Below are 72,089 nucleotides of genomic sequence, written 5' to 3' on the forward strand. Positions count from 1 at the left end.
AATAACCCTCTTTTATCACGTGATGATGGTCTCCAAGATAGGCTCCTCCGTCGAGCCTAGCGCACACCTCGGTGAATCAAAGTTATCGGTGGCTCACCTAACAACTCTTCTTTAAAGAAAATCAATGTTGGATGGCCTAGAAATGCTCCAGAACTTTGCAAAAATCTCTTCCAAACCCTAGCAGCGCTCCTTCTCCAAGATAGGTAAAAGCGATCCACAATAACTCTTCACAGTGGTCTTTTATACTTGTAAATCGGGGCTTCACATGGCCGTGTGGATTCTCCATTTCAGCACCATGAAGAGTAGCCTACTATAATAATCCTATAAATAGTACTACTTGATTTCTTTTTCTTCCTTTGAGACCACACAGCTGGGTGCACACCCATGTAGTAGGTCATGTCATTTCTTATCTTTCAAACGTATTGAGAAAGCTTTTGAAATCTCTACACAAGCTGGAACATAAGTGTGTGATTGTCTTTGTCCCTTTCCAATTCATGAATGCACTTGAACACTCTTCGAAGTTGGCACACACTCTCATGCATATGATCACGGCTTATGTCTTGATCTTAGTTCCATGCAAGAAAATTCCCAAAGTCTGGGTTCATGACCTATTTTTGCATTCTTTCTCATCAACATGCCGCCACAACCCTAAATGCACAAAAGAACACAAAAACATAAGAATAAGGTGATGCACCCTCCACAGGTGTACAGATCATAACAAGTAATAAAGTGGTACCCCACGATAGGTAGGGTTGTTGAACCACAAGGACTGGACTCCTAGAACTAGTTGATCTTCTAATCTCTAGTCGATCAAAGGAAGGTTAGATCAAAGACTAACTAAACAAATAAAGAGAGAGAGAAATGAAGAAAATAGGTAGACTGGGGTTGAGTTTTTAGCAACAAGGAGAGCAATGCCCTAGGACAATCCCATGTGTTTTAGTGTACTGAATTGCTTCTAATATCTATCAAGTACATTTTAAGGTTCTTGTGGGTGCTCAACAGCAATATCACATCTATGGCTCTCAAATACGTCAAGTTTTGCAAATATAACTACGGGTCTCATACACGTCAAGTTTTCCAACTACACTAGGTAATCTCAACAATGGTAATTAACACACATCAAGTTTTACAGATACAACTATGGTAATCAAGCACGCCAAGTTAGACGATACATGAATTAACACAAGAACACAATTATACTCTATAGATATTAAAAGCAAGTAAAACCAATGTATAGTACGCAACATGGTTCAACATCCTGGGGCACTGAGGAATGGTTAACCCCTCATGAATTCATATAATTGAGAGAAAGTAATTAGTACAATAAAGAGAGAAATCATGACTCCCCCTTTTTACAAGATCTTCTCAATTGTATCTTCGAAGCTTCATAAATGAGCAAACTCTACTTCTCAAGTGTATCCAACTCAACCTTGATCTCCCTAGAAGGTGTGGTGAAGACTGCTCATGAAGTCCGTCAATCACCAAAAAATGCAGATAAAAACCCTGGCCCAGCTCTCTCTTCTCAAAACTAGATTTGGGAGATAAAAAGTTTTCGGGCTTAACACAGCCTAAGAACGGGTGTGCTTAAGCCATGCTTTTCTTCAGACTTTGAGGAGAATCGGCTAAGTGTCACCTAGTGAAGTTCACTGTGAGAGTATGGCAATGCTTTGCCCGAGCTCTGCTAAAGCATGCTTATGAAAAGAGCCCGCAGTAAGTACTTCCGCTGAAAGAGATAAAGGCTTCAATCTAGAGATAATCATAGGGAGGAAAAACGCCCGTGCTTCACCCATGTTCTCCTTGGAGCACACCCATGCTTGCCTTGCTACACAGGCTTCTTGAAGACATCACGATTGTATACTTTTATAACCTTTGTCATGAACTTAACAATTCCTAGACAGATACTACGCCCAGGCATCCTTTCTCCCCTTAATTTCTTGACTTCTTTTATTCCTTCTTTACTTGTTTTCTTTGCTCTTGCTTTTAAGTTTGTTCACAAACTTCACTATTTTCTTTTTTGGCTAACTTTTGGGATATAAATTAGTATTGGTTTTCTCTATCTTCCCTATGGATCGATACTCTGCTTTTAAGCACTTTATTACATGATTGGCACATACACTTGTGTCCCTATCACTAAGATCCTAAGATAGTATGGCATATCTTACAACACATCAACTGCATATCATCCATAAACAAGTGGCGAAGCCAAAGTATCCAATAGATAATTGAAGAGAATCCTTGAGAAAACTATTATGCATCATCGCAAGGATTGGGTTGATCATCTAGATGATGCACTTTGGGCATATTGGATAGCATACAAAACACCCATAGGAAGTAGCCCCTACCACCTCATGTATGGAAAGGCATGTCACCTCCCGCTGGAGTTAAAGCACAAGGCGTATTGGGCTACCAAATTCCTTAACTTTGATTTTAATTTGGTCAGAAAAAGAGAAAGTTACAGCTGAATGAGCTTGATAAATGGAGAACACTTGGATATGAGAACTCAAGGTTGTATAAGGACAAGGTAAAAGTGTATAATGACCAAAGAGTGAGGCAAGATAAGAAATTTGAGGAGGGAGACCAATTATTGCCTTACAATGCATGACTTTGGCTATTTCCAAGTAAACTCAAATCCTGATGGTCTGGGCTGTACACAATTACTAGCATCACAAGGAGCAATCAAAATTCATCATCTAGAGATAGGGCAATTCAAGGTCAATAGACATTGACTCAAGCCATACATCAGTCGGACATCATAGTTTCAAATTTCTATGAGTTGTAAGAATTTTTGTTTTTAGCTACCATGAGGTGAGATCACAAAAGTCAAGCTTGTGACATTAAACAAGAGCTTTTTAGGAGGCAACCCAAGTCTTGAAGTTTTTGTATTTTTCAATCTTTGATTTGGTTTAGTTTACTTAGTTTGTTTCTAGTTAGTTTATGTGTTTTATTATTGTTGTGAGCATGTAGATTGATAAACACCTAAATGCGAGTATTTTATACATATTTATGTTTTACTATTTATGTATAAACTGATGATTTGATGTCATTTTTGTGGTTTAATTGGTCTTATTTGTGTTATAGGTCTCAAGGATGCTCAGGTGAGCTCGACAGCGCAAATGAGAAAGAAAGCAACACCAAAAATGATATTTTAGAGCCCTGGCACTGTAACAGCAATGTAGCAATTACTATAGCATGAAGGAGTTAGGAAATGACAAAGTCTCTGGTTTAGTTGATGAGTTTCTTGACGGCCGTGAAGGCGCCCGTAAAACGGCTAAAGAACGCATAGTTTACTGTAGCAGTTATCGCAGCATTTTACTATAGCACTTTACAGAATTTTTTGAAAATCCCCAGGCTCTTATGGGTTCTTCACGCCCGTGAACAAGGCTGTGAAGCTAACCCGAGAAGGTCTTTAAAGGGGGTTTTAGTGCTTTTTGAGTGGTATCTTTTTCTTGGGCCTTTTGGGCCGTCGCCCCACCCTTTTTGGCGGTGATTTTCAACGATCCACTACGCAAAAATTCACCAAGAAAGAGGCAAACATCGGAGGAAAAGATTGGTGGAAGATCCAAGGTATCAAACCATCGTTTGAGGAAAGATCTTGGCGAACCTTCAAGATCTTCACCATCTGAGGGGATCTAAAGATAAAGGGAGTAGTTCTTGTTTTTTTTCTTGTTTATTAGTTCCTTAGAATTGTATGAGTGTTCCTCTTTCATGAGGAACAAATTTATTTATGGTTTGGACATGATGAACTCTAGGGTTGCTTGTTTGTATTTTGGATGATCATTTTTGTTGATGTATTGTTGGATGTATTGTTGGATGTTGTATTTCTTTTATGGAATCTTATAGTTTGTGATTCAAGCTTTGTGTTCATTGATATGTTGGATTGCATGAGAACTCTGTGGTTAAACTTCTAGGTTGTACTTGGTTGCTTGACCATCTTCCTTGTACTAGACACTGATAAGTGCTTGTATACTAAGAATAAGAAGTATTCTTTTCTTACGATGAGCATTACTTTTATCAGGTTTTATCGCTAATACGTGTGTTTTTGTGTTCTTTTGTGCATATAGGGTTGTGGAACCAAATGTAGAGGAAGGAAGCCAAAGTAGATTACAATTGCACTTTGATGATGGAATCTTAGAGTGAACAAATGTGAAGACACAAGTGGTGCTCGAAGATACATGAATGTGTGCTAACCTCCATGCGCTCAAGCAATTATATGGTTTGGAGGGGCACAAAGGTAGTCACATTTGCGTATTCTGACTTGTGCAGTGCTAGCAACATATTCATCAATGTTATTCCTTATTAAAGAAGCAACGCGATCTACGGTATATATGTGTGCTCGTTATAAAGCCAGTATGGATTCTAGATTCCAGCCCTATATAAAGCCGCAATTCAGCTCGATTTTGGAATCCGCTTTTCCATCTTTTCTCTATCTTTTGAGAGGCTTGCGGCTAGGGTTTAGAGAGGCTTTGCCAAGGCTTTTGGAGTGGTTCTACGGCTTTGACCCTGCGTTTCTCTTGGAAGATAGTTATTGGGGGAGCTTTCTTTGGCACCGATCTGGCGAGGTGTGCCCTAGGCTTGACAAGAGGACCTTTGGAGAGGACGAGGCTACTCCACAAGACCATCCACATGAATACTGAGGGGGTTTTTCTTATGGATTACATGTTTTTAATTTTGATTTCATTATTGATTGTATCTTGCTCCATGGAGAGCTAAACCCCATAGTGGGTACTTGGACTTGTAAACCCTAGGATACTATTGTTTCATTGACCTTTTATTATGTTTTCCTTAATTGATGTCTTTAATTGAGTTCCAATCTTGAATGCTTGTTGAATGATTTCTCCCTTAGAGTGACAATAGGGTTGAGAGTCTACATTGGTAATTCTTGTGAGTGAGTGATACACCATGAGAGTTAGACAAAGCAAGATTGGAGAGGGCCGAGAGGGTGAGTCGAGAGGTAGCAGAGCGTCCCCTTTCCCCTCTGGTGTGATTTATCCTACCTCCATTTTCTAGAGTTCTTTGCGGTCACAATAGAGTGAAGTGCTAAGAGAGGAACTCCGCTGGGGCTTAGTTGCGCGAGCAACAGAGTGAAACGTTGAAGTAATCCTTAGTATCTTGGGCTTAATTGTGACCAGGGCTCTTTCACATGGACCAAAGGTTTAGATCTATATATAGGAATAGGGTTTATCATTTGGAATCCCTAGAACTTCCTGTAACTTTGCATAGTATGAGGTGTTGAGACTGAGCGATTTCTCCACCGGTACATAGTGTAGAGTTAGTCACGGTTGACCCTAGGTTTGAAACCGTATTTTTTAGGATTTCCATGACTTATTAAACATCAGTTAGGAGACATAATAGTTGGTCAAATTGTTATTTGCATGATAGAGAACCAATGATGGTGATGAGGAAATCTTGTAAGAATATGATAGTGTAGAACTATGATAGATGCTACTCTTCTCACAACCTTGCATTTTTCAAGAGTTTTATTTCATTCTCGACATTTCATCACACGTAGGACCCCATAAATCTAGGTTAGGAAGGGCAACAACCTTTTTGAGTCTCTTAGTTGCTAACACATTGTAGTGGTTCTGATCCTTGACATGTTAGGTTTCTTCTATAATGGGCTTTGAAGGGCTTTTGTCTAGCAGGTTAAAACCTTATAATAGCGAAGTAACTTGGGGATCCAACTCCTTATAATGGTGTCCGTGATAAGTGCTTGAGTAGACATATTTCTCTATATGTTTTACATGCATGAAGCATCATTTTTACCATGGTTTATGTCTCATAAAGTGTAATTGTGCTCCTTTGTGCAAATAGGTTGTGAAGGCTTTGAAAGAAGAAAAAAGCAAAGATAGGTTATGAAGGCACCTTTTGGGAGTTTTTGTGCAGCATAAGGATCAAAACACAATAGGAGCTCATGCACATGGGGGTGTGTGCCAACTTCCAAGAGAATTCAAGCTTAATTGTGACTTGGAAGGGCACAAAGGCAGTCACACTTCCATGTCCCGACTTGTGTGAAGAATTCAAGAATCTTCCTAATGATGGTTAGATTATGAAAAGCCTCATAACCTACCACGCGGATGTGTGCCCATCTATGTGGCCTCAAGAGAAGAGTGTGGAGCCTTGGTATGAAGAGCATTGTAGCAAAGTAATGTAACAAAATATTGTAGCAAAACAATGTTCACACGACCGTGTGAAATTTCCATGCATGGGCGGTTATGGTTTTGAGAGGAGATCTTTGCCGATTTTTTTTTGTTTTTTTGGGGAGGGAGGGGATGGGGGGTGTTTTTCACTAACTTTGATAGATCTCTTCTTCGTCATAGCATCAAGGGAGCCTTCGGCGACTTAGCTTTGGAGAGGGATCTTTCAAAACGTTGAGCGACCCATCAAGGCCACCATCACGAATTCAAAGGGGTTTGATTTCATGGTTTTTATTGATTTACATTGCATTAATTATTTTATAATTTGCCCATGGAGAGCTAAACCCTAGTAGGTATTTGGGCATATGAACCTTAAGATCTTATCTTTGTATTGATTTACTTTTGTGTTTTCTATTAAATCCGAGTTTAATTGAGTTTCAATCTTGTTTTCTCATTGCTTGAATGTCATATTAATCATTGTGATTGATTTGTTTGCATGATTTGTTTGTCTTGATGAGAGAGAGGTCTCCATTAGGGCTAGAACTCCAAGATTGAAGATGGTTGAAAGGGTGAGTCAGGAGATAGTGGAGTGTCCCCTGTCTCTTTTGATTAGTACACTCTATCTACATATTCCCTAAGCTTTATGCAACCATATTTGGTGTGATGCGTGAGATTGAGAGATTTCTCCGTGGGGACCTTGTAGGGGGTTAGGGATCTTTCACCTAGAAATAGGGTTAGGTCTATCCTTAGGAATTGAGTGTACTCTTAGGTATCCCTAGAGTCAATTGAGGTCATATGTGGTGTGAGGTGTTAAGATTGAGTGACTTCTCCACTGGGACCTTATAGGGGACTAATATTAGTAGCCTGGAGGCAGGGACCAATTATTCTTGGATTATCTCGACTCGTGTAACTCGGTTTAAAAACACATAGTAAGTCTTACACTTCATGTTGGATCCTAGGGGGAGCATTTCCTGGGTACGCCATCTTTATTGATTGAGACTTCCCTCATTTCTACTTTTCCTTTCTTGCTTGAGATATTCATATTCTTGTGATTAAGTTCATTTCACCACAATCTTGATTCTGACTAGATAACTGAGAAGTAATTACTACTAATACTTCCGTTCCCTGTGGATTCGACTACCTGACTCATTGGGTACTTTATTACTTTGACACCCGTACACTTGCGGTACATGCATGCAAGAGCTGTTTCAGTCAACTAAGCTAAAAGCTATGAAAGCATGAGCGAGTTCATGTGAACTTGTAATCTACTAAGTAAGTTGGATTTTTTGGTGGCTAACCAGCATATTTACTCTTCCGAAAGGAGATGTATAGTTCATGTTAGGAAAAAAAGCTACAAATCCCTTCTTGTTTGTGTGAGAAGTGATTAAAATGGGTCAGGAACTCAAAAATCAGTAGAAAAAGGTTTATCGGGAGTCCACTAGGGGGTTTCCTACCATTTCAAGGCCGAGTACCACTATAAGCATTGTGAATTACTTTAATACGTAGTCCTCAGGTTGTTTCCCAATTGACTTTGACTACCATGGCTCGAAGTAGAGGGGGTGATGTGGTCTCCGCAAGTGCACGGGTCGCACACAAGTAGTAAAGTGATACGACGTGAAGGATAGGGTTGTCGAACCACAGGGACTGGACTTAAACTACTAATTTATCTTCTGATGTTTAGTTAAACAATGATTGTAATAAGATTGAATTAAAAGCTAATAACAAAGGATAGAACAATGGTAGTTATAGGGGGATTAGGATTGTGTTTTCAACAACAAAAGAGCAATGCCCCAGGATGATTCCTATGAGTTATAGCATGTTCATTTGATCCTAAAGCCTACCAGGTACATTCTAAGGTTCTTGTGTGTGCTAAAGAGCAATGTTGCATCTATGGTTCTCAAATACACCAAGGTTCTACTAAGATAACTAAATTACCGAAGCATTTGTGAAAATCAAACACATCAAGTTATGCAAACACATTATTAAACACAAGAAACCAATAGAACCCCGTAAACATTGAAATCAAGTAATCAAAGCATACAAAAAAACATAGTTCACATCCCAGGGCGCTGTGGACGCTTAGTCCCTCATGGATGGGTACAAAAAGAAAGACAAAGATGAAAAACTAGAGAAAGAAGCCATGACTCCCTTCTTCTTAAGATAGTCTTCCTCTCCGAGCTCCGTATGCTAACCTCACTTCTTTTGTGCCTCTAACATGTACTTGATCCCCTCTAGAAGGTGTGGTAAAGTTTGATCTTCGCTCTCTTCAAAGTTCTCCTAGTGGAGATTGGAATCCCTAAACAAAGATAAGAGCAAACCCTAAAAATTGGAGTTAAAAAGGGTTGTCTTCGAGCTTGACAAGGCATAAGCACGATCGTGCTTAAACCATGTTTCCATGGAATGGTGTTGAGTGAATCGGCCAAGTGTTCACCTGGAATTTCCAGTGGGAGAAAGTGCAGTCATGCTTGGAGCGTGCTTCCTTGAGCATGATTGTGCTAGGAGCCTCCAGCGCGTGCTTGCCCTGATGAATAGAAAATAACTTCAGCCTGAGATTTCCAGGGAGAGAGACACGAGCGTGCTTCAACCATGTTCACCTTTGTGATACTCCCCTGTAAGCTTTTTCACTTGATCATCATGAGGCTAGGATATTCAGGTGGACAAAGCAAGACTGTACTCTGCCCATGCTGAGCTTGAACACTTAGATATTTATTCAATTTTCACTTGATTGGTAACTAGATTCACTGCTAATTGCTTCGAGCTTCTCAATTCCTGCATCATTAACAAATATACCTAGAATAACACCGAATATATACAAAGATGTGTCAAAAGGCAAGCAAAAGTATGAATTGAAGGTAAGAAAACATGATATGAATTGCACTCATCAGGGAGTGTACACACACATCACCACATTGCCGATCAATGCTCCAAAATATCTTTAGTTGTTGTTGCTTAGCATCTTGAGTTTTGCATTTACTATTGTATACTTACACCTAAGCAGGAAATTATGTATTTAGCCACTTATCATTCTCTCTTGTTCTCCATGTTTGTTTGCTTAGGGACAAGCAAATGCTTAACTTGAGGGATATTTGATAAGTGTCTAAATACACTATATTTCATTGATATATTATACTCATTTTTATGAGAATTTCATGACTCTAATGACTTATTATGTTGTTTTTGTGTTATATTTGTTTTAGGACATCAAAAAACACTTATAGCTAAGAGAAGTGTTTTTTACATGTTTTGGAGAACAAATCATCCATATTTGAAGCTCACATGTGTCCCTAAGCACTGGATGAGAAGGAGGTGGAGTTTAGATAGAGATCACTATAGTAGTATGACTAAATAGCACCCATGTAGCTTTGTCACAACTTGAGGTTGGCACGCCCCCCACATGCTTCATGTAGAACTTATGTGGTCCTTGTGTGACTGCACGATACCCGTGATACTTCAGCACAATCCCATGTAGCCTGCGTGCAGCCACATGGCCCCCGTACGCTACCCAGGCTGACCCAACTTGGATCTTTTGAGATGGATTAAGATGCCCATGAGGCCCCCATGCCGCTTCACACCTACCCACACACCTATCCCCACACCTGGGTGACTATTTATGCTGACTTTAGGGTTTTTACAAGAGAGTTTGACCATGAATCTCCAAGTACTCCTAGGATACAAATCCATCAAATAAAGTTGATTTAAGGAAGAATCAAGGGGAGAGAAGAAGGTAAAACTCAATGAAAATATCAAGGATCTCAATGATGCGGATTCAACGAGGTCTCATCATCATCGTTAGTGGATGGAATAGTGAGTTTATAATGAACCTTTTCATTGATTACTTGTATCTCTTGCTTACTCTTCCTTTGATTTTAAACTAAACTCCCAAGGCTACCAAGCATCTGTGAACCTTGGGAGAAACTTGTATGGAAGATCCTTTAGTTTCTAATTGATTATTGGCATGTTTTTTTGTTTTGGTTCAATCTATTGTTTTAATGTTCAATCTACAATGGATGGATTCTGTAAGTTTTGATTCTTGAATGATGCTTGTAGAGCCGGATGCTTGCATGTAGTAGGTCACACAATGATTAAAGGAGGATTCATTGTATTGGCAAGTCAGACACTCCAGGTGTCAATATTAGGGTATTAGGGTTAGCCCTATCCTAGAGAGTATTAGGGCTTTCCTAGCCAAAATTCCTTTCATCTAATGACATTGTAAGGATATCTTTCAGATGGAGAAACCCATAAGGAATTAGGGCTACTTGTGGATGTTCCGGGGTAGTCGACATTAGAGTCTAGCGGTCCAAAACCTAAGTCAATATCATACTTTATTTCTAAAATTCATCCATGCTTGTTTTTGTCCTTAGGGGATTCTTGCCCGAAGCCTTTCCTTCTCATTGGTATTTGTTATATTTATTTTTTATGATGTGTGCTTAGTTTATTTCTCTATTTTATTACTTTGCAATCAACAATCATCTATGTTTGGTAGATTAGATAGTGTAGTCGAAGAGGAAGTAATAGTAGCTCTTGAAACCCTAGGTAATATAACCCTCTTGCGTTTTCATGAGAGGATTATTACTTGATGATCTATGCACTTGTGGCTCTGGAAGATATGTGTTCATTTTCATAGCGGCACAGTGACATATCCCTTGAGTGTATCCACAAGTGCACGGGTCGTTCAAGTAATAAAGTTTACCCAACGGATTGGGTAGTCGAATCCACAGGGAATAGGAGTATTAGTAATAACTGTAACCTCGCTATTTAGCCTAATAAATGGAATGAGTGTGTGAATGATCAGTTTCACAAACAAGCAACCGAGGAAAGAGAAGTAGGCAAACAGAGATGTAGAGGGGAATCAGTTAAGATAGATGGAGTACCCGGACAATGCTCCCCAAGGATTCTTAAGTTAAAGTGCAAGATAAAAATTACGCTTCCCTAGTTGAGATTAATTGAGTCATGAAAATCCAAAAGCACACCGTCCCCAAACTTAAGGTCAATCTATGACTAGTCCCCTTCGAGGTCCCGGCGGAGAGAAAGCTCTCAATGGCTCATACCACATATGACTGCTTGAAGTCATAAGGATTCCAAATGATAAACCCTATTCCTAAAAGTAGATCAAACCCTTTGGTCTCGGCGAAAGATCCCTAATCCCAACGGAGGTCCCGGTGGAGAAAATGCTCTCGACACCTCACACCGCATACGATTACTAAGAGCTCTTGGAACACTGAGGTAGAGTAAATCAAACCAGAGGGGAAAAGAGATATTTTGCTACCTCTCAACTCACCCTCTTAACCCTTTTCAACCTTGGCAAATCTAATCCTAGTGGTGATAGTCACTCATCACTAAGATGATTAGATGTAGCTCTCAACCCTACTGTCATTTTAAAGGAAAGCAATCATAAAGCACACAAGATTAAAATTCAGATGAATACTCAATTAAAGAAAAAGAAATAAAAGTCAATAAAACAACAAACCCTAGGGTTTACATGTCCAAGTACCCACTAGAGTTTAGCTCTACATGGAGTAATACAATATGGAATCAATCATTGAATGAAAACACATGAAAATCATAAAGAGGCCCCCCTTTAGGTCCGTGCTGATGGTCTTTAAGAGATGCTTCATCTTTTACAAGAGTTCCTCCAACGAAGCTAGGGCACACCTGATGAGATCCACAAGTGCACCGGTTGTCAAGTAATACCTCTCATGTGAGCATAAGAGGGTCGTATTCCCAAGTGCCCGAGAATCTATTCTTACTTCCTCTTTGCAATGTTGTTTAACCTACAAGTCAGAATATGATAGAGAGAAAAGAAAGAGACAAAGTAAATGCAAATAGAAGGTGAACAATGAAGGCAAAATACAGGGAATAATCAGGATAAGGAAGTGGTCATGGATGAGGATTCCCTTAGGGGCTACTAAAGTGCGTAAGATGCTAGAACTAACATGCAAGTGGCTAGTTGGACTGAGAAAACCCTAGTTTAGGCCGACCCGATGGTAACGGCAATTGACCCCTAATCCAGTATGAGTACTGGATACGGAATCTCTTCCGCCCAAATCCTCCTACAATTACAATGGGAATGGTGGTTTTCTCAAGATAGGGTTGAAACACAAGCTAGTACTCAACCCTAGAAATGGAGGGGTACAAATACTCGATGGTCACGGTGTACTTATATGTATATCCCTTCCAAGCTTGGTGAGTCTAATACCTAGGGCAATGGTCATGCAACCTAGTACTACCTAAGAATTGATACACAGATTTCTCATGTATACCAAGGTATTAAAATACACCAAACATGGATTTCAACCAATCTAAAATGCAATAAATAGATCAAACATCCAAATAACACAAGTTCACCCCCAAGGTTGACCTACATCCGGTGACCTTGGTGGTTTAGTTGTTCATAGTCACAAAATACACAAAGAAAGTCATGGAAACAACTAAATAAACCATAAAACAACTCCCTCAAAAGATGGAGGCTAGAGAAGCTTCCAAAGATGCCACTCAAAGAGGTGGCTTCCCGTCGTCTTCAACCTCTCAAAACCAAGCCTTAAGAGTAGATCTTGCTCCAAATCGCGCTCTCCTCGCCAAATCCGATGTGGAAATGCCCTCAAAACCCTTCTTCTTCCTCAGATCTGCAATGTGTGGTGATGAGCTTCAAGAAGGGGCCTCCTCCCTCAAAGAAATTTCATAATGATGCTGATAAAGAGTAGCTTCGCAATGGCTTACGGGTGGTCTCACGGTCAATATACTGGCCGTGAGGATGCTCAAAAAATGGGTCAAGAATTTTAGTAAGTTACTACAGTACTGCCACACTGACCTGCTACAGTAAATCTGCTACATTGCCGTTGCTCTCTGAATTGCTTGCGGTTGTCTTCACGGCTGTGAGGTTACATAAAATGCTATTTTTTATGTCAATTTCTACTCAGATCGCGTCATTGAGCTCACCTAGGCTTCCTTTATGCCTGAAACACGAAATTAAACAATTAAACCACAAAAATGGGCATCGGCTCATCAATAAAATACAATAATCATGCGTACACATACATATAAAATAAGTACATTTAGATGTTTTTTTCAACACCCCTCTGAATTGATGTCATCGGTGGCTCCCCTGATGGCTATAATGATGAAGGAATCCATGAAAGTTCATGAAAAAGTGTTCCCTTGAGTGCAAAGACCTCCTCTCTAAAACACTAGCCGACTTCACCCCAAAACTTGTGGTAAAAGATGCGAAAACCCTTGGTTAAGAGGCCTTTTATAAGTGAAAGCTGGGGATCCACATGGCCTTGCCACACCCGTGTAAAGGGTTTGTGAAGTTTTCTCGGGCTGCTACAATACTTTGTTGTATGGAAGGGTGTGTGGGATTCTGTCGCTCCAAACGGCTGAGATAACTCCTAAGAACTGCACCCAAGATGGTACATGCACATATGACTACCGCCCTCCTAACATGTCAATTGGTTTCTATAATCTCAAAAGTTGGCATATATACTCTTGTAGATGATTCAACTTTGGTGTTCACCTTTGAAGTGAAATCATCTCAGAAATATCTTCACAACCCTTTCTTTGCTTCTTTCTCATCAATTCTCTTCGCATGCCCTAATTGCACAAAAGAATACAAAATACATGTTATTAATAAAAATATCTGAAGATAATCATGCTCAAAGTGCACACACGCTCACCATCATCTGTGTTGGGATCCCAAGATCATCATGTAGTCATAGGTAGCTTGAGTGATGAGAGAGATCATAGTCAAAGTCTCATATTTGATTAGTTATTGGTTGCCTTAAGAAAAGAATTGGCATGTTCTAGAAAACCCATGACTCAAACCATCTCCTTTAGAAGTTATTAGTTAAATCTTGCTCCTTAATTAAATTCTAGGGGGAACATCTACTATGTACCTCCTGTTGATTAAGTGAGACACATCTTTCTTTTATCGATTTTCATGCATTTCTTTTTCACTTGGTTTCTTTCTAGATTTCTTCTTGGACTATCATTCAAAGGCTACAACTAGTACTTTTGTTCATCGTGGGATAGGACAACCCCTCACTCACTACTTTATTACTTCACAGCCTTTGCATTTGTAATGCGCTGCCAGTCTTGGTAGTGGCCTCATTACTTACAATCGTAATTATTGACTATAAGGTCTTATGTATAGGTGTTATGGTCAAGCTTACGTGCATAAGCCTTGGACTGTAAGCTCTCTTGCAAGGTCCTTGTGGCCTTCCTTATGGAAATAAGTCCTGCCAGTGTGTTTAAATGCCTGACATTTATAGCTTAACTTACGGGTGTACGGCCTGTTTGCTATATCTTCTGTTTTTCCCTTGTGCGCCTGCCTATAGTGTAAACCTACTCACAAGCTCTTCTGTCTAACACTTACAGTCGTAAGGACAACCGAAAGGGGCCATAATGAGTCCTAGTTGGCCTATTTCTCCTTGTTTAGATGCTAAGAGGGCTTCTTCTCCATGGAATTGCTCCAGAATTGCTTCATTAAGCTCCCTCGTGGTCGTTATGCCTAATCCTTGCCCTGAGATCACCATAATAACAAATTAAGTACCATTTTCATGATAAACAATTGAATGACATGGCAATTGAGTGTGAGAATTGATAGAAATAAATGTACACGCACACTCTTATCATGACTCCTCCGAGCTTTTTTATCCATGATACTCATGTGCTTGTAGTGAACCCATAGACTCTTTTATGATCAAATTTTTTAGGTTAGATTACAAAGAATCTTCTCAATAGTCTATGAATCTTTGATATCTTGTCTAATTTGCTTTATTTGATTAATTGTTGAAGTGATTCTTCATAAATAATCTTAGGACTGACTCTATATCATTCATGTGCAAATTTTCAAATTCTACTCTAACTCTTAGAATTTGTATGCGATATCCTTTCAATTTTTTTTTTTTTATCTCCCCTATAGATCTTTTCAAGGTTTTTCCATGCAATCTTTGATTTATTTTTTTCAAAAATAATTGTAATTACTATTGATGTTTTAGCATAATAAATGATTTGTAGAAGTGCTCTACTATCTTTATTTTTGATAGCTTATACTCAATCATAATTTGTTCTCCTTTGTAATACCTCGTATTCTAGATTAGTATCTTCTAGGTAACTAATTTGAATATGTTGCACCTTTCGATATAGGGACCTTTGCGTTGGAATTTTTTTAATGGTAATATTTGCACAATTCTCCCAGATAGAGTAGCTCTGACTCCACTTTTTAGAAGCAAAAGAGATTGTAAAGTAACCGATGACTTAATTATTAATCTAAAAATAATATATTGCCAAAGGGATTCGCACTTCATATATGGTACAAACTTCTCCTATCATAATGGGTAGTGAAAAGAACATTACATACCCACATTAGACACACTAAACTACAACAGCTTGTCCAACACAAAGTTTCCATTGTGCTTTAAATAGAATCATAGTCTGTATTAATCACTCCTTCTTAGACTTGAATTGACTAATCCTATTCAAATATAAAGCAGATAACTATTCTTAAAACTAGTCTTATTTTAACTCAAATTCATTTTTACATGCTTAGAGAATAGCTGTTTGTGTTTAACATGAATTCTAACACATAATACCAAACATTTAAACATCATCTTATTCTAACGAATTTGACATGTATATATATATATATAATTTACTCCATATTTACTAAGCATGTGAAGATTAAAATTGCTCTTGAGAAATTAGTTGGTGTATGTTGACATGGTCACCATTAATTATGTATAATTTACACAAAGCATGCAATTAAAACACATTGGAAATAAAATGACAAATAAAATCTAAAAATGGTGATGGCCAAACAAAAATAAATTATTGAATAGACATATAAACTTTTTTTTGTCAAAATTCAATTGCTTAATTATATATCTTATTAGGGTTTAGGTTTTAGGGTTTATATGAATTTGACAATATTAGTTTTTAATTATTTTCCAAATAATCTTTTTAATTATCTCATATATATATATTATATGCTTGTTGTTAGATGTATGTATGTCTATATGTACATAGGCAGTGGGGTATACTTGTATCATTAGCTTCTATATGTAGACCCATGATCACATTTGTTTTCTTGAGCAATGAATGAGGATTGATTCATTTTCTTCTTCTATCTTTTATATCATGGTATCAGATTAGGTTAGTTTACTTTTTTTTTTCCCGGCCAACTTCTTTGGCCATCTTCTCAGGCCAACCTCTCCGGCCACCTTCTCCGGCCATCTTCATCGGCCTTCTCTGGTCATCTTCCTTTGTAATCTTCATCTAAATCACCTTTTCCTTCATCATTCAACAAAAAAAAAAAACCTGGATCTTCTTTTCACCACCATCATCCTCATCACCTCCACCATCATCAACGGGCCACCATCATAATCCTCACCGCCTCCACCATCATCAACTGGCCACCATCCTCAACCTCACCACGTCCACCATCATCAACCAACCTTCCTTCTTAACCATCATCAACCGGCCTCCACCATAACCCTCACCGTCTCCACCGTGAGCTGGCCACCATCACCATCCTTATCACCCCCATCATCATCAACCGGTGATCATCACCACCGCCTCCACTGTGACCCGGCCACCATCACCATAACCACCATCATCAACCGGCCACATCACCACCCTCCACCATTATCCTCCCAAAAGTCACACAACCACCATCATCTTCACCAACCGGCCTTCATCACCATTACCTCCACTGTGACCGCCATCATTATCACCATTATCCTCATCGTGACTTCCATCACCTCCATCGTGACTGCCACCATCTCTACCGAGAACCAGCCACCATTATCACCATTATTCTCACCATCTCCACCACACCGATCTGGCCACCATCACCTCCATCTTCAACCGACCACCATCACCACCTCCATCATCACTTCCTTTCAATGACTAGCCACCCAAGCACCGGTCACCATCACCATTCCATCACATGTCACATGTTAATTATTGCCTGGCCCACCATAAACATGGATGTGACACTTACTGTTGGCATATGTATTCTTGTCTGAATAAGACAAAACACTGATTTAAATATTAAAAAAATGGAATATGGATTTAGTGGGGTGTTACCTAAGATGTGTCACCACAATCTCCATCATTCAGATGTGGTGCTTGATGGCACCAACTACATTGCTTGGCGACTCACTATCAAGAGGTTTCTTGATGGCATCTACGTTCTTCGCCATGTTGACTGTACATGTACTGCTCCTACTACCCCTTCTCTCCCTGACACTATTGCCTCCACTAAGGCCTCTACTCTTCTTATGACTTTTGAGCAACTGTTTGAGAAATAGGCTGCTGATGATTCTATGGCCAAGATGATGATCTGTTAGACGTTCACTCTTGATATTCGTACTAAGATTGCTGATCTTCCCACCACTCGCGAGATGTGGGACTATCTTGCGCGCCGATGATGGTCTGTCATCTCTTGTTCATCTTGGAGTCTTAGGAACTATCTCTCCTTCCTCTGATGTTGTCTTTGTTGGTTGTAAGCTTGGTAAACAGCTACAATGCCCTTATTCTATGAGTGCATCTTAGACTACTGCTCTTTTTGAACTTATTCATTCTGATGTTTGGTCTGTCATGCTCCCTTTGTTTATAAAGGAGGTATCCATTATTATGTTATTTTTATTGATGACTATACAAGCTTTACTTGGATCTATTTTATGCATCATCATAGTCAATTATTGTCCATCTATCGATCTTTTATAGCCATTAGTCACACCTAATTTACTGCCTCAGTGAAGATCTTTAGATCTAACTCTAGTGCCAAATATCCTTCTTAGGATTTTTGTGCCTTTTTGTCTTCTGAGGGCACCTTTCTTCAGTTATCTTATCCTAGGGATCATCCTCAGAATAGGGTAGCTGAACACAAGCATCGTCATATCTTAGAGACGGCTCATGCACTTCTTCTTGGTGCTTTTCTTCCTCCTCACTTTTTGGCTGAAGCTGTTAGTATGACTGTTTATATAATTAACCTTCAACCTCCATCTCACCTCCATGATCATAGCCTGGGAGAGTGTCTTCATGGGACACATCCTTGCTATGATCATCTTCGTGTTTTTGGTTATCGTTGTTTTGTTTTTCTCGCACCTCGGGATCGAGCCAAGCTCACCGCCTAGTCTGTCTCTTGAGTTTTTCTGCGATATAGCCTTGAGCATAAAGGTTATCATTGCTATGATCCTGTTACCAGTCGTATTCGTATCTCTTGTGATATCACGTTTGATGAGGCCACCCCATTTTATGCTTATCCTTCTTCTACTGAGTCTCTCTATCCCTCGGTTCCTCTATCTTTCCTTTTCCCTACCAATTCTCCGAAGGATGCTTCCCTTGTGCCTTCCTCTCCTCCGTTCCTCACTCCTCCAGAACTTCTTAGTCACTCCTCTCTTGACCCTCCTTCTCCACTATCTGTTGAGCCTCCTGCCGTATCTACCCCTTCTTATGCACTCCCTCCTACTCACCCACCAGTTCATTTATTTTACCATCGTAGGGATCCGATAGTGACTCTACCAAGGCAGGTCCCCTCTGACGCCTCTCCCGCTACCGATCTGGCTCATGAGGTATCCTTTCATCCTTACTCTTTACAAGATTGCTCCACTTTACATCCTCCTATTCGCTATGCCTCTGCTAACACCAATGTCTCAGATGTCATTGAGCCAGGTACCTACAGGGAAGCGGTTCGCTCCCTGAGTGGCATACTGCCTTGGCTGAGGAGCTTGATGCTTTGTCTCGGACTCACATGTGGGATATAGTCCCTCTTCCTGCCCATGCAATTCCCATTACTTGTCGCTGGATCTACCGGGTGAAGACCCATTCTGATGGGTCTCTCAAGCACTTTAAAGTGCGTCTTGTTGCTCGCAGCTTTCAGCAGGAGTATGACCATGACTATGAGGAGCCTTGTACCCCCCGTGGCCAACATGCACACTGTGAATACATTAGTTGCTGTTGTAGTTGCTCGTAGGTGGGTCCTTCATCAGCTTGATGTGAAGTCCGCCTTTCTTTATGGGGACCTGAAGGAGGAGGTCTACATGACTCCTCCTCCTGGCCTTCAGGTGCCTCCAGGATTTGTTTGTCATCTTCGCCGTGCTCTCTATGGTCTCAAATAGGCTCCACGTGCCTGGTTTGAGAGGTTTAACACAGTCGTTGAGGCTACTGGCTTTACTCTGAACATACATGACCCGGCAGTCTTCATTCATTCTTCACCTCATGGTTGGACCATTCTCCTTCTGTATGTGGATGATATGATTCTTACTAGTGATGATTCTGCTCACATTACTTTTGTAAAGCAGAAACTGTGTGAGACTTTTTTGATGACTGATCTCGGTCCGCTTCGTTATTTTCTGGGTATTGAGATCACATCTCATCTAGATGGCTATCAACTATCTCAGCAGCATTACACTCTCGATCTCCTTGATCGCTCTGGCTTGATAGATACTCATACTACCTCTACACCGATGGAGTTGCACTTGCAGCTTCGTGCTTCCGATGGGATTCCCTTATCAGATCCTTCTCGCTATCGGCTTCTTGTTGTTAGCTTGGTATATCTAGTCATTACACATCCTGACATTTCTCATGCTGTGCACATTCTTAGTCAGTTCATCGTGGCCCCACCTCTGCTCATTATGGCATCTTCTTCGGGTGCTGTAATATCTTTGTGGCACTGCCTCGTGTGGTCTGTTCTACTTACACCAGTCCACCCTTCAATTACAGACCTATTCTAATGCTACTTGGGTCAGCTCTCCTGATGATCGAATCTTTATCACTAGCTACTGTATCTTTCTTGGATCTTCACTTGTTGTTTTGAAGACTAAGAAACAGCAGACTATTGCCAAGTCCATTGTTGAGGCTGAGGTTCGTGCTTTAGCTTTTACCATACAGGAGGTGCGCATGAGTTGACCAAATACATTGGTGTGGATGCACACTTCACCCACTGTCATGTCCGTGCCCATATTGTGACACTTCATTATCTCCCTACAGAAGTCCAGGTGGCTGATTTTTTTACTAAGGCACAGACTCGTGATCAGCATCTATTCATGTTATCCAAACTCAAGACACATGATCCGTCTTGAGTTTGAGGGGGGGGGGTGTTAGATGTATGTATGTATGTATGTGTGTATGTATGTATGTATATAGGTAGTGGGGTATATTTGTATCATTAGTTTCTATATGTAGACTCATGATCACACTTGTTTTCTTGAGCAATGAATGATGATTGATTCATTTTCTTCTTCTATCTTTTATATCACTTATATGAATTAAGGTACCAACTTATTATATGATATTCGAAAAAGTTTTCTCTTTAAATAGACTTTTTTGGGAAAAGGTTTCCTCTCCAAGAAAAGAGGCTTGACATACAAAAACATGAGTAGTTAAAATTTACATGAAGTGTTAATATCATTAATCAAAAGTATATAGAGTCTATTTAATAATAGTTACAAGAATGTAGATTTTGGAATTTACTTCAAAAAATGACCAATTAGTGGGCAATTTTTCAAATCTGTCTAAACAAATGATAGTTTAAAGAAGGTATTGAAAATACTGAGACCCAGAAGTTAACAACTATTAATTATTTTCAAAACATCCCTTAAAGTATATGTACTTCAAACTAATTTTCTTGTAATGTCTTTAATACAAATAACCACAAAATAAGATATAAATAATCTCACCATTAATTTTGTATAATTTACACGAAGCATACAATTAAAACACATTTGAAATAAAATAACAAATAAAATCCAAAAATGGTGATGGCCAAACAAAAATAAATTATTTAATAGACATATAAAGGTCAAATACCCTAAATAGTCCCTCTACTTTTCTCACTCTGCCCTTTTAGTCCCTCTACTTGAATTTTGTCTTTTTAGTCCCTCTACTTAAAATTTTGGGTCAATCTGGTCCACACCGAGAACGGCGTTGCCTCCTCCGTTTGTTTGTGTCTGACGTGGAGCTTCTATGAATATAATATTAATAAAATAATAAAAATATGGATAAAATATTCTTTCTTTTCAATGCCCTTTCTCGAATCCAGATCCCTCTTTCATTCAGATCCGAAATAATCTTTTAACCTAAAGTACATCTTCTTCTCTGAATTATCTTTACTTTTTCTTGTCCCTCGTTTTCTCCGACAGCGTCTGAGTCTCTGGTTGTTGGTCCTACTCTGATCGGGACCATTCAATTCCTTGCGAGTCTTGCTCTGATCGGGTCCCTTAGTTGGTGGTCCTACTCTAATCGAGTGCCAATCACCATCACCTTTTAGTCCCCTGTGGAGAAATTAGGTCCACAAGTCGGTAAGGTGACCAATTCTTCCCGTAATTTTGATTTCTTCTTGAATGAATGCTAGCATAATATATATTTACCTTCATAATATATATTTATCTCATGTTGTTTTCTATTTTTTGTGTTTTATTTCACGCTTGTTGATTTTGAGTGTTTCTATTGATGTTTCTGTTATTTGTGTTTGATTCAAGAGTAATGTTGATAGTGAGAGTTTATGGAGTTTATATCGTTTGTCATATTCCATCAGGATAGTGTGTTTTATGACATTAACTTTTATGTTGCTTGTATTTATTGCAATTAAATTTCTTCCCAATAGGATGGCTGCACACTATGAATATAGTGTTAAATATCATCATGGGGGAAATTAGTGACTGAGGGACAGATTTCATATGTTAATGGCAAAATGAGTACATTTTCGGTTGAACCTGATAAATTGTGCCACTGGGATTTACTGGGAGATGTGAAAGAACTGGGATATGACATTAAGAAGGATGTTAGGCTATCATATGTGGATGGTGAGAGAGTATTAAGAATGCTTATTGATGACCAGTCTATGATGGGGCTGACTGACATGGTGATGTTACATAAGACAACAGACATTTATGTCGAGAGCTCAGAAACAATGCATGGGAAGAGGTTGCTAGAAACTATGTTGTCTAATTCTGGATCTGATGGTGATAGTGACAATGGTATAGAAGGCAGTAATGATGATGAAGATGAGTTGGTGGATGTCCCATTCACTGAGGTCAATTCAGAAGCTGATGAAGAAACTTGTCAAGCTAGAGACTCACTTAGGAAATATGTTGACATGAAAAGGTCAGTTATTAATATGGGGAGGGAAGATGGCAATGAAGGAGAGGAAGCAGGACAACCTATCAATAATGTGGAAGGTGTTGCTGAACACACTGCAAACACTATTGTTGGTCAGGCTAATAAGGTGACTGGATATGACAGTGATTATATAAGTTCTTCAGATCCTGGGAGTTATGAGGAAACTAGTGAGGGGTCTAGTGCAGATGATGCTAATAGACATAGTTCAAGGAAGGATTACTATGATCCTAATCTGGAGCTGAAGGATTTTTTCATTGGTCTGCAATTTGAGAGCTTGAAATTATTTAAAGGTGAATTAGTTGAATTCTCAACTAGAAAAGGATTTGAGTTTACTTTCATTAAAAATGATGCATTAAGGGTGCGGGCCAAGTGTTCTAGCAAGAGTTGCAAATGGTTGATATTGTGCTCATGGTGCAGTGGAAGGAAGGTCTTCATTGTCAAACATTATGTGGCAGATCACTCATGCATGTTAGGAGTTACTAAAAATAAAAGAGTGTCAGCTCATGCAATTGCGAAGTGGTTTGGAGAAGTGATAAGTGGGATGCCTGCAATTAGGCCTAGACATGTAAAGGCAATGGTTAGAAAGGAAATGGGTGTGTTTATTACTAATAAGATGTGCAGGAATGCAAAAGCATTGGTATTGAAAAAATTGAAATGCAATTCAGAGAAGATTTTAAGGTCTTGAACAATTATGGGTTAGAGCTGAAGCATAGTAACCCTGGCAGCAGTGTGAATATAGTGTCTACTAGGCAAAATGCAAGTGAAGTCCCTGTTTTCCAGAAGATGTATATCTGCTTGACATCCATAAGGGAAGGCTTTATTGCTGGATGTCGAAGACTAATAGGTCTTGATGGTTGTTTTTTTGAAAGGAGTAATGAAGGGTCAGCTGTTAGTGGCAGTGGGAAGGGATGGAAACAATCAGATGTACCCTGTGGCTTGGGCAATTGTGGAGAAGGAAACTAATGAGAGCTGGGGATGGTTTATAGAACAATTGAAGGCTGATCTTAGGATTGAAGATGGTTTGGGCTGGGCAATAATCAGTGACATGTAGAAGGTATTTGCAAAAAATTATATATACATTGTTTAACATCTTTTTTTATTGAATTGAAACTGCTTTGCATATACACATTATTTTCTATTGTAGGGACTTATAAATGCTGTGAAGAACCATTTACCCATGATTGAACACAGGATGTGTGACAGACACATATACGCAAGATGGGGAAAGAAACATCCAGGGAAAGAATTGCAACTCAGTTTTTGGAATGTTGCAAGGTCCATAAGTGTGCCTGAGATGCAGAATCATTTGCAAAGCATGAAGAATCTTAATGGAGGGGAGGCAGCTGCTGAAGAATTGCTTCAAAATTGGCCAATTGAAGGTTAGTGTCTTGCATATTTTGGTGATGTGGTGAAATGTGAGGTCATAGACAATAATATGTGTGAGACTTTTAATGGAGTGCTAGTAGAGGAAAGACATAAGCCAATTATCACATTGCTAGAAGACATCAGAAGGTATGTGATGAGTAGAATAGTTGTGAAGAGAGGATATGTACAGAAGTGGAGATGCAATTTTGGGCCCAATATAGTTGAGAAACTAGAGAAGGAAAAAAAAAGAAGAGTGGCAAATGGCAAGTGGCATGGAATGGAGGTGCAAGGCATGAAGTTTACTGGGATAACCTGGTTATACATGCTAGAGAAGGATATGTTGTCCTATTAGGCAATCATGGCTGCTCATGTGGTAAATGGGATAAGAGTGGCATCCCATGCCAACATGCTATAGCTTCAATTATATATGAAGGAAGTGATCCTTTCCTGTATGTTGCTGAATGGTATGCAAAGGACATCTATCTGAAAGCATATAGTTACCCTGTCAATCCAATTAGAGGAAGGGAATTTTGGCCTATCAGTAGAGAAGGCCCATTGGATGCACCTATAGCAAAGAGGATGCCAGGAAGACCTATAAAAAGGAGGAGGAGGGAGCCACTAGAAGGAAAAAACAAAAGTCAAACTAAACTTTCAAGAGAAGGTAAGGTGATGAGATGTAAGATTTGTCACATTCAAGGGCATAACAAGATTCGTTGTCCACTCAGAATTAATATTGTAAGTTAAATGATGTTCATGAATTTAAATATATTATATGCTCACACTACTCATGATATTATTAATTTATAATGTTCAGGCTGCATATGATAATTCAGAAGTTGGCACAGCTGCAGCAGGCCTTTCCAGTACCTCTGGTTTGCAGAAAAAATCCAAAAAAACATGCTACCACATTTGAATCAAGGGATCACTTCGGGGTAAGTTGGACACTAAATTTTGAGCTTTTGGTTATTTGCATGTTGTAAAATTGGTTGTAACATTGAATTGAATTTATTGAACCTTTTAATATCGAATTGAATTTATTGAACTTTTTTGGTCCATGCACCATTTTTACTTAATTGCATGTGGTTCTAACTATTCTTACACAGTCTGAAGTTCACAATACTAAAAGAACAGAAGTAAATGCCACTGCCTCTCAAGGAGATAGACTGAATAAAGCAAGATCTGCTATTAGCTCTATTGGATCAGTGAAGATTTTAAAGGTAATGATCAAAGTCATAAGTTTATGGCTATGTATAAAAGTATGCTATTTTAGTAAATTTAAGTGGTTGGGGAAATTTTCTTCACAAAAACTAAAATGTTATCATGATTGTGGCTACAGGGTGCTCACACTGGACATTTAATTATTGGCAGGGAGGTGTCTCACAACTCTTCATTCATTTCAACTGAGGAATTGTTGGTAAGTTATATATGAGTTTAACCTAGTTTTAGCATTGCACTTATAAATTATTGTTAACAAAATCATTCATTGGTGTGATTGGCAGGAATTAAGGAAAAGGAAGATTGTTGAATTACAGAATAAAAGTGTACAATCTTCCCACAATGAAGAAACAAATCAACAACCCTCATTTGCAAGAAATAAATACCCTCACTTTCCAACACAACAAAGCAGAATCGAAGCTCCAAATGATGCAAATCCTTAAATATGAATGCAAGGATTCCCTATCAAACTGATGTAATTAATGAAATGTTTTGTGTAGGCTAGGGGCATGAGCCTCAAAACTGATGATATACAATCTCATGGTTTCTTTTTGTTAATTGTGTATCATCATGTAATCAGAAACCAGTTTGGTTTTTTTTTTTGTTTACATGGGTGACAGATGATAGATGTGATGAACATGTGGCATTACTAATCAGGTTTATGCAAGTTAAATGATCAATGAAGATGTAACTTTTGGTGTTTATTACAGGATTGTGAAATGTTGCAATTGTTGGCTTTCTTTATTTCAGTAAATTGATTGAAGGCTATAAATGGATTGAACACAAGATGTAATCAATTTCTTCCAAAGCTCCTGGAAGGTATTACATTAAAAAAAAAGTGTTACATTCAAATTGACTATTGATGGATTGAAAAAAGCTTAAAACAATATTAACAAAGTAAGAAATCAACAAATTTTAGTGTTGCTCCATTGCTTTAGCCATTAAGATCCAACCTTTTGCTGGAATTTAGACTTTTGTTACAATTAGAGGAATAACTGATTATCAAGATAAGATTCTCATACAAACTCAAAACAAACACAATTTAGTGTTCAGATCAGGAACAAAATTTTGAAATTAGTTCCTCTATCGGTGCTTTGCAAAGATTAGGGTTATTTAATTTCAAATGAGTGTTGTTAGTTAGGAGTTCCTGTTGGCGCACCCACATCTCCGAGAAGGTCAAATGGAACAAGACACTGGAGGTCGAGAGGATGATAAAGAGACTAATTTTAGGAGGAAGGGAATGTCTTTGGAGGGAGGAGGGGAACCAGTGTTAGAACGAAAAAAAAAATCCTAACATTTAAGAGATTATTTCAGATCTGAATGAAAGTGAAAGAGGGATCCGGATCCGAGAAAGGGCATTGAAAAGAAAGAATATTTTATCCATATTTTTATTATTTTATTAATATTATATTCAAAGAAGCTCCACATCAGACACAAACAAACGGAGGAGGCAACGCCGTTCTCGGTGTGGACCAGATTGACCCAAAATTTTAAGTAGAGGGACTAAAAAGACAAAATTCAAGTAGAGGGACTAAAAGGGCAGAGTGAGAAAAGTAGAGGGACTATTTAGGGTATTTGACCGACATATAAACTTCTTCGTCGAAATTCAATCACTTAATTATATACATTATTAGGTAAAATGATGCTTTATAGTAAAAAAATTAGCATACAAAAAGATTATAGTTACATCTTATCAAAGGGAATGGGTTTAATAAAAAGTGATATGACTCTATCCTTCGTCTTATGTTGTGGTATACCAAATCCATCTCCATGGTCGTACATGAAATGCCCAGTACGTGCAATGTTCATTGCCAAATTATTCAAGGATACATCAAATAGTGAACTCATTGTAAAGATCTTTGTATTTAGTTCCTTCCATGTCTCTCTTATAAGGTCTTGTATGTGCTCCCTAGCAATTGTCTCCGAAACACCTTTCTCATGCATGTAACATTGAATGGATTTGCTGACATCACCTCTATTGACCTCTTCCTATGAAATTAAAATTAATATAGTCAAATAAACCTACCTATTTTTATGGGTAAGCTTTATTTGCGAAGAAAAAAAAAGAATAAAAAGACTATTGTTTCTCAATTAATTAGATAGAAGTTCGCTATATATCCCTTTGAATAGGTATAACATAACTATGTCTTTAATTTTTTTCTTTTTTTTTTTCTTTTTTTTTTTATTTATGACAATATAGAAACCCTAAAAGACAACGGCGTGCTCTTAAGAGACACTATAGAAACTTAGCAGATATACTTATGAAAACTAAGATTACCATGTATGACAATGCAAAAAATGAAATAGCAATTTAAAGCATGAAAGTAAATTTCAAGATACCACTATTAACAATGGATATGCCTACGTACATAAATGCAAATGGTATTTTTTTCTACTCCATTCTCCAGAAAACTAATAATATTATAATATATTCCTACACATTTACTTGCCACGAATAGATGCTACTAGCAACCAAATTTTCATTCCAAGAATTTTGAAAAAATATTTTTATGTTATTTAACATTTGCCACTCCTATCAAAAAAACACTCAAATTTTCACATAAAGCTAGCTTTTTAATGTTGTAACACTCTTCTTATTATACTGTGTAAAATATGTATATATATGCATAATGAAGAATTACTTTTATAACTTACTGTTGATGTTCCAAGATCATTGCAAAGGCGAACAATCACAAATGGTTGGCGCATTATAATTGGAAAATATTCTAGAATCTCCAAAGCTTCCTTTGATATAGCTTCATTTATGCAAAAAAATGAATAAAAAAAAATAGGAAAAGTCCCAATTGAAATCCATCCATTATCCAAGTACTCCTTCAATGTTGGTTTGTAATCACTATGTGCCCAATTTGCCTCCACCAAATAAGCTTTGCACAATTCTAACCACTGTCATCACATTAAACTATGTTAAATAATATTATAGTTCAAAATATAATAATAGATAAAATACCACGTACTTCATGGTAAATAATTAAAATAACACAAAAATAATATTATCCTATAAGTCCACACAGTCTTAAATCTTTATAAGATAACCATAAGCAAATATACAGCTAATTAATTAATCAAACCATGGGATAACATAATGTTATAGCATCCAAAATCTAAAGTAAGATAACTAATAATAGGAATTATATAATCATTCTTTAGATACTGATTTCCTTAACATGATGCTATTGAAGATTATAATACTAACTAAATTAGGAACATACTGATTTCTTTAGATATGGGATGCAATTGACATTCCTCATTTTGAGGACCTTATATGCTGTATCATTGGTTGTGTTGAAGAGTCCTAGAAAACAAATCTTCATGAACTTTGGAAGGTAATCTATATCATTAACATCCCATCTGCAAAATAATATAAAAAACACAGAACATGATTAGTGAATATTTTTTATTATTGATATTTTTATTCAAATAAGACCAATAATTAATCACCTATCAACAGCAGAAGTGAAAAGCTCAAGCTCATGAATAGATCCATAAGTGTCATAAATGTCATCTATTACTGTTATTAGACAATTGACTTGGGTAAGAGTCTCGCGGTAAAATGAGAATTTTGCTTTGGATACCCATCCCATAGCAAATAAGTAATTTTCGACTAATCTGTCTCTTGAGAAGCTTAAATCATCATCAAGAAGATTGAGAGTGGACCACCACCTGTAACAAATAATCTCTCATCGATTAATTTAACATATATGCAAACATGTAAGCTACTTTTCTTATTTTCTTTAGTTTGTAGGTTAAATGGAGTTCATCTAATATAATTGTTGTTTTTAAAATCCTTTAATTCTCTTCTACATAACCTACATTTGTAACCTAAAAATCTCTCCATGTAACATCGATCATGTGCATATATTATATTAGACAAGTTCTCTAAATTATATCATTCTTTTATAATTTATTCAAATAAATGTTTATAATAAAGTGATACATATGAAATACTGACATTATTTACTCTTACCGTGAACATTGCTTGATTTCTTTTCTGTGTGTACTTTGGAGTATGTTGAAGTCTAATTTAGCAAATTCTAACAAAACGGGGTTCATGTTGTCTTCCTTTTCATGAATTCCAATGAACCAATGAGTGTGCAACCTTGGCATCCTCCAATGCATTGGCAACTCCAAAGCATGTTCTATATGCTCCTTGAGTATGGGATCTATGTCATCTTTCTCAATAATACCCTCAAGGTGTTTGGTTGTGAAAACTCTAGCTTTCTCCAATGCATCCTCCTCCTTCCATGGCCATATAAGAGGCCTCATACAAGCTAAGCATTCCTTTTTATGTCATCAGCAAAGGGCTTAATTGGAAGTTACCATTTTCATCTTTAAATCCATCAAAAACTCCTATCAATAAGAAAAGAGGAGATATTAGAATTAAAAATGATATTAATAAGACATTTACGTACCCTTCAAATTAAAAGTGCATTTCACATGGTTAAGAAACAATATCTTTTTAACTATAGAATTTATATTAAATGATATAATAATAATGAATTAAAGGGTGCATCTAGAGTTTTTATCATTAAAAATATTTTTATAATATCTATTATTAAACAAGAGTTGTTATAATATCTTTTTCTCCCACTACAGAAGGAATTAAGATTCGAGATGTGCCTATATGAAAATTATTTATAAATGGTAAAATATTATATATATATAGATTATTGTGAAATATTACACAGCTTACCTTGTGAAACCTTAAAACCATGCTCTCTTAGAAGCCTAAATAGCAACGAGGTGCTAAATAAGTCATCCTTTAAGATATTAATATTTATGTTCATCACACTATATATAGTTCCAAAAGCATCCTTGATCTCTCTCACAAAGTGATGTGCAACTCCAAGCTGGCTTAGAGTGTCGATGAGCTTTAGTTGATGAATGATGTCTTTGGTTTCATAAAGCAAATGCTTTATAGACTCTTTCAACTTTTCAATCCTTGATTTAAATTTCTCATCCTGCATGAAATGTAGAATATGTGTCATGAAAAAATTCACATTAAAAAAACCTAAAGAAAGTAAAAAAAAAAAAATTTATTGTATATATGATATGAGAAAAGAGATTAGATTGTTGAAGAAGTTGCAATAGCCCACTAGGTGATGATTGTTTTTTAATGACTGAAGATAATCAGGGCATACGGTTGACTAGAGTTACTAAAAAATTAAAGGAATAGTACTTCAAATGTTGAGCATTTTAAAGACCACTACAGTTCCTAAAAAAAATACAAGGGATTGGTTCTTTATCCCACTCCCGGTGGATGTTTTGATGAGCCTGGCCACTATTTGTATCCATGTTTCTTCTTTTAATAAATGTGCTTTATCTATTTTTAAAAAAAAATAAAAATAAAATAAAAATAAAAAAATACAATGGATGTCAATATCAAGGGCACCCTCAAAAGATACAAATCCTAATTAAATCCAAAACCTATTTAAAATTCTCAAACGTAAATGTAGCTATTCAGAGCCCATTTATAATCTCTACATAAATTCTTAAACCAATCCAATTTAATATTTTTTTATGTAAAAACTAAAATAGTTAGAATAATCACCAATTATAAGCTTAGTGGATTTTAATAAAATGAAATCAAAAAATTTCGAAAAAATAACTAAAACTTTTTACATAAAAATTATCAAATATTTGTTAATATTAGAAAATATATCATTTAATAAATTTATGTAAACCAATCTATCAATTTAAAACAACACTCTACAACAACACGAACTTCTGCAACACTTTTAGCCATGATTACAAAACAAACTCAATCATCAACATATCACTTCATGGTGCTTGGAAACCTATAAGTATGATCAACTAATATTTAAAAAATAAATGCAATAAACTGCTATTTTAATTTCAATGACGTTCAAACTAATAAGCCATTAAATTAGAAGATATTAAGTTAATTATGAAAATGAATGGTATATAAAAACAAGAATAATATGCTGAAAAATAAATTTAAATGAAAATTTAATATATCCCATCATGGAACACTAATTTTTTATTTTTGGCAAATATCAATGGAATATTTTTGTTAAACATCATTTGTATAATAAATTAATTATTTTTTATTATTTTATCCTTACAATGAAATCAGAAAATATATAAAAATCAATATGAAATTATAAATATATGCGCTGTTATGATATATATATACTTCTTTAAAGATAATAAATTTTAAAATTTTTCATCAAATTAAAGGACTAAGTAACTTTCAAATGCATCAATAATCTTTTGTACTAAAAAAAAAAATCAAAAACAATTTAAAGGTCAAAGCATATGATATTTTAATATCTAAATAATGGGGAAATAAACTAATGTCATTTTAATTAATTAATTATTCAAAAAAATATAGAAAACAAACATTACACCCATAAAAAATAAAATTTGAAAGAGAGAAAGAGATTTTGGTAAACCTATAGAAAAATAGATAAAATAAAAAAAATGAAATATTAAATGTTTCAAACCCTGCCCCTAACAAGAGGAGAAGATGACTTCTTTCTTAATTTAAGTACTGGATATGACAATTCGTTCATTTCTCTGTAATTTGAGAAATCTAGACGGATTACCATATATATTATATATATGTTTTCTTCGTTTTCTTTTTTTTTTGCTTCCTGTCGTGACTCTTTACTTTTTTTTTTTCAAAATTGATCCTCTCTCTATAATTAATGTTCATTAGATTTGAGATTATTTTTACTAAAATACGTAAGACACATGTATCACTACATTTTTATAATATGTCTAGAATTTTTTCTTTTTATTACTCCATTTTCTTTAATATGTATCAAGCCTTCAAATATATTACAAATGTTAAGGATTTATATATACATATATTGATATTGAGGGCAAGCCACGTGCACCCCCAAAATATTTACTATTTTAATTTTACATTGAAAAAGAGACTAATACTCAACCTCCGGTATAAAAATAAAATGCTTTAATCGCTTGACACTATAATTGTGGCCTAACTAGTTCATGCTGAGATGATTTAATATTTGAAAATATTTTTTTCTGAAAAATTTGAATAATTAATTAAACTTGCCCCTCATGTGAGCACCGACCTCCGCCATGTCAAGATACAAGATGATCCTATTTTTTGAATTTTGATAAACAATCCATACTACTCCAAACTGATAACACAAGCAATGAATGCTCCAATAACTATGAAATGATCCATTTCTCACAAAAAACGCTGAGTTTTTAATCAGGACAGTGAATTAAGACCACAATAAACTGCCACATGAATTAATCTAAAGATATATGATATTAGGGTGAGGAAGCTCACCATGAAATGGTCATCCCTTAAGGATTGAAGATAATCATTACTCCATATAGTTGGCTCGAAATTTGCCGACCTACGTTGAGTTATTGATGATGATGGTGATGATGAAGAAGAAGAAGAAAAAGAAGAGTAGTCCATGTGTGTGATATACAAGAACCTTGGAAGAGAAGAGAGAGAGAGAGAGAGCAGTAGGAGTGAAACCAAGTGAAGTAAGCTGGAAATGGGAACAAGCCATAAGTAGCACAGGTTCACTAGTTGGATATGGATATCTCACGCAGCGATTAGAGCATATTTATAGACATAATATAGAAGGATAAGATGGAATATTAAAAAAAAAGTGGGCTGAGTACTGTCGGTGCCTAGTACTGGTGAGTGTCGTTGAATAGTACCCTCGAAACCAACTGAGTCAGCTGCCAAGGGAATACTACCTTTGAAAAACACAAGTGATTTCTGTGTTGGGGTAAGGGGTATTCTGTTGGTTTTTGAATGGATGCGGGTGGGGTAGAGGCACCATTACGCTACCCTGCCTGCTTATCATTACCTTTACGTCAGAAGAGGTGCGGGTTTCACCGATCTGCACTCTTACCCTATCGTATATATATATATATATATATATATATATATATATATATATATATATATATATATATATATAATTTTTTTATTAAACTAAACATTTACTCACGATTTACTCAATATCTATTTTTCATGGTGATTAATTTAAAAAAATAAAAACTTCAAATTTTCTCTTAATATATTATTTTTAAATTTTATTTAATTTCTATATTTATATTTGATAATATTATCAAAATTGAATTTTAGATATATATTAAGATTCAAAATTAAATTAAAAAATAAACAAATATAAAAAATAATGTTATAATAATTTATTCTGTAAATTATAAGAACATCTTGAAAAATAAGTTACTTATAAAAAATCAATTGGATATAACTTATGAGAAATACTTATAATGTTTTTTATATTCAAAATCTTACTAGATATTTATAAAATTTGAAGCTATATAAAATATAAATAGTAGATATATGAAAAAATTTTAAACAAAAACCAAGATGGTTAAACATGAACAAAACAAAAGGTAGAGTTACCATTGAGTCCTAAATAGACGTTTATTTTTATGTGATTATATAATTTAAGATAAACAAATATATATCAACTTGTAATTTTGAATTTATGGACATGTGTTTAAAGATTGTAATATAATGTATAATTAATTTATTTTTATTATTATTTAAATTTAATTCGATAATTTGAACAACTGGTAAGCGGGTACCCTGCGGGTATACCCGTACCCTGCGGGTAAGGATAAGGGTATGATTTTTTTTACCCTGAAGGGTACGGGTATGGGTACGGGTATGGGGTAGGGGTTACGGGTACGGATAAGGGTTTTGGCATACCCTACCCATACCTTACCCGTTGCCATCCCTAGGGGTAGGGGAGGTGTGTGTGCTGAAGTGACCTGACAAGGGAATAGTATCCTTGAAAAACACAAGTGATTTTTTGGGTTGGGGTTTCTATATATTTTTATATTAAAGATAAATGATATAAATATACACCTTTAAAAATCATACTTCAATCTTAATTATCCTCAAATTGATGTTCCCCTCGTAGTTAAGGCCAGCCTTTCCTGTTACATAATTATAATAGTCACCATACCATACAAGTGAAGGTATCAAAATCAGTCCGGCATTCATTAAACAAGTCATGTGGAGGGGGAGGTGGTGTCAAAGTTTATCCTCAAATTGTGCAATTCAACAAAATGTGACGGATAAATCACGCACTATGGATTCTCCTGAGTGTGACACATTTGTTTCAGAGACCAAAGTTTACTTCTGAGATTCCCTGCAAAGGTAAGAAAAAAGGATTTTTTTTCTTTTTTTTTCCTTTACAACTCGCTATTTTATTTATTTATTTATTTTTAGATCAATTCTAATGAATAAAGACATTATTGGCACTAATAGTATCACATTGTTGAAGGATGTGATACCCCAGGGTTGTCAACCTACAACTGAGTAATACATTGAAAGAAGCTAATACAAGAGGTTGTATTAACAAACATCTGTAAGTCTGGACATATGCACATAGAGATTCCAAAACACAAGGGTTATTAAAAAAAATAAATAAATAAATAAATAAATAAATAAAAACCTATATGCTAAAGAGTTTTTTTTTCACAAAAGTTGACTAGATCTCAAAACCATCATTGACTCTATCTAGCTTCTCACATGCATTAGTAGGGTTTTTTGTTAGGTAGTGTGATGAGTGTAATTCATATCATGTTTTCTTACCCTCAATTCATGCTTTAACTTGCCTTTTAGCACATCTTTGTATATATTCGGTGTTATTCAGGGTATGTTTGTTAGTGATGCAGGAATTGAGGAGCTCGATTCAATTAGGAGTGAATTTGGTTACCAAACAAGAGAAAATGGAAGAAATGCTAAGTTTTCAAGCTCAACACGGGCAGAGCACAGTCATGTTCTATCCCCCTGAATCTCCCAGTCTTTTGCGGATCAAGTGAAGAGTCTTGCAGGGGAGTGACTGTTGTACCTTGTCCTGATTTAGACCTCGGCCCTATTCAGATTTTTATGCTTGCATTAGGGGTAAAATGGTCTTTTTTTCTCCATGGATTTGGTGATTTGTAGGCTCAAATTGAAGCCAATGATTTATGATTCATGTATGAGAATGTTGTTGAAGAAATTTTTTGATTTAGTGTTGTAAACTGGGAGAATACCATAGTATAAGGTCCGGTACTGTAGCAACCTCGAAGTTATTGTAGTACCAAAAATTTTGAGTCTTTTCTGGTATTTCTTTGGTCCACATTGAAGCTCTTCTTACCCGTAAGGAATTAGGGCTACTTGTGGATGTTCCGGGGTAGTCGACATTAGAGTCTAGCGGACCAAAACCTAACTCAACATCATACTTTATTCCTAAAATTCATCCATGCTTGTTTTTCTCCTAAGGGTATTCTTGCTCGAAGCCTTTTCTTCTCATTGGTATTTTTTATCTTTATTGTTTGTGATGTGTGCTTAGTTCATTTCTCTACTTTATTACTTTGCAATCAACAATCATTTATGTTTGGTAGATTAGATAGTGTAGTCGAAGAGGAAGTAATAGAAGCTCTTGAAACCCTAGGGAATATAACCCTCTCGTGTTTGCATGAAAGGATTATTACTTGATGATCCGTGCACTTGTGGCTCTAGAAGACATGTGTTCATTTACATAGTGGCACACTGACACATCGCTTGAGTATGTCTGCAAGTGCACGGGTCGTTCAAGTAATAAAGTGTACCCAACGGACTGGGTAGTCAAATCCACAAGGAATAGGAGTATTAGTAATAATTGTAACCTCGCTATCTAGCCCAATAAATGGAATGAGTGTGTGAATGATCAGTTTTACGAACAAGCAACTGAGGAAAGAGAAGTAGGAAAATAGAGAAGTAGAGAGGAATCAGTTAAGATAGATGGAGTACCCAGACAATGCTCCCCCTAGGATTCTTAAGTTAAAGTGCAAGATAAAAATTACACTTCCCTAATTGAGATTAATTGAGTCATGGAAATCCAAAAGCACACCGGCCCTAAACTCAAGGTCAATCTGTGACTAGTCCCCTTCGAGGTCCCGGCGGAGAGAAAGCTCTCAATGCCTCATACCACATATAACTGTTTGAAGTCCTAAGGATTCCAAATGATAAACCCTATTCCTAAAAATAGATCAAACCCTTTGGTCCAGGCGAAAGATCCCTAATCCCAAAGGAGGTCCTAGTGAAGAGGATGCTCTCGATACCTCACACCACATATGATTACTAAGAGCTCTTGGAACACTGAGGCAGAGTAAATCAAACCAGAGGGGAAAAGGGATGCTTTCCTACCTCTCAACTCACCCTCTCAACCCTCTTCAACCTTGGCAAATCTAATCCTAGTGGTGATAGTCACTCGTCACTAAGATGATTAGGTGTAGCTCTCAACCCTAGTGTCATTTTAAAGGAAACCAATCATAAAGAACACAAGATTAAAATTTAAATGAATACTCAATTAAAGAAAAAGCAATAAAATTCAATAAAACAACTAACCCTAGGGTTTACATGTCCAAGTACCCACTAGAGTTTAACTTTCCATGGAGCAATACAATATAGAATCAATCAATAAATGAAAAACACATGAAAACCATAAAGAAAAACCCCTTTAGGTTCATGCTTGATGGTCTTTAAGAGATGCTTCATCTTTTTACAAGAGTTCCTCCGACGAAGCTAAAGCACACCGATGAGATTCGCAAGTGCACGGGTTGTCGAGTAATACCTCTAATGTGAGCACGAGAGGGTCGTATTCCCAAGGGCCCGAGAATCTACTCTTACTTCCTCTTTGTAATGTTGTTTAACCTACAAGTCCGAATATGATAAAGAGAAAACAAAGAGACAAAGTAAATGCAAATAGAATGCGAACAATGAAGGCAAAATACAGGGAATAATCAAGACAAGGAAGTGGTCACGAATGAGGATCCCCTTAGGGCTACTAAAGTGTGTAAGATGCTAGAACTAACATGCAAGCGGCTAGTTGGACCGAGAAAACCCTAGTTTAGGTTGACCCGATGATAACGACAATTGACCCATAACTCCATACGAGTACTGGATACGGAATCACTTCCGCCCAAATCCTCCTATGATTGCAATGGGAATGGTGGTTTTCTCAAGCTAGGGTTGAAACACAAGCTAGTACTCAACCCTAGAAATAGAGGGGGTACAAATACCCGATGGTCACAGTGTACTTATACATATATCCCTTCCAAGCTTGGTGAGTCTAATACCTAGGGCTATGGTAATGCAACCTAATACTACCTAAGAATTGATACACAGATTTCTCATCCATACCGAGGCATTAAAATACACCAAACATGGATCACAACCAAGCTAAAATGCAATAAATAGATCAAACATCCAAACAACACAAGTTCACCCCCAAGGTTCACCTACATAGGGTGACCTTGGGGATTTAGTTGTTTATAGTCAAAAAATACACCAAGAAAGTCATGAAACAACTAAGCAAACCATAAAACAACTTCCTCAAAAGATGGAGGCTGGAGAAGCTTCCAAAGATGTCATCTTCAACCTCTTAAAACCAAGCCCTAGGAGTAGATCTTGCTCCAAATTGCGCTCTCCTTGCCAAATCTGACATGGAAATGCCTCAAAACCCTTTTTCTTCCTTAGATTGGTAATGGTGGTGATGAGCTTCAAGAAGGGGGCCTCCTCCCTCAAAGAAATGCCCTAAAAAATGCTTATAAAGAGTGTCTTTGTGATGGCTTATGGGTGGCCTCATGGTCAATGTACTAGTCGTGAGGATGCTCAGAAAATGGGTCAAGAATTTCAGTAAGTTGCTATAGTACTGTCACACTAACCTGCTACAATAAAACTGCTACATTACCACTGCTCTTTGAATTACTTGCGGTTGTCTTCACGACCGTAAGGTCACCTGTAAGGATATCCAGACTTAGAGATTTTGCTAAGTTCTCGTGCTTCAGACTGCTATAGTATTGCTACTGTACGGGGGGCCCTAAAATGCTGATTTTGATGTCGATTTCTCCTCAAATCGCATCATTGAGCTCACCTAGGCTTCCTTTATACCTGAAACATGAAATTAAACAATTAACCCACAAAAAGGGCATCGACTCATCAATAAAATACAATAATCATGCGCACACATATGTATAAAATAAGTACATTTAGACATTTGTCAACACCCCTCCGAATTGATGTCGGCGGCGGCTCCCCTAATGGCTATAATGATGAAGGAATCCATGAAAGTTCATGAAAAAGTGCTTCCTTGAGTACAAAGACCTCCTCTCTAAAACCCTAGCTGACTTCACCCCAAAACTTGTGGAAAAAGATGCGAAAACCCTTGGTTGAGCGGCCTTTTATAAGTGAAAGCTAGGGATCCACATGGCCTTGCCACGCCTGTGTAAAGGGTTTAAGAAGTTTTGTCGGGCTGCTACAATACTTTGTCATATGGAAGGGTGTGTGGGATTGTGTCGCACCAAACGGCTGAGATAACTTTTAAGAACTGCACCCAAGCTGGTACATGCACATATGACTACCGCCCTCCTAACATGTCAATTAGTTTCTATAATCTCAAGAGTTGGCACATATACTCTTGTAGATGATCCAACTTTGGTGTTCACCCTTGAAGCTTGTGAAATCATCTCAGAAATATCTCCACACCTTTTCTTTGCTTCTTTCTCATCAATTCTCTTCACATGCCCTAATTGAACAAAAGAACACAAAACACATGTATTAATAAAAATATCTGAAGATAATCATGCTCAAAGTGCACACACACTCATTATCATCTGTGTTGGGATCCCAAGAGCGTCATGCAGTCATAGGTGGCTTGAGTGATGAGAGAGATCATAGTTAAAGTCTCATATCTGATTAGTTGTTGGTTGCCTTAAGAAAAGAATTGACATATTCTAGAAAACCCATGATTCAAACCATCTCCTTTAGAAGTTATTAGTTAAATCTTGCTTCTTAATGAAATTCTAGGGGGAACATCGCCTGTGTATCTCCTTTTGATTAAGTGAGACACATCTTTCTTTTATCTATTTTCATGCATTTATTTTTCACTTGATTTCTTGCTAGATTTCTTCTTGGACTATCATTCATAGGCTACTACTAGTTCTTTTGTTCGTCGTGCGATAGGACAACCCCTCACTCACTACTTTATTACTTCATAGCCTTTGCATTTGCAATGCACTGCCAGTCTTGGTAGTGGTCTCATTACTTATGATTGTAATTATTGACTATAAGGTCTTATGTATAGGTGTTATGGTTAAGCTTACGTGCATAAGCCTTGGACTGTAATCTCTCTTGCAAGGTGTTTGTGGCCTTCCTTACGGACATAAGTGCTACTAGTGTGTTTATATGCCTGACCTTTATAGCTTAACTTACGGGTGTACGGCCTGTCAGCAATATCTTCTGTTTTTCGCTTGTGCTCCTGCCTATAGTGTAAACCTACTCACAAGCTCTTCTGTCTAACACTTACAGTCGTAAGGACAGCCGTAAGGGGCCATAATGAGTCCTGGTTGGCCTATTCTCCTTGTTTAGATGCTAAGAGGGCTTCTTCTCCTTGGAATTGCTCTAGAATTGCTTCATTGAGCTCCCTCATGGTCGTTATGCCTAATCCTTGCCCTGAGATCACCATAATAACAAATTAAGTACCATTTTCATGATAAACAATCGAATGACATGGCAATTGAGTGTGAGAATTGATAGAAATAAATGTACACGCACACTCTTATCTTGACTCTTCTGAACTTTTTTATACATGATACTCATGTGCTTGTAGTGAACCCATAGACTTTTTAATGATCAAATTTTTTAGGTTAGATTACAAAGAATCTTCTCAATAGTCTATCAATCTTTGATATCTTGTTTGATTTTCTTTATTTGATTTATTGTTGAAGTGATTCTTCGTAAATAATCTTAGGACTGACTCTATATCATTCATGTGCAAATTTTCAAATTCTACTCTAAGTCTTACAATTTGTATGCGCTATCCTTTCAACTTTTTTTTTATCTCCCTTATTGATCTTTTCAAGGTTTTCCATGCAATCTTTGATTTATTTTTTTCAAAAATAATTTTAATTACTATCTTTATTTTTGATAGCATAATAAATGATTTGTAGAAGTGCTCTACTATATTTATTTTTGATAGCTTATACTCAATCATAATTTGTTCTCCTTTGTAATACCTCGTATTCTAGATCAGTATCTTCTAGGTAACTAATTTGAACATTTTGAACCTTTCGATATAGGAACCTTTGCGTCAGAATTTTTTTAATGGCAATATTTGCACAATTCTCCCAGATAGAGTAGCTCTGACGCCACTTTTTAGAAGCAAAAGAGATTGTAAAGTAACCGATGACTTAATTATTAATCTGAAAATAATATGGGTTTGTTTAGATGGGCTTATTTTAAACCCAGAAGTGTTTTTTTATAAGTTAAGCACTTCTGGGTTTTAAAAAACATGTTTGTTTGGGCTTTTGGGCAAAAGCAAAAGCTGTGAAAAAGCTAAAATTCAACTTTTTCATAAGCTGGCCACCAGGTGCTTCTCAGAAAAGCACTTCTGAGAAGCTATTTTTGGGGGTGTAAAATTACGAAATTAGCCTTGACAAATAAATAATTCCCTTATTATTTCTCTCTCTCAATATTAAATCTCATCCAAATTGATCAAATATATGTCAATATGTGGAATGGTTAAAGCTTGAGTGATATGCTAGTTTCTTTTTTATTTTATTTTTTTATTTTTAATTTATATTTCATAAAGTGCAGCGAATAAGCGGAAACTAATAATCAGAAAATATTATGAATAAACAGATACTACAGCGAATAACCAAAACTACATCCTATTTTAGTAATTTGCCATCTCTAAAAGTGCTCTTACAATTCTACATCCAAACAACTTCGTTCACACATATACAAGCACTTCTACATTAACCTATCCAAACATAAAATATAGAAAATCACTTAACTTACTCTGAAAAAGCACTTTTTTTAAAAGTACTTATACAAAACTTAAAATAAAGCACTTATATAAAAAGCCAAACCAAACAAATATTGCCAAAGGGATAAGCACTTCATATATGGTACAAACTTCTCCTATCATAATGGGTAGTGAAGAGAACATTACATACCCATATTAGACACACTAAACTATAACAGCTTGTCCAACTCAAAGTTTCCATTGTGCTTTAAATAGAATCATATTCCGCATTAATCACTCCTTCTTAGACTTAAATTGACTAATCCTATTCAAATGTAAAGCAGATAACTATTCTCAAAACTATAGTCTTATTTTAACTCAAATTCATTTTTACGTGCTTAGAGAATAGTAGTTTGTGTTTAACATGAATTCCAACATATAATACCAAACATTTACACATCATCTTATTCTACCAAATTTGACATGTATATATATATATATATATATATATATATATATATAATTTACTCCATATTTACTAAGCATGTGAAGATTAAAATTGCTCTTGAGAAATTAGTTGGTGTATGTTGACATGGTCACCATTAATTATGTATAATTTACACAAAGCATGCAATTAAAAACACATAGGAAATAAATTGACAAATAAAAATCCAAAAATGGTGATGGCCAAACAAAAAAATAAATTATTGAATAGACATATAAACTTTTTTTGTCAAAATTCAATTGCTTTAATTATATATCTTATTAGGGTTTATATGAATTTGACAATATTAGTTTTTTTAATTATTTTCCAAATAATATTTTTTTAATTATCTTATATATATTTTTATATGCCCTGTTGTTAGATGTATGTATGTCCGTATGTACATAGGCGATGGGGGTATACTTGTATCATTAGCTTCTATATGTAGACCCATGATCACACTTGTTTTCTTGAGCAATGAATGAGGATTTATTCATTTTCTTCTTCTATCTTTTATATCATGGTATCAGACTAGGTTAGGTTACTCTTTTTTTCCTGGCCAACTTCTTCGGCCATCTTCTCAGGCCAACCTCTCCGACCATCTTCATCGACCTTCTCTGGTAATTTTCCTCGGTAATCTTCATCTACATCACCTTTTCCTTCATCATTCATTAAAATAAAAACCTGGATCTTCTTTTTACCACCATCATCAACCAATCTTCCTTCTCCACCATCATCAACCGGCCTCCACCATAACCCTCACCGTCTCCGCCGTGAGTGGCCACCATCACCATCCTTATCACCCCCATCATCATCAACCGGTGACCATCATCACCGCCTCCACCATGACCCGGCCCCATCACCATAACCAGCATCATCAACTGGCCACATCACCACCCTCCACCATTGTCCTCCCCAGAGTCATACAACCACCATCATCTTCACCAACCGGCCTCCATCAACATTACCTCCACCGTGACAGCCATCATTATCACCATTATCCTCACACAACCACTATCACCTTCACCAACCGCAATCAATATCACCATTATCCTCACACAACCACTATCATCTTCACCAACCGCCATCAATATCACCATTATCCTCATCGTGACCTCCATTACCTCCATCATGACCGCCATCATCTCTACCGAGAACTGGCCACCATTATCACCATTATTCTCACCATCTCCACCACACCGATCTAGCCACCATCATTTCCATCTTCAACCGACCACCATCACCATCTTCATCATCACTTCCTTCCAATGACTAGCCACCCAAGCACCGGTCACCATCACCATTCCATCACATGTCACGTGTGAATTATTTCCTGGCCCACCACAAACATGGATGTGACACTTACTGTTGGCATATGTATTCTTGTCTGAATAAGACAAAACACTGATTTAAATATTAAAAAAAATGGAATATGGATTTAGTGGGGTGTTACCTGAGATGTGTCACCATAATCTCCATCATTCAGATGTGGTGCATGATGGCACCAACAACATTACTTGGTGACTCACTATCAAGCGGATTCTTGATGGCATCTGCATTCTTCGCCATGTTGACGGTACATGTACTGTTCCTACTACCCCTTCTCTCCCTGACACCATTGCCTCCACTGAGGCCTTTGCTCTTCTCACGGCCTTTGAGCAGCAGTTTGAGAAATGGGCTGCTAATGATTCTACGGCCAAGATGATGATCTATCAGATGGTCACTCTTGATATTCGTACTCAGATTGCTGATCTTCCCACAGCTCTCGAGATGTGGAACTATCTTGCTCGCCGATGATGGTCTATCATCTCTTGTTCATCTTGGAGTCTTAGGAACTGTCTCTCCTTCCATTGATGTTGTCTATGTTGGCTGTAAGCTTGGTAAACAGCTACAACGCCCTTATTCTATGAGTGCATCTTAGACTACTGCTATTTTTGAACTTATTCATTATGCTGTTTGGTGTGTCATACTCCTTTTGTTTATAAAGAAGGTAACCGTTATTATGTTATTTTTATTGATGACTATACTCGCTTTACTTGGATCTATTTTATACATCATCGTAGTCAGTTATTATCCATCTATCGATCTTTTATAGCCATTGTTCACACCTAATTTACTACCTCAGTCAAGATCTTTAGATCTGACTCTAGTTGCGAATACACTTCTCAGGCTTTTCGTGCCTTTTTGTCTTCTGAGGGCACCTTGCCTCAGTTATCTTGCCCTGGGGCTCATCCTCAGAATGGGGTAGCTGAACGCAAGCATCATCATATCTTAGAGACGACTCGTGCATTTCTTCTTGGTGCTTTTCTTCCTCCTCACTTTTGGGCTGATGTTGTTAGTATGGCTGTTTATCTAATTGACCTTCAACCTTAATCTCACCTCCATGATCGCAGCTTGTGAGAGTGTCTTCATTGGACACCTTCTCGCTATGATCATCTTCATATTTTTGGTTGTCATTATTTTGTTTGCTCATACCTCAGGAGCGAACCAAGCTCACAGCCTAGTCTGTCTCTTGCGTTTTTCTGCGATATAGCTTTGAGCATAAAGGTTATCATTGCTATGATCCTGTTACCAGTCGTATTCGTATCTCTTATGATGTCACGTTTGATGAGGCCACCCCATTTTATGCTTCTCCTTCTTCTACTGAGTTTCCCTCTCCCTCAGTTCCTCTATCTTTCCTATACCCTAACAATTCTCCTATGGATGCTTCCCCTGTATCTTCCTCTCCTCCGTTCCTCACTCCTCCGGAGCTTCTTAGTCACTCCTCTTGATGACTGATCTCGGTCCGCTTCGTTATTTTCTGGGTATTGAGATCACATCTCATCCAGATGCCTATCAACTATCTCAGCAACGTTACACTCTCGATCTCCTTGATCGCTCTGGCTTGACAGACTGCTACTACACCGATTGAGTTGCATTTACAGCTTCGTGCTTCCGATGGGATTCCCTTATCAGATCCTTCTCGCTATCGACATCTTGTTGGTAGCTTGGTATATCTAGCCGTTACACGTCCTGACATTTCTCACGCTGTGCACATTCTTAGTCAGTTTATTGCGGCCCCCACCTCTGTTCATTACGGGCACCTTCTCCATGTGCTGCGATATCTTCGTGGCACTGCCTCGCGTGGTCTGTTCTACTTATACCAGTCCATCCTTCAATTACAGACCTATTCTAATGCTACTTGGGCCAGCTCTCCTGATGATCGGATCTCTGTCACTGGCTACTTCATCTTTCTTGGATCTTCACTTGTTGTTTGGAAGACTAAGAAACAGCAGACTGTTGCCAAGTCCAGTGTTGAGATTGAGGTTTGTGCTTTAGCTTCTACCGTACAAGAGGTGCTTTGGATTCGTTCGATTCTGCAGGATTTTGGTGTACCGATCCATTCTCATATTCCTATTTGTTGCGATAGTACGGGAGCCCTTCAGATTTGCTGCTGACCTGATCAAGCATGAGCTGACCAAACACATTGGTGTGGATACACACTTCACCCGCTGTCATGTCCGTGCCCATACTGTGTCACTTCATTATCTCCCTACAGAAGTCCAGGTGGCTGATTTTTTCACTAAAGCACAAACTCGTGATCAGCATCTATTCATGTTATCCCAACTCAAGACACATGATCCGTCTTGAGTTTGAAAGGGGGAGGGGGTGTTATATGTATGTATGTATGTTTGTATGTATATAGACAGTGGAGTATACTTGTATCATTAGCTTCTATATGTAGATCCATGATCACACTTGTTTTCTTGAGCAATGAATGATGATTGATTCGTTTTCTTCTTTTATCTTTTATATCACTTATATGAATTAAGGTACCAACTTATTATATGATATTTAAAACAGTTTTCTCTTTAAATAGACTTTTTTGGGAAAAGGTTTCCTCTCCAGGAAAAGAGGCTTGATATACAAAACATGAGTAGTTAAAATTTACATGAAGTATTAATATCATTAATCAAAGGTATATAGAGTCTATTTAATAATAGTTACAAGAATGTAGTTTTTGGAATTTACTCCAAAAAATGACCAATTAGTGGGCAATTTTTCAAATCTCTCTAAAGAAATGATAGTTTAAAGAAGGTATTGAAAATTCTGAGACCCAGAAGTTAACAACTATTAATTATTTTCGAAACATCCCTCAAAGTATATGTACTTCAAACAAATTTTCTTGTAATGTCTTCAATACAAATAACCACAAAATAAGATATAAATAATCTCACCATTAATTTTGTATAATTTACACGAAGCATACAATTAAAACACATTTGAAATAAAATAACAAATAAAATCCAAAAATGGTGATGGCCAAAATAAATAAATTATTTAATAGACATATAAACTTCTTCATCGAAATTCAATCACTTAATATTTTTATAATCTCTACATAAATTCTTAAACCAATCCAACTTAATATTTTTTTTATGTAAAAACTAAGATAGTTAGAATAATCACCAATTATAAGCTTAGTGGATTTTAATAAAATGAAATCAAAAAATTTCGAAAAAAATAACTAAAACTTTTTACATAAAAATTATCAAATATTTGTTAATATTAGAAAATATATCATTTAATAAATTTATGTAAATCAATCTATCAATTTAAAACAACACTCTAAAACAACACGAACTTCTGCAACACTTCTAGCCATGATTACAAAGCAAACTCAATCATCAACATATCACTTCATGGTGCTAGGAAACCTATAAGTATCATCAACTAATATTTAAAAAATAAATGCAATAAATTGCTATTTTAATTTCAATGACGTTCAAACTAATAAGCCATTAAATTAGAAAGATATTAAGTTAATTATGAAAATGAATGGTATATAAAAACAAGAATAATATGCTGAAAAATAAATTTAAATGTAAATTTAATATATCCCATCATGGAACACTAATTTTTGTTTTTTGGCAAATATCAATGGAATATTTTTGTTAAACATCATTTGTGTAATAAATTAATTATTTTTTATTATTTTATCCTTACAATGAAATCAGAAAATATATAAAAATCAATATGAAATTATAAATATATGCGCTGTTATGATATATATATATACTTCTTTAAAGATAATAAATTATAAAAATTTTCATCAAATTAAAGGAATAAGTAACTTTCAAATGCATCAATAATCTTTTGTACTAAAAAAAAAATTAAAAACAATTTAAAGGTCAAAGCATATGATATTTTAATATCTAAATAATGGGGAAATAAACTAATGTCATTTTAATTAATTAATTATTCAAAAAAATATAGAAAACAAACATTACACCCGTAAAAAAGAAAATTTGAAAGAGAGAAAGAGATTTTGGTAAACCTATAGAAAAATAGATAAAATAAAAAAAATGAAATATTAAATGTTTCAAACCCTGCCCCTAACAAAAGGAGAAGATGACTTCTTTCTTAATTTAAGTATGAAAATTCGTTCATTTCTCTGTAATTTGAGAAATCTAGACGGATTATCATATATATAAAAATGAAATATTAAATGTTTCAAACCCTGCCCCTAACGTGGGGTGAGTACTTGCGCCTAGTACTGGTAACTGGTGAGTGTCGGCGGGTGACATGTACCATTTGCTTTTACATTATTCATGACTTGTTGAAAACCTTGTACGAGAAGAGAGAAAGCTACCTGTGAATTCAACTGAAGTGAGCTGGAAAGGGGAAGAAGAAATTCGTTATCACAAAAAGGATTGAAAAAAAAAGGCCATATATATTTGTAGCGGGAATTCTATATGTTTCTATAGTTAAGGTAAATGATATAAATATATACCCTTAAAAAAATCATACTTTAATCTTAATTATCGTCAAAATCAACCATTAGATAGCCCAATGGTATGACACCAAAGTATAAGGGGGAGGTCATGGGTTCAAATCCCTCCCTCGGCAGTGTTGTTCACTATACTGTTCATATACTGTTCACCCGGGATTTTTATACTATTCTCATACTGTACATCCGGGTTCCAGTACTGTTTGGTACTGTTTGTATTCATATAGAAAGGGTGCTTGTCGTCTATTATTTAAAAAAAAAAATTATCCTCAAATTTATGTTCCCTTAGTAGTTAAGGCCAGCCTTTCTTTTCCTGTTAAATAATTATTACAGTCACCGTATGAGGGAAGGTATCAAAATCAGTTCCGCATTCATTAAACAAGTCATGTGGAAGGGGACGTGGTGTCAAATCAGTCGAGTTGTACAATTCAGTCATGTGGAAGGGGACGTGGTGTCAAATCAGTCGAGTTGTACAATTCAGTCATGTGGAAGGGGAGCTGGTGAGCTGGAAAGGATAAATCACGCACTGTGGATTTCTGCTGAGCATCAATATAAGAAAAATCTTATATCGATACAGAAAAAATGATACAAAAAAAAATCATGATAAATTTATCATAATATTTGACACAGAAAATTATTAAAAGTACCTTTTAAGTTTGAAATATGCACAAATTGTTCCTCTAAATTTGATTATTCATAAAAGCCCCTCCTTTTGAATACAATGAATTTGAAACCCTAAAGCATGTAACAGAGTTAGTTTTGAATTTTTTAGACGAAACCGTCCCTTTCATGGGAAATTGTGGCAAGTGAGACATGGTTTGACCATAGCGCCCTTGGCTGCAATGATTTTTTCGTTTTGAGAAAAAGCGGTTTCTTTTTTCTTGGTTAATCCCAAGAGAACACCATTACTAGCACCGGTTTCTTTTTTTTTTCTCTTTGCCTCTTCAGCTTTTTTCTTTCTAAAGTTGTCATTGCCTAGACATCTTCTGTAGGACCGGACCACTGTCTCGAAGGAGAACTCCCGCTCAACTCTTCAGCATTTCATTAGTTTGCGCTTTAAGGTATTGAGGCGAGGTGGACGTCGTTGAAGATGTTGTGCAATTTCCTTTTGTTTTGACATTCTGTGGGGTTTTTTAGGTTTGATTTGTAAAGTATTCTGTTAGAAAAAAAGATTGTTTTCAATTTTATAGTGTGATTATTGGATGGTTTTGTAGTTTGCAGGAAGTTTTTTTATTAGGGTTTTGTTTTGTTTTCATTTTCGTCTGTGTACACGATAAAAAACGATAATGTTATGCTGAAGGAGATTTTTTAATTGTTTTGCAATCTCATTGTGCTGTGTAATATTTATGTTGTATGTTTTAATTTGATATGGTTGCAGTATATAGTGTTTAATAGTAACAGTGTAAAAAATGAGGTTTCTGTTTAAGAATTGAGTTTTCCGTTTAAAAACATAGCTTTCCATTTAAGAAATGAGTTTCGTCGTTTAAGTTGTTAATTTTCTGTTTAAAACATAGCTTTCCATTTAAGAGTTCTGAACACTGATTAATGTATTGCTATTGTTATAGGCTTGTAATTATGGCAGTCAACCTAGTTAATGGATGCTGCTATTTGACACCAGTAGTGGAGACTATAGCTGAATTGAAAGTTCACATGAGTGGACGACACTGGGAGATCATCCGAAGGACACCGTTTGCAGTACTCACTGAACTGGAACCTGTATTCCAAGAGAGGACCCTTCTTGATTCTCTGTTGCAAAGGTACGATGACCGCACCAATAAATTCAGGATCGGGGTAAGCCTGCTGAGTTTTAGGCCTGGAGATGTGGTTCTCATTCTTGGTCTGTGATGTGATGGAGATGCAGTCATATTTCAAAAGAAGAAAACACACTCATCTTTTGAAAACATATATTTATCGAACCCCTATGAAAGACACAAAGACTCCATCAAGAGAACACTTGACCAAATTGTTTAGTAGAGGGGAGAAGAAATTTTTTTTGTAAAACTCCTTATAGTGTACCTCATGGGTACTATCCTCTTTCCAAACACCTCATGCTCGATTCCAAATTGGATCGTTGATTACATAGATGACTACCTACATGGGAGGATACGTATGGGCGTAGGCGACGCACAAGTGGCTTATGGAGGATGTTCCACAAACGGGCGCTCGAGTGTAAGCAAGATGCACTGGGAAGAAGACCAACACAGGGTACCTTAAAGGATGCGCGGTCGAACTAAACATATGATTTTATGATCTTACCTGCACCGACAAGAAGCTACATTTTTGCAAGACCCCAAGGATTCAGTATTATGGTGAAAATAGTTATCCGAAGTAAGCATCGATAGGACCCATGTTATCATCTCTCGAAGGAAAGGAGGTAATAAATCATTAACAATATGTGTTACAATTTCACATTTTATGTTAACAATTGTCTGCAATGACATTTTTGTGTAGAAAACTTTGTTTCTTTATAAATCTACTTGTTATCGTTTAACAGTAGTATGTTCTATTTAAAAATTTGTTTTAGTGTTTAACAATGTTGGTTATTATTTAAGTTTACTGTTTATCGTTTAAAAATATTCTTTTAGTGTTTAACAACATTGGTTATTGTTTAAATTGAGGGGTTTCACTGAGATTGTAATGTTTACAAATGTTAGTTTCTTGAATTGGTTGCCATGAATACTGATGAAGAAGTCTTTGTTCAGGCCACCCGCCGTGGAGTTGATATTGCTCCCGTATCATTGCCTCGAATGAAACATGAGAGTCTAACCACTTTAAGCCATGTTCGACGCTGTTCCCATTCTCCCAACCCAACCCGCGCACGCACTTCTCGTCGTCGGACAAGCCTCCCCCGCCCCCCGAGGACGACAGCCGATGATGTCACTGTACGGCTATTACAGGCGTGCAAAATATTAACGAAAGAGTTCCCCCGGCTTGTTGCTCTTGTCGAGGCGTTGGAAGGACATTCGTAGTTGAATACTACATCCCTACTAACAAATAAACTACCTGGCACCGAAGCTACTAGGTATAGTCCTGATGCTACCGACGTAGCCCGACGTTTGCTGACGACGACGTAATTGGGATGGCCATCAAAAGACACCCGCATTAGAAGAGGCTTGCGACAAGAAGAAAATCAATAATATCTCTCCCTTCACCGGCCGACGTTGAAACAACAGTAGTACCGGAGGAAATTGGCGCAACAGTAGCTCCACCTGCAGTGGACCAACCTCAAGCGGATGTGTCTTCGGTTGATGATGTCGTCACAACCACTGTTGACAAGATCATTGAATCTCTTGCCAATGAAATCCCTGTCTCAGTGGAATTGGTAGACGACAGTGCTGCATCAAAGGAAGACACAATCCCATAACAACACGAAGTAGCAACTACTAGCGGTGAACCATTGTTGGCCTAACAAGAAACAACTTATGCACCAACCACAGAACACCAACAACCGTTAAAATATTTATAGTTTCCGATTAAGTATTTATGTTATCATTTAAATATATATGTTACCATTTAACATCAGGATTGTCGTCTGGAAGAATGATTGTGTTAACACCACACGCGAGCCTGTTCACGTTGTTGGACGGGAAGGAAATAGTCACAGATGATGTCATGGACACATTTGTGTGCATAATTCAGAAGTCATTGAGACAGTGCCATATCCGTATAAGAAGCGCGCTTCTATGACGCGGCCACTGGAGCTATTTATGTCATAACAAGAAGACGCATCTGAGACGACTCTTACTATGATCAGAGATGCCGCGCATAACTTGCATGATGTTGTTATCATCGTTATGCTAATAATCCTTAATGGCCACTTCCATGTTCTTGTTCTGGACAATGACAAACAAGAATACAAGCATTATTCTTCATGCGAGAGTGAGGAGTATGACAGAGACGACATCGACATGGTAAATTACATGTTAAATAGAGCACACACATCATAGTTTCTTAATCGGAATTCTAACATCAAATTGTATTTGTTCACAGCGGAAAGTATTCGACAATTATGTTGAGATGGAGTTCGGTGAGACGGCGATGAACTCGTACCTCCTAATTCACAACAAAGACACTTCAAGACAAAAACGAGGAAGTGTCAATTGCTCTACATATGTCATGCGGTTTATTGAAAAGATACTTGATGATGAAAAGTTACGGCTACTGCACACTAACGTCCCTTATTTAACACTAAAGTATGTCGCACGCATACTTATGGAAGGGAGCGCAGCCGGCATTAGTAACAAAGGCGATACATCAACTGGTGGAGAAAAACATTAAGCCTGTTTGTAATGTACTATTCTTGCTAACTTATTCTTTTCCACTAATTTATTTCATTTGTATTGTAAATATCGTATTCTCCATTTAACATATGAATGTCTCTATTTAAAGATCTACGATTGGCACATAAATATCATTGTTTCCATTTAAATTGGTGTTTATTTAAATTTATGTTTAAATATCGCGGACCTCGAACGCTTGAGACTCGATCCACATTTGTCTAGGACGGCCATGTTTAATTTTGAATGTAAATGTCGTTGTTTCTTTTTAACTATTGATTATTCTTTTTAAGTTTCAATTTTTCTATTTAAGTTTTAGTCTTTATGTTTAAATATCAATGTTTCTGTTTAATTACCTATGTTTCCATTTAAATATCATTGTTTTTTTTTAAATTTGCATTTATTTACAGAAACAATTTTCATAAATAACAAGCAAAATGTACAGTAACATGTGATAGTTTGTGGCAAACATATGTAAAAAATATAAGTTGTCCTCCATGCTTAGTCGGTGACAGTTTTGTTGCAAGATCTATGATTGTGTTCGGACTCGTGGCAGCAACTGCAATGTAACTCGCGGACCTTCGACGCTTTTGACTCAATCCTCTTCCATCTAGGATGCCCAGGTTTCTTTCCCATGACAGGCGGACGCAAACGCAGTTCACGATTATTGTCCATAAGCTTGTCATGGTTGGATATGGGAAAAAATAGCTTCTTGATACGCCAACTTGTAATTGTCGACAGTGAAATATCCGCTAATAAATCGATGAATGTTTGTGTCTGTCTACATTATTACAGCTCAAACGTATTTGCACGGGATACCATAAATTTGTCACTTGCAACATGAACAAGTTTTACTCGATAGATCCACGGAGTTGATGCACTGATCAATCACTTTATAACAATCATCGACACTGACAAACCCCTTGCGTGTGTGTACCGCAAGTGCACGGGTTGTCGAAGTAATAAAATATCCCGGTGAGTGGGCAATCGAATCTACAGGGAATAGATGCTCAGAAACAAGAAGTATTTCTATTTAGCTAGAGTGAAAACCAATTTGTGATTTTGATACAAAATATTAATGCAAATAAAAGTAAGAGATAGAAGAGAAAACAAGAGGAATTTAGAGAGGTAATCGATGGTAAAATGGGGTACTTGGATTATGCTTAGCCTAGGACTATTGTTTCAAATGCAAAACTAATATTATGTCTCCTAATTAAAACTTAATGAGTCATGGAGATACAAAGATACACGGTCCTTAACCTAAGGTCAACCGTGACTAGCCCTCTATACTATGCCCCGGTGAAAAGGAATACTCTCAACACCTCACACTGTGTAGGACTGCTTAAAGCTCTAGGAACTCCAAGTGATAAACCCCATTTCCTAATTTAGATCTAATCCTTTGGTCCAAACAAAAAAAACCGTAATCATAATTACGCCCCAGCACTAAGGATAACACAACACTTCACTTTGTCACTCATGCAACTAAGCCCCAGTGGAGAAGGTCTCTTAGCACTTCACTCTATCATGATTGCAAAGAACTCTTAGAACATAGAGGTATGATAAATCACATCGGAAGGGAAAGAGGACGTTCCGTTATCTCTCGACTTACCTTCTCAACCCTCTTCAATCTCGCTAAGTCTAACCCTAGTGAAGTTGTCACCCCTTCAAAGGGTTACCTAGATGGATTCTCAACCCTAGTGTCACTCTAAGTAAAAATCACAACAATAAGCATGCAAGATTGAAAACTCAATTAAAACATCAATTAAAGAAATATAATAGAAGTCAATGAAACAAAATCATCTTAAGGTTTACAAGTCCAAGCCCCGACTTGGGGTTTAGCTCTCCATGGAGCAATACCAAATCAATGATGAAATCAAAAATAAGTGCAAGGAATCCATAGTGATAACCCCCTTCTCATCCTTGTCAATGGTCTTCAAGAGCCGCCTCGTCATCTCCAAAGACTCCTCTGTCGAGTCTAGGACACACCTCTCCGAATCGATGCCGACGAAGGCTCCCTCAATAACTCTCCTTCGGAAGAAATCGATGTCAAAAGTCATAAAAACGCTCCAAAATCTCAGTAAAAGCCTCTCCAAACCCTAGCCACACTTTTTCCAAAAGATAGGCAAAAGATACCTAAAATAAACTCTCGAAGCGGTATTTAAAGGACTGAAATCGGGGTTTCACACACCCATGTGGAATTTCCACAGGGGGTGTGAATTTCTAGGCTCTTCATTTTTTGCGAGCTGTGAACAGTGATTACTATAGCAAACTACTATAGTACTTTGTGCGACAGATCACATCACATCTTCACTTTTCCAACACATTGATAAAGCTCTTGACAAAACTACATAAGTTGGAACATATGAGTGTGACTACCTTTGTGCCCCTCCAATTTATAGATTTATTTGCACACTTTTGAAGGTTGGCACACACACATGCATGTAATCACAACTTGTGCCTTAATCCTTATTCAATATAAGAGATCCCTCAAAAATCGTGTCCATGATCTATTTTTGCTTCCTTTCTTCCAAACTTGTCTCCACAACCCTAAATGCACAAAAGAGCACAGATACACACAAATGAGCCATAAAATCTGATAAAAGTGATGCTCAATGTAAGAAAAGTATACTTAGTAATACTTATACACAAGCACTTATCAGACACAATGACCAACACGAAGATTTCGGCTTTCCGCAACAAGTACTTCTACCTTCTCATGTATGTCAAGGCATAAATATGTCTCCCATTTGTTCACTTGCTCATGGCGAAAAAATTTAAACAGAAACAAACAGGTTTAAATGATAACAAGTAATTAAATACACGTATTGAATATTATAAACATTGTTAAACTAAGAAACTTAAAGTTAAACAGAAACATAAATTTTTAAATGATGACAAAACAGAGTTAAGCGAAGACCCTAAAATTTAAACAGAAATAAAAACTATTAAATGATAACAAGAAAAAGTTAAACAAAGATCCTGACATTTAAACAGAAACAAACACGTTTAAATGATAACAAGTAATATTCAGCGTTAAATAAAATCAACATTCAAATACCATATGGAGTAGACCATTTTCATCACCGGTAAATATTAAGCTTCTTTGATCCATGCATTGAATGACTATGTGACATTTGAATACATCTCGCCCCAACGTTCACCTCTTAACAAATAATTTGACCAATGTGACATATCTGATTTATGAAGCAACCAGTGATAGGTATCGGGTGATGTAGTCTGCAGTTCATTCACCGTATTAGCAAATTCTTTAGCATTGGTTGCATGTGCAGTATGAAAGTATATGGACAAACACTCCTCCTTCAATGCCTTCCCAAGTCTAACATTGCCTTTCATAAAATTGGCCTCCAAGAGTCAAAGGCAGTATGCATGTGGGGAAGAAAGGAAGACCTTTGCAATAATGTTCACAAGGTCCTTAGACCTATCCGACACAAATGTAATAATCTCTTCATAATCTCTGGCATCATATAAAGCATCACCTAATTTGGAAATGAACCACATCCAATTAGCATCGGTCTCGTTGTCGACAATATCGAAAGCCACGTGAAAAAAAACCATTATTTCTATCTTTGCCTATGGTACCCAATAGAGTACCCCGATATTTTCCAAGAAGGTGGGTACCGTCGACAAACAATAGCGGCCTACAACAGCTCTTGAATCCCATGATACATGCATGAAAATAAAAGAATGCATGTTTAAAATGTTTACCATCTCTTTTTACAAACACAATGCTGCTAGGGTTTGTCTTAACCACCTTATCCACGTACCAAAGCAACAAATCATAGCTGGAGACCTCATTGTCATCTAGGCTCACCTGGGCATACTCTTTACCCAACCAAGCTTGCTTGTATGGAATGTGGACACCATGTTCCCATAACATGTCCTTCTGAATGTCGATGGTCATATACAAGGGCTAGTCCTTAAACTTTTGAATCACACGTGCGCTTACCCATTTTTTGGACGCTTTTGGGTGTGACACTGAGCCAATTCCACCACCACAAGTGTGTGATAGGTGCTTTGTCTTGATTCTGAAAGTATTTTTATTGTATTCCTTAGATGCATGAAAGTGCCATTGACAACCAATGGCAACGTATTCCATAGTCACTCGGTGTTTTTCATTCTTTATGAATTTGAAGTCAAAATTCCGCTTGATTGCAAAATTTCAAAGTGCGTCTTTGAAATGGTCAGTGCCTATAAAACGTTATCCGACATCCAGCGACAAAACATCAGAATGATTTGACGAGGATGGAAGGCCTACTAAATCGGTAGGGTCGCCCTGAGGTGGAACGGATACGCTCGCAGAATCTGAATACTTGCTAAATCATTTCTGTTTAAATAGAAACTGGATAAATTTAAGCGGAAACATAACATTTTAAACAGAAACTTAATAAATTTAAATAGAAACATTTCTGTTTAAATGGAAACTGGATAATTTTAAACAGAAACGGGGATAGGACGGGATAGCTGAGAAAAAGCATAAGTTTTAAGCGGAAACTGTAATAATTAAGTGAAAACATATAATTTTAAGCTGAAATTGGGATAATTAATCAATAATCAACTTGTACAACTATGTAAACATAAAGGAGGAGAACTTTACAATGAGGAGAAATCATTGTCAGTAGTAGAAGTCTCAACCATGAGATCGACTGTAGCGCATTTGAAGAGGGCGTACACATGACACATACGCTACAAATCTACCTCATTTTCTATTGTACAAACCGTTTTATGTGTATCAGGTGTGATAAACTTCACCCTGATACGGGAAACATCAAGATCCAATCACTCACATATCTCCACTAACACTAATTCCCAAGAAGTCAGTGGCATGAACACTAGCACTCGTCCCTCCCCTTTGTATCTAGCAACAGCACGTACAAAAACTCTCCATAGTAAACCTACATAAAAATAAAATGTTACTCTCTCTCGTAGGGTGATCAAGGTTATCGCAGGGCCAACACACCAAATGGGGATGAATTAAAAAAAACTCCAAGAATCCAAGGTGATCTAAGTCTTCCAAAGTTGGTTTCAGAATAAGAAAAAATAAATGTAAAAAAGGTTGGACATGATGTTATTAGGTGACTGTTTACCCACCATTTTCAAGGGAAACGATGAAATTTCACAACATGGACCTTGTCCGAGTGACCTACACGGGGCAAAATGGAAGTGAAACGATAACGGAAGGACTATCTAGGGTTATTCATAACTTACAGGGGTTGTTTGGGAAGTTTTGAAATTTCTAGAGAGTAAACAGTAATTTTCTCTATTAAAAATTATGAATAAACACCAGAAGATGTGGCCCATATATGTATATATATATAAATATATATATATTATAAAGGGGTCCAGCTAACTGGCTTAAATTTGGAATAAAATTTATTTCATAATTTAATTTTTCTAAAGAGGATTGAATCTGTTTTAAACCTTCTAATTTATCAAGCATCGCTAATATACCTGTTGAAATATGTTTTTTTGCAATTCTATTTGTCCCTCGCCTCTATTATTATTCCTAAACACTCTATTTTTTTCTACATCCAATTTTCATTTTTCTTTTTCTGAAAATTACAAGACCATGATTTTTACATTCTTGAAAGAAAAATCAACAAATGTTCTACATGATCCTTTAATGACTTATTAAAAATCAAGATATCATCTATATATGTAACTATAAAATCATAATTTCTAAAAATAGTGTCCATTTTCCTCTGAAAGATTTGCGGGGCATTTTTTAAACCAAAAGGCATTACCTTCCATTCATAATGACCATTATGTGTTATAAAGACAGTCCACTTCCTACTGTTCTCTTCTAATTTTACTTGCCAAAATCCACTTTTTAAATCAAATTTACTATAAAGATAAGTATTCTTAATTTTATTAATTAATGCCTCCTTATTAGGTAATGGATATCTATCTTCCTCAGTATTATCATTTAACCTTTTGTAATTATAAACCATTCTACTTTTTCCTCTTATTTTTTCACTATGTTTATTTACTATAAAAGCTTTAGTTATATGAGGACTTTGGGTTTTTTGAATTATATTTAAATCTGTTAACTCTTTAATGTGTTTATCAAATTCTTGTTGTTCATATGGTGTGGCTTTCATTACCGGACATGTTATTCGTATATTTGGATTTATGATTTCTAACACACATTCTTCTTTTGTTCTATCTATATTTTTAATGGGGTTTTCTCCTATGGTACCATCTTCTTTTAATTCTTCTATTAAAGGCCTTAATTTGTTTTTTAAGGGTTCTAATTGATGTTTAATAAAATTCATTCCTAAAATAAATTTAATTGTCTCATTTTCTCTAAATGGTTTGATCCATGTTAAAGGTAACATGTATTTTTGAGCGTTTATTCCTATGATGTGATCTATTAGTTTTTCAGTTAATAAAATTTCATATCCAAAGGCATCCTTTACTAAAGATTTTTGCAATACTTCTCCTTTATATTCTTTTGGAACTATCTCTGATGCTATGTAACTTCTACTAGCTCCAGTATCTATTATTCCACTAATTGGTAACTTAAATCTATCTGGAAATTCTATTAAAAAATCAATATTTAATAGATTATTATCTCTATATCCTATTGGATGAATTCTTAAATTATTTTGGTCTTGGATTCCTATTTCTTCCATTCTAAAATTTTCATCAAATATTTGGATTCCTTTTCCTTTATTTTTAATTTTACCATTTTTTAACGTTAATTTTTCAACCTGATTTTCTAAATCTTTTATTATTTTAAGGAGTTGATTTATTACCTCATTATTAAGTTTTCTTAAATTTTCTGGAGTTCCAATAATGCTGTCTCTATTTTCAAAACTAAAATTAAATAAATCTTCTGCACATTTCCTACAAAGAGATAAATTGCATTTGTTACATGTGACTCTAAGTCTTAATATATGATATCTAAAACATTTATCACATCTACTTTTATAATTTGCTTTAAAAGGTTCAAAATTATGTGCACATTTAAAAAATTCTTCAGTTTGATTATATTGTTCTAATAAGAATTTTGGATTTTTATCTAAATTATAAGTATTTTCTAATTGTCTATCCATTTTAAACTTCCATATGCTTCATCAAAGGCTATTGTAGGTCCTGTTTCAAAAAGATTATTTACCTCGTTTCCTCCAAATATACTACATATATCTCTATCATTTTCACTGTCATTACTATCTATACTAACAATATCGATTTCTTTAGCTAATTCTAATTCTTGGTACATATTTAATCTTTCTTTTTTAACTTTATCATTTTTACATTCTTTAGCATAATAACCTTCTACTCCACATATATAACATTTACATTTTCTAGGTGGTTTATGTTGTTTGAATTTTTTTAACATGATTTATTTTGGGTCTTTCTTTCTTATAATATGTACTTCTTTTTAATTTTCTACTCTTCTTGTATTCTTTATGTATAGCTGGGATACATACTTGATTACAGTAACTATAACTAGATATTTATCTTGTAGCTTTTGCTTCTAAACATTTTTCTTTTAAGTAATTAAATGTAAATAAAATTGTTGGCCCTATTCCTGTTAAATTTTCATATCATTTTTCTACCCATGATTTAAATATTATATCTCCTAGAGGTTTGGGAAGTTTACTGAACCATGTTTTTGTTAACTCATTATTGCTAAAAGCTTTTCAATTTTTGCTAGTAAAGTTAAATATGCTTGACTGAATTTGACTATTTCATTGAAACTACTTATTTGTAATCTATCTAAATCTCTTGCAGCAAAGATCTTGTAACAATGTGTCTCCTCTGGCTGGATTTGTTCCTAAAATAATTTGTCTGGTTTGACCTGTAACATTATAAATTTTGATATTCATTTGGATAATTTATTTTCCAACTATTTAAAAGATCTCTTGCTGTTGTTCCTAGGAGATTTTCAATAAAATTTGTTATGCTTAAATTATCTAATGTATGAGAAATTCTTTCTATGGCATCTACTGCATCGGATTCCCATCTATCAATCAATTCTGGCCATTTTTGTGGATGAACTATACTTAAAATCAACATGCTTCCCTCATTATTTTGTTTTGCCATTTTATTTATTACTTCTAACGGATTTGATTTTCCTCTTCCTTTTCTATATGTCTTTTTGGGATAAGAAGTGAATTCATAACTAGTAGGAGTTTGTAATGGTTGGGTTATTCTACTTGTCCTTTCTATAGATGTCAAAGTAATAGGGGTATTGGAAGAAGTGGCTTGAGTAGCTTGACCCTGATTATTTCTATTATTACTTACTCTAGATGATTCTGTATTCATTATTAATTCTTCTATATTAATTTCTTCTAGTTGTTTTACTAATTCTTGATATTCTTCTTCATTGTTATATAACTCATCTACATAATAATTTTTATTAATTTCAGTTATTTTATAAGATGATTTTATTAGATAATTTTCTTCACTATATCTATATTTTATGCAAAATATTACATCATCTATACTATCCGGTATTTCTAAGAAATCTACTGTCCAATCATAACCGGAATATAATTTTTCTATTTCTTTCTCCATCTTTTAGTCTGAATCTATATTTCTATTAATTATATAAGCTAGGTTATAAATATCATTGTTAACAAGTAAGTTATTTTATGCACAAGTAATACTATGTAAATAATTAAAAGTAACACAATTATATAGATTAACCTTATATCCATATCATATAATAATATTCAACATATATATAATTTTTTTGCATAATTAAATCTAGTACATCTAAAGTAAACAATATGAACATAAAGATATATCTTTCAACACAAGATTTAAAAAATTGTTCAAAAATTTCGAAATTAAATATCATTTTATGTTAATTTTTTCAGTTTAATGTTCTAATTCATCTTTTTCTTGAACTACACTAGTTGATGGTTTACTTTTATAATTTGTCATTCTAAAACTTACTCTTCCTCCTTGGTGCTCACAATATTCTACTTGATTTGGAACTAAAATCCCTTTTTTTTGTGTATTTATAATATCTAAATACCAGCTTGTTCCTGTTCTTAAATCAGAAGAATTATATTTTGCTTCAATTACTGCGATTCCTTTGCTTCCTAAAATTTCACTGACTTTTAAAAATGGTTTTAAAGTGCATTTAATTCCACTAATGTTTGCTATTTGCCTTATAAACCCTTTAGTAATTAACAAATTTGGCTCCATACATGTCATATTTTACATATTAGATTTTATAGCTAATCTAATATGTTTATACAAGGTACTTAAAGAAACTAAAAAATCTGGTGTTATACAGACTAATTTCATATTTTTATTCATATCTATTTCCATTAAAGCTATCATTCCATCAGTTGAATTTTCATTATATATATATATATATATATATCGAGATTTGATAATGATGCCTTTCCTTATCAACGCAGCAAAGTCCACATCTTATAATGACTTACAAATTCTTCAAGTAATTAATGAAAACATATTGCTTCATTTCTACTACTCTTTAACACTTCCATCCAAAATATTAGTTGCATGCTGACTCACCCCTATATATATATATATATATATATATATAATGCTGTTTGATTAGTTGGTATGAGAGATTAATAAGAAATATGGTAAGTAAACATAACACTTCCCATGGATGTAGATTTTCTTTTTCTTTTGCGACGTTCTTCAAAATCTCAAACCTTTTATAAAATTTATTTTACAATAATTTGTTAAAAAAACCCAAATAGATACATTTTTTTTTTCTAAAGTTTTTCCACCTCATTTTATGAAGTAAATGTAAAAGTTAAATTATCATATAGAATACTTGAAATACTAGGTTGTTGAAATGTAGCATTCAACAGTTTAAAATATTTATATTTACCATCATGATGCATAATTGATTATTTAGTAAAATAATAAATGCTTTTCATATTTATTTATAAACTTGATTGTTAGATATGACATTTAAAATTTTTTTTATTATTTTAATTGACAACGAAGGGTCAACATAATTGAAGCAATATAATTTTATTTAAGTAAGGACATGTTTGGATAGGCCAGAATTATGACATAATCTGTACAATATGTCATAATTTAATATTTTATGATAATTATGCCATATTAATTGTTTAAAAACTAATTTTAGAGTATAAAATTATGGCATAATATAGGCATTATGGCATAAAAAAATATTCCACTCTTAGTGGAATATTTTATTATTATGAAAAGTCTATCTCTTTCTCTTTTGATTCAGCAACCAGCCACCAATCGATCGGTGGCTCGCTCAGTCATCGGTCCACTGATGGTCCGATCGCCGGTTCACCGGCCTTCGGTGACATGCCGGCAATCCACCGGTGGTTCGGCAAGTTTCCGGCAACTGGTCACCAACCCAACCACCGGTCTACCGGTCTCCGGTGACACGCCGGTGATCCACTGGTGGTTCACTCAGCTAGCCTCCGGTGACACATCGGCAATCCACTGGTGCTCCGGCCGACCTCCGACGACCGGCCACAGGTCCTCCAGTAGTCTAGTTGCCGATCAATCAATCTCCGTAATTTTTTTATTTTAGTAACCAAACACTCATTCTATAGGAATAAAATATGCTATAATTTCTGTAATAATCACTTGCACTACTACATGATAAAACATAATTTTCATTTCTAAACTATGTCACCATATTTATTTTTATCTTTTAAACCTAAAGCTTGAATTCAATACTACAGTAGGAGTAAGAGTCCATAACGTATGAATATTTCTAATTATGAATAGATATAGAAAAAGCTACATTTATATATTTTTTATATATAGAGTAGACAGTATAATTGAATGTTGATTACTTGATTAATTGTTTCTTGGACCATTATCAATCAAATAATACATACTCTACATTTCATAATTGAATGTTTGTAATTATTAATTAATACAAATGTGATATGATATGGAAATACAAATAATAAATTCAACAATGGTGTATGAATGTAAAATATATCTTGTAGCTGATAAGGGCAATATGAAAAGCTTAGTTACATGAGATATTCTTGATAATATATCAATGAACCCTTATATATTAATCCCTTTTTAGTCAAGACCTTTAATAAATCTCTAATTAAAGGTTAAACATAAAGAATAAATCATCTCTATTATGATTAATATTCCACACCCCTTCTTTCCTCATTCTTTTTCAAATCTGTTAGAGTAATATATCACTTGTACTTATACTATATACTTATACGTATACACTTACTCATGTATTCATTCTTCTTGTATTTATATGGGTTGGTTTCACTCTAATGAACACACATTCATTTCTTCATTCATACTTTGTCTATCATGGTATCAGATGCCGACCGATCTCCGCCGCGTCTTTGTTAACTCTCCGATGAGTTTTGTCTAGTTTCCCCGTCGAGCTTTGTTTGTTCCCTGTCAAGCTTTCTTAGTTTTGTTAACTCTTCATTGAGCTTTGTCAAGACTTTGTTGTCAGCCTTCGTCTTCATGGTAGCTCCGCCGAGCAGCAACCCATTGCCAATGTCTTGTCAAGCTTTGTTATCTTCTCCGTCACGCTAGCTCCGACAAGCCACAAACCACAGCCGACGTATTCTCTCATTGATCCTTCGCCGAACCGTCGAACCAAACCACAGTCGTTGAGTTCTCGGCAACTCCCAACCCGATGACGAGCTCGCCCGGCCGATGATAACTCGGACAAGCTCGCACTGCTGCCGATGAACAATGAGCCGCCCAAGAGTAGCCGCCCTAGCAATGAGTCGACCAAGAGACATGCACCATCTTTTTTTAGGCACACCTTCAGCATATCAAGTTCCCAAGCCCTTGGCATTTTCTCCTTGTTTTAATTCTTTTGCTTTATTCCTCTCTATATTATATATTATCCTATATATTATTATATATATATATATTTAAAAAAAAACAAAACAAAACAAAACAAAAAAAAACAAAAACAAAAACAAAAAAACAAAAAAAAGGAAAAAAAACAAACAAACAAAAAACAAAAACAAAAATCTACTTTTCCAGCTCAAGTCCCCATTTGACCGTTACCTTTAGTCAGATTCCTAAGCAGTATCTATATATATATATAGTTAAATATTTATATATTTCTATATTCTACATCTTCATATATATATATATCTATTTATATATATATATATATATATACATATACATATCTATATCTTCCTAAAAATAAAAAATAAAAAATAAAATAAAATAAAATAAAATAAAATAAAAATAAAAAATAAATAAATAAATAAATAAATAAATAAAAAATATGATGGCATCATCTTCTCCACATTTTCTATCTTCCATAGATGTCAAATTAAATGGTACCAACTATCGTGAATGGTTTACTACTGTACGCATTGCATTACTTGGTATGGATTTGTTTAGCCATGTCGACGGTACCTCTCCCCAACCGACCACCCCTGATGCTTCCTGGACACTTGCTGATCGTCGAACTATGACCATTATTTGTCAGTCTTGTGAGATTGATGTTCGTATGGAAATTGGACACCTTCCCACTGCTCATGCAATGTGGGAACACTTAGGCCATATGTTTGAGCATTCCAGCTCTGCTCGTCAGTATGCCATTTTGCAAGATCTTACTCACATTCAGCAACGCGAGCGATCTGTCAGAGAATATGTCAGTGACCTACGGTCCCTGTGGCGTCAGATTGATTCCTTAGAGGAGTGTGGCGTCAGATTGATTCCTTAGAGGAGTCTACTTGCCTAATATGCACATGTTGCAAATCTCGCACTCAGTCTCGCCAAGTACAGCGCACCTTCGAATTTATGATGCGTCTTCGTCCTGATTTTGAGGCTGTTCGCAGCCAATTGCTTAATCGAGACCCTCTTCCATCATTTGACAATGTTATTCGTAGTGTGATTGCTGAAGAAACTCGTCTCAGCACATTATCTCCACGGCTTCTCCCTGCAGACACAGTTCTTGCTGTGACCTCTCCACGTTCCACTAAAGTATCCTCTGGCCCTTCTGTGTCACCAGCGCCTGCCTCATCAAACACTTCTCGGTCTTCTATTATCTGTCATTATTGCAAGCGTCCTGGTCATATGAAGAATCAGTGTCTGAAGCTTCAGCAACGTCATCAACAACAGCCATCACAGTCTCGCCCTCCTTCTCGATCTCCTGCTTTCTCTCCTCATGCTGCCTCTGTCTCCACTTCAGATTCTCCTTCCTCTACTGATCTTCTTTCTCAGGTTGCTCAGCTTACAGAACAGATTCATGCTATGCAGCGCGTTTTGCCTTCTAACGCTTCCTCTACTACGTCTGTTGCTTCTGGTATGTCGTCCTCCTCCTGGATTTTAGATTCTGGTGCTACTCATCATATGACTGCCGATACCTCCAGCCTAGTCTCTATTACTACGCCTCATATCTTTTCTAGTGTTCGTACTGCTGATAGGAGCCTTCATCCTGTTACGCAGTGTGGTCGTCTTCAGTCTACTTCTTTTGATATTCCTGATGTCCATCATGTCCCTGGCCTAGCTCTCAATCTTCTCTCTGTTAGTCAGCTCACTGATCATGGTCTCACAGTTACTTTTTCTTCTTCTATTTGTACTGTGCAGGACCATCTTACAGGCAAGAGGATTGGGATCGGGCGTAGAGTTGGCGGCCTCTATTACTTAGACTCTCTTCATCTTCCCGCTCCTCCATCCTCTGACATTGTCGCCTCTGTATGTTCTCTTGATCGTTGGCACAGTCGCCTTGGTCACTTGTCTAGTTCTCGCCTGAAACTCTTAACAAGTTCAGGTAATCTTGGTTCTGTTTCTTCCCTTCCTTTACATCCTTGTATGGGTTGTAAACTCGCTAAACCCACTGCTCTCCCTTTCTCTTCACGAGATTCTATTTCTGAATCTACTTTTGATTTAGTTCATTCTGATGTTTGGGGTCCTGCACCAATCTCCTCTCTTGGTGGCTTCTTCTATTACATATCTTTTGTTGATGATTTCTCGCGTTATACTTGGCTTTATTTAATGCGTTCCCGATCAGAGGTTTTTACCATTTACTCTCAATTTGCACAAATGGTATATACTCAGTTTGGTAAACGCATTAAGATTTTTCGCTCTGATGGGGCTCGCGAGTATCTCTCTACATCCTTTCGTACATTACTGTCCACTCATGGTACTCTTCCTCGCGAATCCTCGTCCCTTATACACACCCTTTCGAGCGGTGTCAGCTGAGCATAAACATCGCCATATCCTTGATACTGCACGTGCACTTCTTTTTGATTCTTCTGTCCCTCAATCCTTTTGGGCTGAAGCTATTCTTACATCTGTCTATCTTATCAATCGTAATCCCACCTCTACTCTCTCTGGTCTCACACCTTATGAACGTCTGTACTCCATTTCTCCCTCCTATGGTCACCTTCGCACATTTGGTTGCACTTGTTTTGTTCTTTTACCCAGTGTCGAGAGAAACAAACTTTCTCCACGTTCTGCTATGTGCATTTTTCTTGGATATAGCTCTGAACACAAGGGCTATCGCTGTTATGATCCTCATTCTCACCGTCTTGAATTTCTGCATCACGTAACCTTTCTTGAAGATACCCCTTATTTCTCTTCATCCTTCCCAAATCTCTCCTTTTCTTGGTCTTCGCCATCTGCATCCTCTTCTCTCCCCTCCATAGTTCTTCCAAGCATCACCACCACTGCAAATTCTGTGCCTTTTCCAGACGTCTCCGTAGATACTTCCTCTATTCCTCACTCTCCTTCCTCTGGGTGCATTGATCATTCTGGTGATTCGTCTCCTCTCTCCGCAGATCCATCCTCCCCTGAAGATGCTCCTGTTATTCCCCGTCGTTACCCAGATCATCCTCGCCGCCCGCCTGCTCGGTACGCCCTTTCTCTTTCATCTACCTACTCTACTGATTTCCAAGCCTTTCTTGCTACTATTCACTCGCATTCTGAGCCGCAGTCTTATCGTGAGGCTATGAACCATCCCGAGTGGCAACAGGCTATGTCAGAGGAACTTAATACTCTTCAGCGAATGCATACATGGGATCTTGTTCCTCTTCCATCTGGTGTTACTCCTATCAGTTGTCGCTGGTAGTATTGAGCGCCACAAAGCGCGTCTTGTTGCTCGTGGTTTTACTCAGGAGTATGGCATTGATTATGAGGAGACATTTGCTCCTGTGGCTAAGTTGACTACTGTTCGTCTTCTTTTCGCTATTTCTGCTGCTCGTCATTGGCCACTTCATCAGTTAGATGTGACCAATGCTTTCTTACATGGAGATCTCTCTGAGGATGTTTATATGACGCCTCCTCCTGGTTTCTCTCATCCTTCTCAGCATGTCTGTCATCTTCGCCGAGCTATCTATGGGCTCAAACAGGCTCCTCGTGCCTGGTTTGAGCGGTTTCGCAGTGTGGTTCTTACTCTTGGTTTCACAGAGAGTTCTCATGATTATGCTCTCTTTACTCGGCAGACTCCTCGAGGCATCACTATTCTTCTTTTTTATGTTGACGATATGGTTATTACTGGTGATGATGTTGATACTGTTCTTTCTTTGAAACAGCAGTTACACACCGAGTTTCAAATGAAAGATCTTGGCCCTCTTCGTTACTTTTTAGGTCTTGAGGTTGCTTACTCTCGTCGAGGCTACTTGGTGTCTCAGCAGAAGTACATATCTGACATCTTTCGACGAGCTGATATTACTGATCTCCGCACTGCCTCTACCCCTATAGAGCTACATCACCGACTCTCCTCTTCTGATGGTGAGCTTCTGTCTGATCCTACTCGTTATCGCGTACTTGTTGGTGCTCTTGTCTACCTGACTATTACTCGGCCCGATATTGCATATGCTGTTCGTGTTCTTAGTCAATTTGTGAGTGCTCCTCGGTCTACTCATTATGCAGCCCTTCTACGAGTTCTTCGTTATCTTCGTGGCACTATATCTCGCTCTCTACTTTTCTCTGCCACGTCTTCCCTTGAGTTGCGCGCCTATTGTGATGCTGATTGGGCAGGTGATGCTTCTGATAGACGTTCTACTACTGGTTTCTGCATTTTTCTTGGAGATTCTCTTATCTCTTGGAAAAGCAAGAAACAATCTACTGTTGCTCTCTCTACTGCTGAGGCTGAGTATGGTGCTATGTCTTCTACTGCTAAGGAAGTTCTTTGGTTGCGACAGATTTTGATGGACTTTGGTGTCACTGTCTCTACCCCCACTCCTATATATTGTGACAACCAGAGTGCCATTAAAATAGCTGCAAACCCTGTATTTCATGAACGTACGAAGCATCTTGAGGTCGCTCTTCACTTTGTTCGGCATCATTATCTTGCTGGCAGTATTATTCTTCCTTATGTTGCCTCTACACAGCAGCTTGCTGATCTTTTCACTAAGGCACATACTATCTCTCGGTTTCAATTTCTAGTTGGCAAACTCTCGGTTTATGACCCACCGTGAGTTTGAGGGGGCGTGTTAGAGTAATATATCACTTGTACTTATACTATATACTTATACGTATACACTTACTCATGTATTCATTCTTCTTGTATTTATATGGGTTGGTTTCACTCTAATGAACACACATTCATTTCTTCATTCATACTTTGTCTATCAAAATCAAACAAGAAATCCTTATCAGAAGAGATCCTGCCACGCTCCCATTGGAGTTGCTCCCATTAGAAGTCACAGTTGCCGAATCTGGCTCGTCCACCTTCTTCTCCCTCCTCAAACCAAACCTCATGTTGTAAAACGCCTTGAAATCCTACTCAAACAACCAGCACAAATTATCAGAACTAAAAAGCTCTCTCAAACCCTTGATTTATCCTCCCAAAAAGCTCTATCAAAAGCTCTCTTTTCCTCCAAAGCTATCGAAAAGGACTTAAATGGAGAAGAAGCTCCAACCAGGGGGCCATTTGCAAATATTTTTTTAAAAAAATTTCCCAAAAAGGATCACTCAACCACCACGTTGAGGATTCCCCTTTTAATTTTAAAACCCCATATTAATTTTATATTTATATAGTAAATGATTTATCATCCATTTTTCTTTATTTTTAATGAATAAATTAAGGTTTTTTTAATCAACTAGAAATGAAATATAAATTAGATGCTTTTCCAGGGGTTATTGGTTAAAAAGAGAATCTCATTTCCGGATCTTGAGAAAATGAAAATAGTATTTGGTTAGATGAAGTTGAAAATGCAGTGGATTTTCATATTACAATGTATTTGTAAATCCTACATTTGAGAATACAGTGAGTGTCAAATTCAGTGTTTGGTTAGAGATATTTGAAATACTGAATTATAAAATTTTGTTTTTGGTTAAAAGGATTTGTGAAGTTGAATTTGGTATATAGTCCATATTTTATTTATTATAAAATATACTATTATATTATATTAATTATAAAATAAAAATGTATTTAGTTAGTTTAATATATTATTATGCTTCTGTGCATTAATTTATTTTATATGTTTAATATTTATATTAAATATAGTATATACAATTAATTATTCTTCAATAACAACAAAAATTTAAATAAACATTTTGAAATTTAGTACAAAATAAAACATTTTTTATAAAACTTTTTATAATTCTAAAATTAAAATATATAATTAATTTAAATATTTCTATAAATAATAAAATATTTTTTAAAAATATCAAAATAATAAAAAATATATTTTGACATGCCTCACATGCTTCGTGATGAGCATTTCAACTCCCAGATTTTGGAATACACTTAAGTTGTGTTTGTTTGGCCGGATATAAAACTACATGTAAATGAAATTACAATTTTTTTCAAAATCTAGTGTTTGTTTGGGTGGACTTGAGAATTTGAAGTAGTTACAAATGCAGTGTAAATGGATTTTGTTAGATTTGTAACTGCCAAAATCGAGAGTAGTTCAATCTCCTGCATTTGTAATTTAATAAAGAGTCTCACACGTAGTATCACGTGAGACTAAATGATTAAAAGATGTGTAAAAAGATTGTAATTTCTAATGTATTATCACTCGGGTATTATTTATGTTTAAAAATATATTTTAAAATCATATGAATTGATATATGAAGGAATTATAAAGATATAATATTTACATAATAATAATAATAATAAAATTAAATAAAAATATTTGGGAAAATATTGAGAAGATAAACAATCAAATAACTTACGTGAGACAATTTAAGAAGAGAAAGATCTTCAAAAATATAAAATTAGGTTTGAAATATAAAATATATCTAAAAGGTGTACAATGCAATTTTATTTATTTATTTTGAAGATATATACTTGTAATTAAATGTTTAAACTTATCTTAATATTTATTTTAATATGGTCCCTGATCTATATAAAAATTTAATAATGACCCAAGGTGAGGCAACCTCACCAATGGTGTTTATATTTAAAATACATCCAACCAAACACATGTTTTCAAAATCTAGATTTACAAATCCTTCCAAACAAACATAAAATTTTGAAATCCAGCATTTTTAATTACAGTCAACCAAACACTAGATTTGACTTTCCTGTATTTTCAACTCCAGCATTTACAACTACACTGTAATTGAAAATCTACTGTATTTTCAAGTACATATAACCAAACACTACCTTAAATTGGCCATATTTCAAAATCCGCTTAAACGTGAGTCAATTACATTTACAAACAGAAGATTTTGAGAGGATCTTGTAATTCCAAATACATGGAGTTTCAAATCCCTTCTAACAAACGACATCTAAATCTTCTGAATGGTGTCACCTCATTCTGAAGATCCAGTGTGGAGTTTTGCTATTTGGATGTGATCCATTTAGGGGTGGCAAAAATCCGAGTCCGGGCAAAACCAGGTCCGGACAACTACTACTATAAATAAATAAACTTGTTGCGCAGATCCGGCCCGGTTTTAAATCCGGATAAACCTAACTTGTCCGGACTCGATTTTTTTTTAAAACCGGGTTGTCTGAATCCTATAAATTACATTTAGCTTCACTCAAATATTAAATTATAAAAAATAATCTAATTCACAATAAATGCAAAAAGAAAAATCCAACAATTCAAAACTCGAATCAAATCATACAAAATTCCAAGTCTTAAAGAAAAAAAAACCATATAAGTTTGAAGTTTTTGGAAAATTGGGCTTAAAACAATTGGGCATATGATTTGGGTTTTTAGAGGCTGTTTGGTTAGCTGTAAGTGAAATTACAGTGTAAGTGAAATCACAAGTAAGTGAAAATGCTGTATTTTAAATTACATCAATGTTGTTTGGTTTGATGTAACCAAAAATACTGCATATACTTTTCTATTGTTTGGTTTGATGTAATTTGAGAGATGTGGTTACCATGTAAGTGAGATGGTGAGATTACCCCCTATTTAGTTTATTATTAGAATTTATAATTTTCATATATATATATATATATATTAATTTAAATAAAAACAACTCATTAGTTGATGGATTATTTATTAAATTTCAATTTAATTAATATATCTTTAATAAGGTTACTAAATAAATATAATTATTACCCCTTATTTAATTTATTATTAGAATTTATAATATATATATATATATATATATTAATTTAAATAAAAACAAGATGGATTATTTATTAAATTTCAATTTAATTAATATATCTTTAATTAGATCACTAAATAAATATAATTGTTATCCCTTATTTAATTTATTATTAGAATTTATAATTTTCTAAAAAGTTTAATTATTTTTTAATTGGGCACAGCATCATCACAATTTATCTCAATGATTCAATCTAATAAAATTCTAAACTTTAATTTTTTAAAACTAATTATTTTCTATCTCAATAATTAAATAATTATTTTTTAATTATTTTTTTAAAAAAAAAGTTTAATTGTGCACAGCAGCATCATCATCAACATCATCAGCGCAACACCTCTCCTCCCTCCTCCACGCCATCACTCACGAGCGCGACGAAACCAGATCCCTCCTCCTCCTCAACAACAACAACAACAACAACACACAACAGCAACGCCTCCCCACCGGTGACGACGATGCCAGCACCAACCGACCCAATATTGACCCTGATTCCGATCTGGATGATGAAGACGAAGGTAGCAACAATGTTGGCCGGTGGTGACTACTACAATGGCTGTCGAAGCGGAACTTGAAGCGGCAGTGGAGAAGAAGGTTGCCTGAGAAAGGGAGGTTACTTGGGATGGTTGTTAGGGCAGAGCCTCTTCTTCAAACGTTGCTTGTCGCTGGATCTTTGCTGTAGTGGCGGCATTCTCCGCCGGCTTTTCAGAGCTTTGAGATCCCTTTGATTTCTATAAGCTTGTCTTCTCTGGAGAGCAATGGAAATGTTTGGAATGATGAAGTATTGAAAAGCATGTATGTGGTGATCATAACCTTTGTTTTACAGGATTTCCACTTACAGCCAATTTGGCTGTAAGTGGAAATCCTGTAAAACAAGCCTTTTATGTAAAATCTTTTACATGTAAAATCAATTTTGCAGACAACCAAACATGGTTTTACATGTAAAATTTTTTCCATTACACCTGCTTAAATCTATTTGCAGGTTACCAAACAGTCCCTTAAAATTTTGGAGGTACAAAAGCCCGGTTGTCTAAATTTCTTTGTCCGGACCCGGCCCGGATTTAAATTCAGACAATCAAGTATTGCCCAAACCCGGCCCTGATTAATACAACTTTTGTCCAAACCCTTTTTATTCCGGGCCGGACAAAATATTGCCACCCCTAGATCCATTCATCCATTTCACATTATGATCTGTGTTTTCCTACTTGATGAGTGGAATGGACTGTTGAGATCAATAAAAGGGAAAAGAAAATATTTTCGCTGTTCTAATCTTAATAGCAGAGGAATTAATACTCTTGTCTCTTATGACAGCGGTGTTTCAATTACGACTAAAGAGAAATATATAAAAACCTGAATAATAGTTTCAAGGTAGGCAGCACACCACAAATACATAACATCGTAGCAACAAGTACACAAGTTTACAAAACTTCCAAATTTTACACATTAGTGGATGCATCATGCATG

At 36.0% G+C, this 72,089-nt stretch overlaps 1 pseudogene; it reads right to left on the minus strand.

The window, feature by feature from the left end:
• Positions 1-26,463: 26,463 nt before the first annotated feature.
• LOC120274523 lies at positions 26,464-32,382 on the minus strand (annotated as a pseudogene).
• Positions 32,383-72,089: the final 39,707 nt, after the last annotated feature.

Source organism: Dioscorea cayenensis, chromosome 13 (assembly GCF_009730915.1).
Source record: "Dioscorea cayenensis subsp. rotundata cultivar TDr96_F1 chromosome 13, TDr96_F1_v2_PseudoChromosome.rev07_lg8_w22 25.fasta, whole genome shotgun sequence".
In the NCBI taxonomy this organism is placed as follows: domain Eukaryota; kingdom Viridiplantae; phylum Streptophyta; class Magnoliopsida; order Dioscoreales; family Dioscoreaceae; genus Dioscorea; species Dioscorea cayenensis.